This window comes from Canis aureus, chromosome 12 (genome assembly GCF_053574225.1).
Source record: "Canis aureus isolate CA01 chromosome 12, VMU_Caureus_v.1.0, whole genome shotgun sequence".
Lineage (NCBI taxonomy): Eukaryota > Metazoa > Chordata > Mammalia > Carnivora > Canidae > Canis > Canis aureus.
Genome location: NC_135622.1, coordinates 10840903 through 10897563, shown reverse-complemented (window position 1 = coordinate 10897563; position 56661 = coordinate 10840903). Strand labels below are relative to the sequence as shown.

Genomic DNA, 56661 nt, shown 5'->3' with positions numbered 1-56661 from the left:
GAAGTAGGAAGATGGCTCCCATTTTGCAATTTTGAGCCAGGCTCCCTCAGACATTAACTGAATGGCTTTGTGAGAAGGAAGTCCCTGAGCCTCCAGTTTCCAACTCTGTAAAGTATACCTAGAACCTTTTACCCTCCAGACGTGTGACAGTCCAATGGGCTGTGATATGGAAAGGTGCTTTGTGAAGGCAAGGCAAGGCAACCTACAGATTTTAGTTAACATTTCTTATATTTGTATGCCTTTTCCCCTACTCTGGAAGACAGCTAGAACTTTGAGGCCCTCCTGGAGGGATCTTCAGCAATATTCCAGCGGCCAAATAAACAGGTCTAGAGACAAAGAGAAATGCGTTGACCTATTGAGGTTATATTCTTGAATGGGGGAAAAAAAAAGGTAATTTTACTTAGGAAGGGAGAGAAAGGAGATTCACTGGCAAGAAAAATCTACAGTGTTCAGATTTTTCCTTTCTACAATGTGTTATTTTGCTGCACTTTTTCCATTCAGACCAGGGCCTTAGAGATGATTAATCTTAAACAAGTCAAGGGATCTTTAGCAAGCAAAGGCTTTCTAGGGGTTAGCAGTAATGAGGGTGCTATAAGGGATCTTGAGCGAACCACTTTCTAGACCCCTGGAGCAGAGCCCTGATAACACTCTGCAACTGTCTTTGAATTAGCAGCATAGGGAACTCTGATCTGGACTCAAAGGCTCTTTCCCCAGCAGTCATGAACTTGAATCCAGGTTACAATTCCTCTGCTTTTCGTCACCTGGAGTGATGTAACAAAGCCTGAAGATGGCTGGAGGAGGCACTAGCCTCTAACAATGCATTCTGGGGAGAGAGGAAGAGACTCATGTAAGAAACAGTATCTTTTGGGAATAAGAATTACCCGAACGTTTGAACTGATAATAATACACTTGCTATTTCTTTTCTTTTCTTTTTTCTTTTCTTTTCTTTTCTTCTTTCTTTTCTTTTCTTTTTTCTTTCTTCTTTTCTTCTTTCTTTCTTTCTTTCTTTCTTTCTTTCTTTCTTTCTTCTTTCTTTCTTTTTTTCTTTCCTTCCCTCCCTATGTCTTTTAAGCTTTGTATCTTTATTTGTTCATTTTATTTATTTATTTATTTATTTATTTATTTATTTATTTATTTAGTTCATGTTAATACTTGAGAGTTCACAGGGTCGGCTTTAACTTGCTTAGACAATTAATATTTTCCTTGTTTCTTGTAGGAATTCCCAGAGACTCCTAGTGACTTTCTCCTGCGAATCTCGTGCTTTCCCAGAGTATATCTGACTTCCTGAAAGCATTGTTAATAATAATAATACTTTGCTTTCTAAATGCCCTTCAACCACAGCAGCCTCTGCTAAGAAGCTCTAACGGGAGGGAAGACCCACAGCGCAGCCAGGCCGGGGCTCTCTGCGGGCTCCCGGGCTTATCATCACACAGCAGGCCCAGAGTCCCCCAGAGCACCCAAGGCTGCGCTGGCAGGTCAGGTGGGAGGCACCGACAGGCTCCAGACGGGTCCTCGGACATCTCCCCGTCAAGTCAAACCCTTTTGCTAAAGACAGGGTTTTATTCACACAGTAGCGTGAATAAATTCATTGGAAGTCCTGTGAGGGGTCATCAGGGTCACGAAGAGAAGCAGGCGAAGGGCGCCGGGGACCTTCCTCAGGCCGGCTCAGACCCATTCTTCCTGGGGCCCGAGCGGGAAGTGGATCACGCGGATCCAGCCCAGAGGAGGCATCCGGGAGGCGCCGGCGACCGGGGAGCCCATCCGCAGGTGGGCGCCGGGCGGGGACTGCGCAGGGAGGCGGAGCCGTCCGGGGGGCGCGGGCTGCCGCCAGGCCGCACCCCCACCCCCACCCCGGCGCGCCCCTCAGCCCCCGGAGGAGCTCGCGGACACGCTGCCAAGGCCCCTCCGCGCCCGGTTCCCGTCCCCGGGCCGCGGAGATTGGGGAGCCCCGCTCCGAAGCGTCCCCGCACCCACCGCAGCCCCCGCGCGGCCACGGGGCGGGCCGGTCACGCAGGGCGGCGGGAGGAGGGGCGCGGGAGCCGCACGGCCGCGGCCTCCCGGGGCTTGGGCACGCGCGCCCCGGCCGGCGCCCTCCCGCCCCGAGCCGCGACTGGCCGGAGCCGGGGCCGGGGCCGGGGCGGGGGCCGGGGCGGGGGCCGGGGCCGGGGGCGGGGCCGGGCGGGGGCGGAGCCCGGCCCGCGGCCGGTGTCAGGTTGCTCCGGTAACGGTGACGTGCCGCGGCGTGGGCGGGGCGAGCACGCAGGTTGCATATTTTAGGAAGTGAGGAGGAGGCGCGGGCTCGAGCTGCGGCTGGGTCTGGGGCGCGGAGCAGCGGCGGGAGGAGGCGGACACGTGGCAGCAGCAGCAGCGGTAGCAGCCCCAGCCCCGGCCCCGGCCCCGGCCCCGGCCCCGGCCCCAGCCCCAGCCCCAGCCCCAGCCCCAGCGGCGGCGTCGGCCCGGGCCGCCGGCCGCTCGCCCTCCCTCCCGCCCGCCCGCCCGCCCCGCGGCAGCCCCAGCTCCGTGCTCCGCGCTCCCCGGCCGCCCAGCCCGGCCGGGAGCTGCTCCGTCCTTGCCTCCCTGGTCTCCGGCGACGGCACCGGGCGCCGGGCACGGACCTCCGCCACCATGGGGAAAGGGGTGAGTGCGCGGGAGCCCGGGCGCGGGGCGCGGGGCGCGGGGCGCGGGGCGCGGGGCGCGGGGCGGGGAGGAAGTCGGGAGGCGGCGGCGGAGGAAGCGGCTCGGCGCGGGCGGGCAGGGCGGGCGGGCTTCACGGACGACGCACTCTGGAAATGGAGGGAGCGCGGCGGCGGCGGCGGCGGCGGGGGCCGGCGGGGGAGGGGCGCGGACCCCGGGGCGGCCCCGGCGCGCTGCGGGCCGGGGGGCTCCTGGCGGCGGGCTCGGGAGGCGCGGGCCCGGGGCGCCCGGGAAGGAGCTGCCGGCGGCGCCGCATCCCCGGAGCCGGCTCCCCGCCCCCCCCGCGCCCCCTCCGCCCGCCCTCACCTCCCCATCTCTCGCCTTCCCTTTTCCTTCCGCCCTCCGTGCCCGGAGGAAAGGCGTGCTCCTCCCCTTCCCCCGGGGCGCGCCGCCGGGGCCCCTCCCGGGCTGCCTCCCCGCCGCCGCCGGGGTCCGGGCGCCCGCGGGGGATCCGACGCGGGGGGGACCCGGGGGCTGCGGCTCCCGCTCCCGGAGGCGCTGGGGCCGAGCCAGGTCCCCGCAGCGCCCGCCGCCCTCCCCTAAAGGAGGAAAAAAAAAAAAAAGCTGGCTTCCCTTCACTGCGGAGCCGGTCGTGCTGGCTGGTGCCAGAAAGGGTGTGTCTTCGCCGCCCTAAGATGGCCTTTAAGGTATACTTTTGCGAGCTTTCATGGGACGCTTTCCGTGAGCACTGGATGCGCCCTGGGGCGGCTGCAGTGGTCATTTCCCTGCTGGGGAGGGGTGTGTAGAGGGTTTTGGGTTTTTTTGTTTTGTTTTGTTTTGCTTTTTGAGGGATGAGCCTGGAAGGAGGACAGGCTGACCCACCGGGGCCTCAGGGCGCAATAAACCCGAAAGAGGACTGCAGGCGGCGGGCAGTTGGCGGTGGTGGGGAGCGCCGCGCCGCGGGGTCCCCGGGCAGGGGAGGGGCAGGGGAGGGGCAGGCCCCGGCCCCGGGAACGCCGGGGAGCACCGGAGCCGCTGCTCGCCCCTGTGCTTCTGTGACCCGTAGCCGCAGCCCAGGACCGGGTCTCAGACCCTGATGGAGCCCAAGTCAAATTGAGAAAAGTTTATACACGATAAACCGCCCCCCAACCCCCGCACACACACCCCCGTATCAATTCGTGGGAGAAAATGACCAGGCCGGAGGACCCGGGTAGGAGAGAGGCCGCTCCGTTATGTCCAGGGCTTGCACAGTGCGGGCTTCCAGGAGGTCTTTGGAGGTTTTCAGGGCTCCGCAGTGTGGCCTGAGTGGTAGGGGAGGAGGCAGGGTGCATCTCTGGGGATTCTGAATTTTGGGTTTTGAGGGAGGTCATAGGAAAGGCTTGGGCCCGGTAGGGAGAGTGGCGAGAAGTGGAATGCACCCTGGTATCTTTTAAAAAGCCCAGATCGTGGAGGGCTGCTCCGGGTTACAGAGCCGAAGGCGAAGAGCTGAGTGCCAGTGCCAGCCTCTACTCCCGATATAAAAGTGGGTTAGTGGCCTGTGCTTGTACCACACCATCAAACCCGAGGTCATTCCCATAAAGAAGCCCTTTAAGCTCACCCCTTCATCTCCCCTCCCTCAAAAAGGGAAAAAGTTGATAATCCAGAGCTGGACATTCCTGCTTTCGGGGGTGTAGTGATCACAGCTACTTCCCCCGAGGCCTAGGAAGGTGAAGTGACTTGCTCAAGGTCAAATGGTTGGTAAGTGACACACCAGACAGGCTTGACTCCTGAACAGCCTGTGGTCTCCCCGGCCTGAACACTCACTCCCTTAGCATCACCTTATATGTAGAACTCCAGCCTTATTCTTCAGATGAAACTGGGGTATTTGTGATATTGAATTAGTGGAACCGAGAGATGTTTGAGTAAGTTCCTTCCACATGTCTGTATGTGTCTTTCATAACCGAACACACGCGTGAGAGTGGTGAAAGATCTCACACACCTGGGTTGTGGAGGCTCAACCAGCCTGTCCTACGGATCCTTAATAAAACGCCAGTGGCTGGCAAACACAAAATTGAGTTATGGCTGGTTCACAGGAGGATATGCTCTTGTCTGCTGGGTCATAGTTAGTGTTTTGGGGACTCTGATAAATTGAACATTAAGGGGGGAGATAGATGTGTGCGTGGCGATTCTGCTAGGATAAAGTTATATCCCCTTTGTCCCCAGTGACTTACTGTGATGGTCCAAACGTTCAGAAGGAAATTTTATGCTGAAATGTTGGGATTTTTCCACATGGGGATTAAAATGTGGGTGGAGTGGTGACTAAAGCCCTGCTGATAATTGGTTAACCAGGAAGCCTGTGCTGGCAGCTAATTTTTTAAGGTCATTGTTAATTTTTCCCCCCCCTCTTCCCACTGCCTTGGGGGCCTAGGTTTTGATGCTATTTCAGGTGATTTTATTGCTCCCTAAAAAGTCTAGTTCCTAAGCTCTTGCTAAGAAAATGAAAGAACAGCTCCTGCTGAATCATTCCTGGGTGAAATAGGATTTTGTGCCTTTTTTTCACATTGGGTGTTGCTGCCAGTGACTTGGCTTAAATCTGCAACCCGCCTGCCACCCACAACTATTTGGTTCACCAAAGGTACACAAAATTTCTTTTTTCTCAAGTTTACAAAAGCTGGGGGGGGGGGGGGAGGGAGGGAAAGGATATCACCAGGTCGTTCTGTGCGATTCTCCATTGTTTGAATATTAACTTAGTTACCTAGAAAATAAATCCTAGCCTATGGGTGATGATTTCAAGAGGAGCCGAGGGAAGAAGATTGAAGTGAAGGTTACAAGGGATCCGCATGTCAGCAGAAATCCTGTTCCTATGGGAATGTTATCAACTGCCCTATTGGAGTTCAACTTGAAAGTGTGACTAAATCTCCTCTGGCTGCTATAAAGCTCTAGTACTTTAGACTGAAAACACTATAAGGCAGAGTCCTCAAGGGTGGAAAGTTGCCCAGGCCTGGCCAGGAGCAAGTGGAGCACTGACAGGAGGAACTGTAGACCAGCCCTGGGGCCGGACCAGAGGACCCGGATTGCATCACACTCTTCTTGCCTGTGGAAGTGTTCAGTGTGTGAGCGTGACAGTTCCCCGGCCCAGGGTTCTTTCTGTACCCGGTTCTGAGGGTGTATCCTCTTTTGGTAACTTTCTGTTTGTTAATTTGTAGTGTTCCCTGCCAGTAAGTTTGTAACACTCTAGTGACTCACCTTTAGGGTGGGAGGGTAGGAAAGGGGGAGGTGTGTCTCATCCATCTGAGAAGGCTGAGAATAGGCCAACCCCTGCCGCCCTCCCCCTCATCAGGGGAGATGATAACAAATTGGGTAAACATTCATCCAGGTGAGGGCTGAGACTTAAAACCTGCAGACCTCTGGACGTGTCACTGCTAAATTGCCTTAAAAAAAATAAAAAGTGACCTCAAGATTATAAAGCACAATAGACCTGGTACCCAGGCCCACTCCATCCAAGTCTTTGGTTCCTGATTATTTTAGCAACAAATTAGGTTGGGTGACTTCCTGCCCAAATCAGCTGTGTTCTCTCAAATATATCCCAACCTAAGAACGAGAAGAAAGCTTTAACTATTGCAAGGGATTTGTATGCAAAAGTATGTAAAATTAGTTTGTTCGTTTAAGAACAAAAAGGTTTTAAAAAGTTTCTCTTTTTAAGAAGAGAAGATTCTCAGGTTCTCAGCTGCAGGTTCTCACTCAGCTGGCCCTTCGGTAGACTGAGGACCAAGGGAAGTCACCTCTGTTCTGTCCAAAGTGTGTGTGATGCAAGCAAACCTCACAGCTCTGGGCAGGCTTCCCAAGGATTTGGCACTGAGGGAAAATCAGATCTTTAGAACCTGTAGGTTTCCTGTTCATCAGTTAGTCTTCAACACTTGAAAACCGGAGAATTTTTCTTTCACCTGAAAAACCGTTGAGGATTGAAAATAATAGGAAATACTATTAATTACCCTCCAGAGGAAAGCCAAGTGGACGTATCCCTTGACATCACTGACCTCCTAACTTAATTGCATCTTTGAGGTTTCATCTACTTTCACTTTTCATCTTTTATTTTTCTTTAAAGTCTTTGTAAAAGTCTTGCGGGGGGCGGGGGGGAAGGTGCATGGTTAAGTAGGGGGGATGCTTTTCAGCCCTCTGATGGGAGGGAGTGTGAACATTTGTGCTGCGGTGCCTTCTAGCTGCCCAGGGCTCTCTGCCAGCTAGCAGGCCAGAAGAAGAAACATGAGTGTCACATCAGATGGGCTCACAGTAATCAGAGTGGCTGCGTTTGGACAGCACAACACTGGGCAGAACGTTTCCCCATCCCTGCCAGAGCTGTCCAGTTCTGGGTGACTCCGAAAAGACATGGCCAGTAAGTGATAATGTGAAGTAAAGAGAATTTGAAAGTCCACTGGCTTTTTTTTTTTTTTTTTTTTTTTACACTCTTTTCATTTCTATATTTTTGGAAAAGGAGATGTGACCAAGTCAGGTTTGAACTTTCTCACGTTGCTATGAATTGAGTTTATGAGAGGAAGTGTATTCTTTGGCTGGAATCTCAGAGAGACTGTTCTTTGCATATGACTCACCTCATTAGTTGTGCTGAAATCTGTTGTCAGGAATCCACAAGAAGTTCTTCCCGTTTATTTGACTGATGTTTGGGTAGCAAATTCTATCTGTGAGAATAGAGCCCCCATCCACCCACCCACCCACCTGCAGTTTTTCTCCCTGGTTTCATTTGCATCCTGAGCTGTGGGAATTGGGGCCAGTACACCTCATTCCTTGGTTCCTTTGTGACTCTACAATGAATTGTATCTGAACGTTAATTATCTCTGTATTTGATTTTATTCAAACTCTGCTTAGTAACAACTGCTAGGTATTTTCTGTTCATGATCCAAAGAGTCGATTCTTGGTGGCTTGGCACTGTGTCTTTGGGGCTTCTATTGTTTGGGGGCCTGATAGTGAAGAGTGTCAGGTGTGGGGGTAAGTGGGTCTTGGTGTTGGATGTCTCTTTCCAGGCTGTCATCATGGCCAGGGCCCTCATGCACTTCGGGGCCATATCCTTCTGTGTTTTTCTTTTATCTTCCATGTGATGCTTCCACGGGGCCATATCTGTTTTATTGTTTCCATTCAGGGGACCTCTGTGTTGAGGGGCCTTATGCTCTCTTTGTCCCCTTCAGCCTACCAGCTGGTTTACTTTGTACCCTATGCTTCAGGGTACCAACTGAGGAGGGATGAGGGTTGGGAATCGATTCAGTCCCCTTGCAGCGCTGGTGCCAGATAGTAATCCTTCATCTCTCAAACTGACATCTTTTGAGTAGCACTAGACAAAGAGTGGTCTGGCAAAAGGAGAAAAGGGGTGAGGTGGGCAGCAGATGGAGGGAACAGGCAGAAAGTTTTAACTCTAAATAGCCCGGGGGCCCTAATGATAGAGGTAGAATTAACCCCAGTGAAAAAAACAAGCTTGGAGGTTTTCTTTTTTGTTTTTTCAAAAACTGGAAAAACAGCGTATTTTAAAAGATGTAGTGAATCTGAAGTATATCGGTTGTTTAGACATTCTAGAATTGTCTTTGATCATGAGTGTACACCATTGCAGGTAGTGTGGGCTGGCACACTCCTTTAGAATTTACTTCCCAGCAGATTGTGGAGGAAGGTTAAACCTACTTCGGTTTGGGCTAAGGGAACCCTCTGGATAGAGCTGGAACTGTTTGCCCCCCACTGGCTGGATGGGCTACAGCCAAAGTATGGAGGTCTTGAGCTGGCCTCACAAAGGGACCGGTTGCTCTGGCTTTGCCACATGACCTTCTTTCTACAGCCTTGCTGCATGTTCAGGTGAGTGACAAGGAGTACAAAGGCCCGGTGGTCCTGTGGGTCACGTCCTCTGCAGAAGAAAGCTGGTCATTCCTTAACTGCCCTAAATGTTGCTCCAGGCCGCAGAGCAGCTGCAGTATTAAGGCCGCGCGTGTCCTCCCTCAACCTCGGCCGTCTCAGGGCCCTCAGATCCCCTGGCTAGAAAATTCCTTGCACGTAAACTAAACCACTTAGTCATTTAGGTGCAACTGATGATGTATGAACCGGGCTTGATCATTTCTGATATTTTCTTTCAGTTTTCATTGATGAGATGAAATAAAAATACCCCAAATGGGTTGGGGGGTACCTTGATGAAAGGTTGAAAGGGGTTTTCTTAGTAAGTGAGGAATAGCACTAATTTCTATGTTAATTCAAACCCAGGCTTAATAATAACCCTGGTGCAGTGCTGTGCAGAGTACCTTTACATACACGGTTGTTGTGTGACAATAATTTACTAAGACAGGATCCTAGGAAGATGGGAAAAAGCCCATCCTCCCTCCCTCTCCCCCCCCCCCCACTTGAAGGAAGGTGTAGTGCTCCCTCTGGCCCCTCTTGCTAGTCCAAAGCTTTTGTTTGTGTGTGGGTTTTAGGTGTTTTGTTTTCAGACTTGACGGCAGCCCTTGATGAATCAGATGATCAGAATGCCTTCTGGACTCTTCAGTCCTCAGGCCAAGGGTTGACTGCCATCTGAGGGACAGGCAGCTGAGGCTGACTGTGCAGGGTCCCGCAGCCAGCCAGGATGACTGGGGGCTTACTTACCCCCTAGGTTTCTTCAGCCATTGCAAAAGTCTGAAAAAACTCTGAGCTCCCGCTGCTCCCAGGGCCATCTGTTGCTGGGTAGGAACCGACACGATGGCCAGCACGTCCCAAAGTCCCTAATGCACTAATGCCAGGTGGAGCCCTGAAGTATGGAGGCCTCTGTGGCTGCTTCACTGTCCGCAGACTTCAAGTGATCTCACTCTGGGATGGAAGCTTATCTCCCAGATGCCATGGCAGCTTTCTGTGTGTGCCTTTGTAAATTTGGGGATTTTTTTTTTTTTAAGATTGTATTTATTTATTTACTCATGAGAGACCGAGAGAGGCAGAGAGACACAGGCAGAGGGAGAAGCAGTCTCCCTGTGGGGAGCCCAGTGCCAGACCTGATCCCAGGACCCCAGCATCACGACCTGAGCCAAAGGCAGAGAGGCTCAACCTCTGAGCCACCTGGGTGCCCCAGGAATAATTTTACCTGCCCGCTGTGTCCCCCACTGCACCCCCTTGACCTGGTTAACTACTGATGGAGAGGGAGGAGCACGTCTGGGGAGCAGTCCATGTTTTAAGATGAGTGAACCTTGTTACTTGTGTTAACCTTGGTTTCTTCTGTCAAGAGTTTTCTCTTCCCATTTCCAGGGCACCTTTTCCCTCTGCCCAGATCCAACAGTAGCAAGATTCCCAGGGCATCTTCAAGAGGATGGAATCCCTGGGAAGCACAGGATGAAGTAATGACCCATTTTCAGCTGTGTCACATTGGGCAAGCCCCTGCCCTCATTGTGACCTCCCACTTCCTAAATTAGAATGGGGAAAAAAAAAAGACAACGTACAAATCAGAACTGAACTTACTTCATCGTTTTCACCAGTGGCCCATTTGTGAAGGGCCTTGAGCTTTCATTGTAGCTTCCCTCAGAGACCTCAGGGGGTGCGTGAGGGGTGCCATCATGGATCATGGGAAACATGGTGGGTGTGGGAGAAGTGATCAGAGTAGCAGTGTGTGCCCAGTGCCCGGAGGAGCAGGAAGGTTCCTGTAGGTGACTGGAGAAACCATGTTTCTCTCTTGCCATCACCTTTGTTTCTCCCTGTGTTTAGATTGTTCCCCGATCCCACCCTGCACTCTTTCCACCCCAAACACACACACACACACACACACATACACACACACACTTTCTGCTTTGAATCTGTGATAGTCAAGACCTATAGGGACTTAGGGAATATTTAGTTCCTGTCACAATAAGCAAATATTAAATCATTGTTTTACTTATAGGGAAGAACTGAATTGTAAAAGCCATCTGGTCTTCTGGACAAACATTGCCTGTTGAAAAAATTAAAATCTTGAAGGAGAAGAAATTCCACATGTTAATCCTTCCCATGTCTCTTTCACAAATGTCCTCACTTAAAACTACGCTTTATGTAGCATGAATTGAGGAAAGGGCGCAGGCTATTAGGAGATCAAACTCCCAGCCAGCTTAACCATTGATAACTGTGAGGCTGGAGGCAACATACTTCTCTGTAAAAGGGGCTACAATTTGGAACCTGTCCAGGGCCTAGCTCAGCTCTCTTATCATTCTCCCTCTTTTTTGGAGTGGAAAATACTGACAGTCTGAGGATAAAGCATATAGCTGGTGAGGCAGAGAGATTTTTTTAAATCTGATTTTCATATATGTATATTTTTCCTTTAAAGGTTTTACTTATTTGAGAGGGAGGGTGAGAGAGAGCGGGAGAGTGCAAAGGCAGGGGAAAGGAGAAGCAGACACCCCCTGAGCACATGCACCCCCCTCCCCCATCATGACCTGAGCCAAAGACAGATACACTCAATCCACTGAGCCACCCAGTCGCCCCTGATTTTCATGCATTTAAATTAAACTTATTTTAATGATATTTTTGCTTAAAGTGAAATTGTGGACTGTATTTTAAAAATCAATACAAACCAACCACATAGTCTTTTAGAGATTCCCTAGTCAATACCTTTAAAATGATTTTTGAAGTGACGTGCTTTCCCATTAAGAGAAATTCCACTTTAGACTGTGGTTCTTGTTGAAGCCCTGTCCTTTCTTTTTGTTTTGTGTGTTTGCTTTCGTGTGTGATTATTTTCCATTTTAACTCTGGCACCAAGGGGCTCTACGCAAAGAGGCACTTATAAATGTGGTTGCTCCACAGTGGAGAGAATTTCAAGAATGTCGACTATCTTTAGACCTGCTTCATTCTTAACAGATAAGATAGAAACAAAAGAACTCCACTCTGTTGGGAGAAGTTAATCAAGGAACACTGCAGAAGTAACCACCAGGAGTTGAACAACATGAATAATATAAATGTCTCTGCCTGTGGGCAACACCAGTTCCTTTGGGGCAGGATTTCTCTTTAGAGTCTTAAGAGACAGTGTTTTAAATTTCAGTGAATATTATCTTTATTTGCAACTATCTTAGCAATGACTGAAATCCACCTATCTCCTTTGATTTTATTTTATTTTTTAATTTGATTTTTAGCCTAGTAAAATTTTGTTCTGGACACAGGTTCTCACTTAACTGCTTTAACGGCTGGCAGTGTGCTTCTGAAAGTTAGAAGTGAGTAAAGAAGAGCGACAAAATAATATAGTAATAGCACTATATATCCATTTTGAAGAAAAATGCTACCGTCTGTCTCCTTCCCCTGCCCTTCTCAGGGAGAGGGTGGTTGCGGAGGCAGTTTGAGGGCTGGCGGTGTCTGGAGTGAAGGCCTCCTCTCCGCCAGACCAAGGTCTGGAGCACCAAGTTCAGGCTGTGTGTAGATAAGCTGAAGCATTTTAAACGGAGCAGGGGGAGGGGTATCCAGAGCAATCTAAATTTAAACTATAGAATCAACATTTTCTCCAAAAATTGTTCCAGTTTTCAAGAGGCGTAGGTGGATCCTGTGAATTGTGTGCTAATGCACATGCTTTTCCTACACTCTGCTTATGTCAAAACATTTCCAGTGACTTTGATTCAGGAGTTTATTTTCAGGCTATAGACTGGAGAGAGGACTTTTGTGGGGGCGGGGGGAGGTCTTTTAAATGATTTTAAGGATTCTTAGGCTGATTTTTTTTTATTTTTAAATAAAAGATGAACAGGTCACTGTTCTTATGTAAGCCTTAAAAATACTTAACCTTGATCCCCAATTGGCTTCTTTGCAAAGCTAAGAATTTAAACATAATAATAAAAGTAACTTGGCATTTTACGTGTCTTGTTTAATTTAGCATTTGGTTCTCCCAGAAAATACTACCTAGAAGTAGGCACAATTATTCTCTCTGTGCTGGGGCAGAAAAAAAAAGAAAGCTTAATACTTAGTGACTTACCCAAGGATACATAGCTGATAAGTGGTAGAGTGCAGGAGTCTAACTCAGACTTGTCTGGTTCAGAGTACAAAGGACTGAGCACTATATTCTCAGTTAATAATGTAAAGATGATTTCATTCTCTCAGTGGAGAAGATGGAAGGTTGTGATATAGAGATTTGACAGCACAGCCCCCTCCCTGTTCACCCCAAATGGAAGTGACTGGCAGGACCATTCTGTGGTTGCCATGAGTTCTCTACGGGTCTTATTGCCCTCGGGTGCAGGTGGCATGTCTTGAGCTTCTGATAGTTGGGATAGTAGGGTCACTTTCATTTAGCTTCTGGTGTATGCATGTTTATTTCTGCGATTATTGTCCCATTGAATATTCAAAATGTTGGATGTGCTAAAAACTGCTAAAATCCCCTGCTCCAAAATCTTCTGTTTGTTCATAATATACAACCTCACCTCTCCCACGTTTTCCTTTAGGTCGGACGTGATAAATATGAACCTGCGGCCGTTTCAGAGCATGGCGACAAAAAAAAGGCCAAGAAAGAAAGGGATATGGATGAACTGAAGAAAGAAGTTTCTATGGTAAGTATTAGGAGGCAGGTTGCTTTTTGTTCTCCTTATAAATTAATTCTATCCTATCTGTTGGCTGTTTAATTTCCCCCCACCCTCTAATCCTTCAGTCAGAGACTTAATTTATTTTAAAAGTAAAAGCAGTTATTGTGGTTATCATCTAGATCTTACTGAATGGTAGAAGAAAAAAAATTTCACTTTCCAGGCTGTTAGAGCATTGGGAAAGTTATTCGCACTGCCCTCCCTCCCCATCCCCAATCCCTGGCATAACCAAAGGTCCACAGAAGCAACTGTGGTTGATATTAGAGCCTTTGCTTTTCTGTTTCTGGATTCTACCAAACATAGGGAGAACCCTGAGCCTCTCCAGCTGTGGAGGCTTCCACAGACAGGGCTTGTCTAGAACCTGCCTGGTCATCAGAGAAGGCAGATAAGGTTCTACTCCACCTCCGAGACTGCTGGGCTTTTTTGAAGTCATGAGGCAGGCAGCAAGGGGCTTCATCCCACAGCTTTCACTGTCCTCCAGGAACGGGCTCTCAGCACCAGGCTGTGTGGTTGCTGAGCCATTAGGCAACTGGGAGGAAGAAGTCTACCACCTTCCGCACTGAAGGAAAGCCCGTTTTCTGAGCCTTGGTAGTACTAGTGATGAGTGACATCAGTGCTTTCTCCTAATCTTTTTTCATGGTCCTGTGTTCAATTCTTATTTCTCTCTCCCCTTAGGATGACCATAAACTGAGCCTTGATGAACTTCATCGCAAATATGGAACAGACCTGAGTCGAGTATGTTGTCATTTCACACTTGTACAGAGTCCTGTTTCCCGTAGGCATCTCCCTGTGTCACAGGCCTAGCCCTGGAGCCCCTGGGAGGAGAATGATGACAGGCACCATCTGAGTAACTAATGTGTGCCACATGGAGAGCTTGGGCTTTTGTGTGCTGCTTTAGTACATTGTTTGCCCCTGAAACTTCGACAGTAGACGGTATTTTCCCCATTTTAGAATAGGTGAGATCCAATAAGGGGAAGCACCAGGATTTGAAATTGAATGGTTCCATAGCCATGCTCCTTCCCTGACTTTTGATTACACATCTTTGTCTTTATTCCTCTATGTTCATAAAATTGAGTTGAATATTTCAATGAGCTGAATCTTCAGCACATCAGCTTTTGCACTTTGACCTGCCAGCTCCTTTGCAGTATCTCAGAGCCTTGATTATTCTAGTAGCATTTATTTGAAACTTGTTTTTTTACATAACTGAAATCTCTCAATCAAGTATGTGTTCTATATCCTTGTAATCTGGGGGGAGTTGGGTATAAATTGGCCACACAATATAAAAGGAAATGGGGGAGGGCACAGTTGGTTATTTCTGTGCATAAAGTAAAAAGTCTGGGGAAAAACTTGAGTGGTAGCCAATGAGTGTATAGCCATTATTTCAGTAAATGATCAAGACATTGTAAGTAAGAAGCGTGCTGGCATGGGTGCCCTGGGCTCCAAGGGGAGGCATGAGTCCCACATTGAGCTGACCATCACCGTTGCCTGAGCACAGCATCCTCTCATTTTTAGTAATACCTTAAAGGGGTTGTCGTGAGAATGAAGGTAACTCGTGGGAAGCACTGGACTCAGTGCCTAGCAGGTAGAGCGCACTCAGATGTTGGGTGTCAGTTCTACTTTAGGGGAGGGTTACATAAGGGGCTTGAGGAGGGGCCTGAGTCCTCATTTCTCCCTTAACTGCCTGGTTTTCTTCTCACTATTCCCCATAGTCCCTGTGTAATTCAGATATTTAAAATAACATGAATACAAACTACATATTAATGGTTACTTTGGACAAAAATTAGTTTTGTCGTTGTTTTTTCTACTCTGACTTGAGTATTTTGATAATATGAAAGTAATTACATTTTCCCCCTTGTAGTGGGAGCCTTGTATCTACTATGTACTGTCCATGTATCTTGGTCTTAAGGCCCATTTAGAGAAGTGCAAGGCGTTGGTACTGTGGAGTTTTTCAGTGAATATTTTTAAGTTGGCAGGTTCCTGTGGTGAGCTGGAATATGCACCTGTGTGAACCCTCCCAGCCACATAGTCCTTTCACTTACCACCCATAGGATAGAGTTCTATACTGAAAACTTGGCTCTTAAACCATTCACAGGTTTGATTCCTACAGGGATTTTTTTTTTCCTTTTTTGACGTATAGAGAGGGTTTCTTCCCCTCCCTGACAGATCCAATATACAAAAAAAAACCTCAAAGCTCTTAATTTGCAAAGCTGACTCGATGAGTTAACATTGCTGAGTTCTGGCAAAAATGCAGTTTGGCATGAGTCCCTTACCTCAGCTTAGATCAGACTGGTTTCTGATCTGTCCATTGGTCCATTTAATATATATTTCAGTCTGGATGTTGTGGGCTCCTTGGGAAGTTTGGGCAGCTGTGTGCCTGGACCAGGAAGGGGGCTTCTTCATCAGAACTTGCCAGGTTTCATAGGCTGTCTAGCATGGGGAATTTTTTTTCCTCCTGAACCCATTACTGTGGCCCTCCAGCTATCAAGGTGTATTTGCTTGTGTGTTCTGGGGCAATGTGTCTTACTTATATTCCTCTGCTTTTCAGGGCCTAACAACCGCTCGAGCTGCTGAGATCCTGGCTCGAGATGGTCCCAATGCCCTCACCCCACCTCCCACCACTCCCGAATGGGTCAAGTTCTGTCGGCAGCTGTTTGGAGGTTTCTCGATGTTACTGTGGATTGGAGCGATTCTTTGTTTCTTAGCTTATGGCATCCAAGCTGCCACGGAAGAGGAACCTCAAAATGATAATGTGAGTTCTGTAGTTGCTAACTTAGATTACCAAGTATGTGTAAGGTGTCCTCCTGGTCTTTGCTACCCACTTATTTGCCACTAGTTACCACTGGTTAGCTGATGGTTTTAAACAATAGGGAAAGGGATGTGTGGGTGGCTCAGTTGGTTGAGCATCCCAACTCCTGATTTCGGCTCAGGTTACCATCTCAGGGTCATAAGTTCGAGCCCCCTGTTGGGCTCCGTGCTCAATGAATTTTGCTGCTTTCTCTCAAAAAATCTTTAAAGGTAAACAAACACAAGGGGAAGGAAGGCACTGTCAGTAACCATTGCCTTCAAGGCCCATCCATTCTTCCTTCTTCGTTTCCAGTTTCTCTCTCCATCTCCCACTTTCTAGATGCTCTTCCATGCCGGATGTCCAGCCTTTCTGTCCCTGCTGTGAATGGGCAGCTCCACTCAGGTCCTGGCCCAGGGCCAGCCACCACCCAGATGGCAGAGCACAGCTTTTAATGTTGGCCCCTAATGTACAGCCAGAAATGTAGCCATTCTTCAGAAGTCACAAATTGTTTTGAAAATGTCTTTGTTTTAATAAAGTGGGATTCATCTAGAACATTTCCAAAAGTCCATCAAAGTGTTATGACCAAGGGTCTCTGTGACCTCATCCCTGACCCTCCTATACACAGTCTCTAGAAAGATACATTCAAAGACATGAGTCCTATATTTATTTTTGAAGCCTTGACCTGTCAAAAATTAACTGAATGTTTTCAACTCCTTACTGAGAGCCCGTGGCTCTAACCTGTTTGTTGTCTTCCAGCTATATCTTGGTGTGGTACTATCAGCTGTTGTCATCATTACTGGCTGTTTCTCCTACTATCAAGAAGCTAAAAGTTCAAAGATCATGGAATCCTTCAAAAACATGGTTCCTCAGGTACCTTTCGCTTTGCCCTTCTCCATTGACAGCCCCAAATGAGAGTGTGAAGCTGAGGTTTCCGAGTCAATGGGAACAAGAGGGCCACCTCTAACATAACTCCCAACAAGCTTTTGTAACTTGTATAAATAGAATAATCCTCCTGGTCGTGCTCTCAGATAATTCACATTAGAGATCCTTTTATAATTTGGTTTTCTTGTTTGAATACTACCCGATCCTTGTCTGTAACCACTTTTCTCTAATTGAATGATGTAAACTGTTTTCTGCTTCCAAAGCAAGCACTTGTGATTCGAAATGGTGAAAAAATGAGCATCAACGCAGAGGAGGTTGTAGTCGGGGACTTGGTGGAAGTGAAAGGAGGAGACCGAATCCCTGCTGATCTCAGAATCATATCTGCCAACGGCTGCAAGGTGGGTTCAGCGGGGATGCCCCCTGTGGCTCAGGCACAGTGCGCAGAGCAGCCCGGTGTCCACATACACGCGGCTCAGGCACAGTGCGCAGAGCAGCCCGGTGTCCACATACACAGCCCTCTTTCTTGTCTCGTGGACAGGTGGATAACTCCTCGCTCACCGGTGAATCAGAGCCCCAGACTAGATCTCCAGACTTCACAAATGAAAACCCTCTGGAAACAAGGAATATTGCCTTCTTCTCAACGAACTGCGTGGAAGGTAGACCATTTAACGGCACTACTCATATAGCATGCTGTTTATCTTGGGCATTAGCAACAATGATGAAAACCGTAGACCTAATTTCTGTTCTCGTTTTATTGGCTCCTTGTCTGACAACTGTGGTCAAGCACGGCAGATGCGGTCAACTCCCTGGCAGGAAGGCTCAGAAAGCCTGTGGGTTCTCAGTCTGCTTCCCCCCACCCCCACCTCCGACATGCCTCTTCTGTTGGCTTTGCTGACCTGCCAGTGGCATTTGGAGCTGCTGTCCTCCTGGATAGAAAGCCCTTCACCAGTCTCTCTGGTTTAAAACAGCATATACCCCACAAAAGCGCTGACCCCTAAAAACATGCCGTTTGTCTCTTTTTTAACCATGCCAGGCAACTGCAAGTTCTGTGACTTCTCTGATAAAACGAGGTACAATTTCCTCTCCTTCCCTTTCTTAAGGCACTGCGCGCGGCATTGTTGTATACACTGGGGATCGCACTGTCATGGGAAGAATTGCCACACTTGCTTCTGGGCTGGAAGGAGGCCAGACTCCCATCGCTGCAGAAATTGAACATTTTATCCATATCATCACGGGTGTGGCTGTGTTTCTGGGCGTGTCCTTCTTTATCCTTTCTTTGATCCTTGAGTATACCTGGCTTGAGGCCGTCATCTTTCTCATCGGAATCATCGTAGCCAATGTGCCGGAAGGTCTGCTGGCCACTGTCACGGTAAGCAGCTTGGCGACATCAGTGTTCGCTCTTAGTAAATCAGCCTGCACGTGGGACTCCACCACTGTGCTCTCCAGAGCGGCTGCCAGCTCAGGTGTGATCGCCCTCGCTTGCATGGGGTTAGATAGCGAGGAGGCTGAGCATGTCTTTTACATGGAAGATGGTCATCCCAAAGCCCGAATAAGCCTAGATTTTGATCTTATTGCATGATCCACAACAGTGTGACCAAGGGGGAGAATTTGGGGGTGAGCCGGGGAAACACAATGTGGTAAATCCTGGCTATTTTCAATTTTTCTTTATCTCTTACTTTATGGGAGGAGGGAAGGCCCTCTATCCACATTCTGGTCATGATTCAGACTTTGGAGGATGATTGGACAGGTTTAATTTTAGACCAGCTTCTTCCATGTTTAGGAGGTAGCCAGAGTCTGTATACAATGCTGAGATTGAGGTAATCTGGTCCCTAATGGTTTTTAGGTATGTCTGACCCTCACTGCCAAACGCATGGCAAGGAAAAACTGCTTAGTGAAGAACTTAGAAGCTGTGGAGACCTTGGGATCCACGTCCACCATCTGCTCAGATAAAACTGGAACTCTGACTCAGAACCGGATGACCGTTGCCCACATGTGGTTCGACAATCAAATCCACGAAGCCGACACGACAGAGAATCAGAGTGGTGAGGCCAGGTCCCACCCCATACCTCAACCTCACCTGCTCACATTGCTTCCTGTTTTTTTTTTTTTTTTCTTTTAAGTTGTTTTTTGTGTTTGTCTTTATCATTTGGTAAAAGAGTTAAGGGTATGGGGTTTTAGATTTCTCTTGACTTTGCCCTGAAACCTGATTCGTTTCATTAGCTGGGAAATGAGATGTATCCTTTCACTTTGGATGGGACCTTAATACCAAGTTCAATGCATTATTTTCCTATCTTTTTTTTTTTCTTTTCTTCTGCTTCCATCAGGTGTCTCGTTCGATAAGAGTTCAGCCACCTGGCTCGCTCTGTCCAGAATTGCGGGTCTTTGTAACAGGGCGGTGTTTCAGGCTAACCAGGAAAACCTGCCTATCCTTAAGGTATGCCTAGGAATTCCTGTTAGCCATTAGGCCACCTTCGGGGGTGTAGGTACACACAAGAACCACCACCTGAGTGTTCTCCCTAGAGAGCATGTGCTCTCTGCGTTCGGATCCAGTCCTCGTAGCACACCCTTCATGTGATGCTCTGTGTATGTAGCTTGTGTTGCCCAGGGATCCCAGAGCACTTAAGATTACCTTGTGGTCCATATAGGTCAGAAAAAAGGGCTTATACAGTAAAAACTGACCAGAGGTGGGAGGCAGTCTTCACCGTGAGAAACCTAATGAATAAAACCCGGTTTTGCCACTCTGAGTGTATGATACTCCTCTAACCCAGCAGACGGTGAGGGCTGCTTTTGTGACTCGATAATCGTATTTGCATATTAGGATACAGTAGATTCCAGTAAATCCCTTAAGCCATTTATTTTCTTAAAATAGCTCAGCTATTTCTCTTATCTTATTTGTTCTCTACTTGCTTACTAATGATGCAAAAATAAGCTCAGCCTCATGGAATTCATGTGAACTGACTGAGGTTTCACTGTGCTGTCCGGTGGAGACAGTCTCAGAAAGGTCATAGCTACCCAGGGTTGTTTAGGATGAGGAAGATGTGTGTGAGGCCCTCTGGGCTCGCTTGTTCTCGGTGAGGCTGCTGGGGGTGGTTCTGGGTAGAAACCGAGCTGTCAGAGCAAGAAGGCTCCTATAGAGGGAACTGCGGTGGCTTCTCCTGTGAAGATGGGACCCTTGTATCCTTTAAAGGAAGAGTTCTTGGCATCGAATTGGTGTTCATTTGAGGAGGATGTTATGTATCCTGGGATAAAACTTGAGATGCCTATTTTTATGTATTTCCTTACCTCAAAATGGAAATCTTCTAGGCTTTCAGCATAGGGCTCAACAGGTATCAAATCTTTCCTGATTTAAAAGTGCCAGAAAGGGAGCGTGGGGTGTATTTCTGAGTATTGGGGGGGGGGGGGGCATGTCAGTAGCAACACTACTGTTCCCTTCTCTCAAAAGGCATACAACTATCCTACTTTAATAACCGGGCTTTGTTAAAAATGATTCCACTTATTTCACATTTCTTACCAAACCTGGCCACCTTTCTTATTAAACAGAACTACTTTGTTGGTGAGCATTAATTTTCTCTTCTGCATGTCAGAATTCTAAAAGTGTTTATATAAAAGTTGGCTACAGCTAAAAATGTTCTTAGTATGTCCTACTATATTTCACAAAATAGAAGTATGTGTTACCTCAAGTGTGGGCTGTAACTTAAAATGTTAGCTGATTATATGACTGCTGGAGCTAATAATAGCTTTCAGTTCACACCAATCAGGCCCAGATAATTTTGCACAATTGAATTATGTCTAAAGCCGTCTACTTTGCCCTTGACACAGACAGTTTGCCCCCAGTCCTGGGAACCTAAGGGATTTTCTTTTAAATTGTAGCTGCTGTAAATATTTGGACTCTCACTTGGTATTTTCAGATTCATAATCAGAAATATGTCCTTGGGAATAGTGTTGGCTTTGAGACTTTGCAACAGGGGGGAAGATTAAAAATAAATAGGCTAAAGTAGGTTAGAAGAGTGTGTTGTGCTCTTCCCAAGAGTGAGTGACCCCTTCAGGCACCCTTCTTATTCCAGAAGCTGGATGTGTGGGGTAGAGGAGGAGGAAGAGGCAGAGGGAGGCTTGCTTCCTCTTCACCCACCCTGTCTTCCACTTCTGATGAGACCAGAATATGTCTGGGTGACTTCCCAGTTTTTCGTTGGTGCCTGGGTGAAGCGTTTCAGGCTGATTAACAGATAGATGTCTCTGTTGACAGCGGGCAGTTGCAGGTGACGCCTCAGAGTCCGCACTCTTAAAATGCATCGAGCTGTGCTGTGGTTCTGTGAAGGAGATGAGAGATCGATATGCCAAGATTGTGGAGATCCCCTTCAACTCTACCAACAAGTACCAGGTGGCTTGGCGGTGGCTTGGCGGTGGCAAGGGTGGGCCAGGGGCAGGCGGGGAGGAGTGGAAGCTGGAAGGAGAGCTGTTTTCCTGTTTGAAATATTATAAGCTTAAGTGGGTTTCTTGATAGCATTCAAAGTAATGCTACAAAGTGAGACACCAAAGTTCAGAAATGGGAGACCTTGGTGGTTTTTATGACATGTACTAAGGAGTAAGTGAGCTGAGCTACCCACTCGGATTGCCACGCTCAGCCACTGGCGTTCACACCTCCACATCCTTTACAGCTGTCCATCCACAAGAACCCTAACACGTCTGAACCCCGACACCTGTTGGTGATGAAGGGTGCTCCGGAAAGGATCCTGGACCGCTGCAGCTCCATCCTCCTGCACGGCAAGGAGCAGCCTCTGGATGAGGAGCTGAAGGATGCCTTTCAGAATGCCTACCTGGAGCTGGGCGGCCTCGGAGAGCGAGTGCTGGGTATGTGAACGGCCAGCAGCACGGCCAGCAGTCTGGTACACATCTGCATGGTGTCCTTACCTCTCCTAAACCTTCCGGAAGAATTCTCCTCGATCTGCCCCCTCTCCTGGAAAGAGTAAGGACTGGAGAGGTGTTTGGTGTGTTGGGCCCATGAGCAACAGAATCCTGTTGGTTTGCTTCTGATTCGTACTTAGATCTTTGGTCTCATGCTGGTCAGTTCTGTTTGCCTGGGTGAAAAAAAAAAACCGGGGAGAAGAACTTTATTATCAAACCTTTGTTGCTATGACTATGACCTACAGACTTAATGAAATTAAAATTAATTCCCAGGGCTTCAAGAGTAAAACCATTTCCTGACTGGCACAGAATGGCTGTGAATTCACACCGGAGCTCATGCGTCAGTTCACAAATGACATTAACAGTAAACTTTGCATCTAGGGAGCTGCTTGTCCTTCCCAGTATGTCAGTCCCTGCAGAGGAGAGGTGCATTACACTCACTGTATAATGTAATTGAGAAAGTGGCCTTCGTGATATTTTGCAGGCAGGCAGATAAAAAGACATTATTGATGTAATTCTTCTGTTCCACTTAGCTTACTGACTCAGAACTGATTGCCTGGTTCCATACTTTGGCTCATACCTGCTCCCTCCTCTAATCTGAAGTACTCTGTCCACTGAAAAATCCCTGTCAAGTGTTGCTTCCCCATGTCTACCCGTCCACAATAGGAGCATTCTCTCTTCCTGAATCCATGTACCACCTCCTACCACTTTAAAGAACATCGTAACCTTCCTACAGCATTGCAAGAACATCCTGAATGTCATGATCCTGGTGGTAATGATACTATGTGATAAGCCCCTTGGGCAGAATGTGTCTGCTTTGTATTTATCCTCAGAGTACTTTGCATGATGGGCCTCCCTGCTACCCAGTAATGTATTTTGGGTAAATGAATAGTGAGCAGAGATGATGGGGACTCGGTTTTTCCAAAGAAAGAAGCAGAGATAAATACAGTTCCATGATTTGCCAGTTCTAAGTACCCTAGTAGGCAGGTCTAGAACCCTGAGGTCCTGATGCTCAGAAGCCCTGGCCTTCCTTGGAGGCGTGGTGATGGCTTCTGTCACTAGTGTGGGTTTTCCTGATTCCATAGCATCTATACATGTTAAATAAAGCCTCACTGTTTTAAAACTAGACTTTTAAGAAATACTCCCAAAGTAACCGTGGAGCCCGAGGTAATCGATCCAAAGAACCAGCTACTGTTTCCTGTACCACCTGCATCACCAGGCTCACAGACGCCGTGCCTTCCTTGCAGGTTTCTGCCACCTTTTCCTGCCAGATGAACAGTTTCCTGAAGGGTTCCAGTTTGACACTGATGATGTGAATTTCCCTGTTGAGAACCTCTGCTTTGTTGGGCTCATCTCCATGATTGACCCTCCACGGGCTGCTGTTCCTGACGCTGTGGGCAAATGCCGAAGTGCTGGAATTAAGGTAGTGCCTGGTCCTTGGCATCATCTTAGTGCCTTGGGGTACCCTGCTTAGTCATGTGGCCCCATGGGAGTCCCATAGCCAGCTTATTTACTCACCTGGAGGGTTAGTTTCTTATCACTACAGCTTTGGTTACCACCAGAAAAAGGCCACATGGTACTAAAATGTTGGCATAAGCAGCAGATGAGGGGTTTAAAAGAAAACACATTTTGGGAAAGGAAATGGGAACATAAACAATAACTGAAAAGGGCAAAAAAAGACTTGGCATAAGGTTTTAGATTTGAAATTCTTGCATTCTAAATTGATTCACTTCGTGCAGTGAGTAGCATTCTTCTCCATTTTCACTTAACTGGTTTTTTAATGAATGTTTGGTGTCCTCTGCATCTATCTTTTTAAGTCACGGAACATTGTTCAAATGCACTGATAACGAGGCGGTTGTTTAGCCTCCCTTGGTGCTAGCTGTCTGATTTGTTTCCACTTTCTCATCCTCGTTAGTAACAGTGCCCTGAAGAGCTTTGCAAAAATTATTATTCACTTTGACTCTCTTCTTAAGTGTAGTCTTCTGAATATAATCATTGGCTCAAAAAAGTAGTAACAAGATTTTTAATTCTTTTTACATACTCAGTGCTTTCCCAAATTAGGCCAGTTTGGGAGTGCTGACCAACAATATGTGGCACCTTTGCCCTCTAGTCTGGTCAGCATCACATTTTTACCTTTTCTTTTTGCCAGTTTTGGTAAATTTGAGTTTTCTTCTATGACTGTGTAAAAGGAAAAGTAGGTGCAATGTGTCTTACATGATTGTATACTAAGATAAAATCTGGAGGTTGCTTTCTGTAAACAGGCATTTATGTTTTTAGTTAATGTTTATCAGTTTTTAGGTTTGCATTTCTGTCCTTTGTTATTCCAAGATGAATTATCCTTAATATTTACTCTTGCCTCCTGAGGCAGCTGCATTCACTAAATTGCCCTGTTTTTTATTCCAGGTCATTATGGTCACTGGAGACCATCCGATCACAGCCAAAGCCATTGCCAAAGGTGTAGGCATCATCTCAGAAGGGAATGAGACCGTGGAAGACATTGCTGCCCGTCTCAACATCCCAGTGAGCCAGGTGAACCCCAGGTAAGACAAGGAAGCTCAAAAGCTGGTCTGCCTTGAATGTGCAAATGGTGGTAGTTGAGAGTCATCAGCTTGGCTCTCTGATGGTTTGCTTCTAGGCTTGCTCTGAATGGGGAATGCTCCTACAGTTCCAGAAGGCAACCTTGTCCTTCCAGGGGACAGGTTCAATGAGAGCAAGTCATCATTGCCAACACTTAGATGTGCTCACATAGTCTAAGCACTTGATGCGCTAACCTGCTAAGGGAGGTGGTGGTCCCACTTTGCAGAGCTGAGAAGCTGAGCCTTTGTCATACGCTCTGCAGTCGAGCGTCCAATTTCATGCTGTCAGCCACAAAGAATACAACCTAACACCTAGCACCGAGTCCATTTCCAGGGCTTGTCCAGGTAGTGCAGACCAAAAATGAATTTTGGCAGTAAAGTAAAATAGGTAACAAAAACCAAGAAGTACTGTTTTTTGCTAAAGTTGGGGGCGGCTCACCCACTTTGGGGCTATCAGAGGGTTGGGTCTATTCTTTGAAACTTGGTCATGTTATTTCAGTGTTTTCTCTAAAGATCGAGAAAGATGACAGGTACGCTGCCTGCAGGTGGTTGTGAGTCTTTGGATGAGACCTATGAACGTGCTTTGTAACCTGTAGGATACTGCGGAGATGATAGCGATAGCTCTTACATGAGAGGAAAAACTTCCTCTGGCTTTGTGTTGTTTACAAAGTGTTCTGTGTAAAACAGCCCCTCTTGGAGATAAGCATCATGCTGGTGAAGCCATGGGTGACCTTTTTCCCATCCTGATCCTAGAGACGCCAAGGCCTGTGTGGTACATGGAAGCGACCTGAAAGACATGACCTCCGAGCAGCTGGATGACATTCTGAAGTACCACACGGAGATCGTGTTTGCCAGGACCTCTCCTCAGCAGAAGCTTATCATTGTGGAAGGCTGCCAGAGACAGGTTAGCGGGCGACCAGGGCCAGGCTCTTTCAGGCACTGGTGACCTCTGTGATCACAGTGCCAGTGAAAACACAGCGCCGGTGTTAGACACGTGGCCCAGCTTTTCTGAGACTCACTGCATATGTGCCAGTAAGAAGCTCCAGAGGGAGGAGGAACTTGATAATGGCTTAGCAGAGCCACACACTTGACAACACACGTCTTCACCATCTCCCAGAGTCTGAGGCTCCATGCTTGCCTGGAATAGCAGTGCAGGCTCCAAATGTCTACACTGGGGATGTGAATAGCTGGGAGACTGTCATCCCATCCCTTGAAAAGACCTTACAGGAATGGGGCTGTACAGAGGTCCACTCACCAAAGTCATGGCTTTGAGGAGCCCTTGTTTGTAACGGGAGGGGATATGTTTATCATCAGTCCTTAATTCTGTGGTCAGATAGTACCTGGGTGGCTTCTTAGCTGAGTCGGTTCTGAGCCTGCGGAGAATCTCCTAGGAAAGGGGCGGGGTCTGTAGTGAGGAGAGGCAAGTTGAGGCCTGTGTCTCCACCCCTGGACGGAGTGGCTCTTACAGACCCATCCCCCTTCTTCTGGCAGGGGGCTATTGTGGCTGTAACTGGTGATGGCGTGAATGACTCTCCAGCCTTGAAGAAGGCAGACATTGGGGTTGCCATGGGGATTGCTGGCTCCGACGTGTCTAAGCAAGCTGCCGACATGATTCTTCTAGATGACAACTTTGCGTCAATTGTGACTGGAGTAGAAGAAGGTGAGAGAGCACTGTGTTCAAAGCGTTCGCTAAAAACTCATCCCAATACTTCCCATCTGTATCTACTTCTTAGCCTGCCCATCCCCTTTAGCTCTGTAGTAAAAAAAAAAACAAAACCAAAATCTTGCTTTCCCAGGTCGTCTGATCTTTGATAACTTGAAGAAATCCATTGCCTACACCCTGACCAGTAACATTCCAGAGATCACCCCCTTCCTGATATTTATTATTGCAAACATTCCACTACCACTGGGGACTGTCACCATCCTCTGCATTGACTTGGGCACAGACATGGTAAGTGACTGGCAGGGCTTCAGGCCCTCACTCACCCGCCGCTGCGACACCTGGTCACACCGGGTTTAGTGGCACCCGGTGTGCGTCACAGCTTCAGCCCCCAGGAAGCAGCATTCTTAGTCTTTAGGGCAACTGTCAATACTTGTCAGATAGCAGCATATGAAAGGGAAGATTTTTTTTTTTTTCCTTTTTAATAGGACTGGTAATAGCATCTCATGGTATGAAAAACAGTTTTAAAAGGGAAAGGGCGGGACGCCTGGGTGGCTGAGCGGTTAAGCATCTGCCTTGGGCTCAAGGCATGATCCTGGAGTCCCAGGATCGAGTCCCACATCCGCTCCCTGCATGGAGCCTGCTTCTCCCTCTGCCTGTGTCCCTGCTACTCCCTCTGCCTGTGTCTCTGCCTCTCTCTAGTATCTCTCATGAATAAATAACATCTTTAAAAAGTAAGAAAATAAAGGGGGAAAGGGCAAGGACTTTATAACGGAAGGTTCACAGTGTCAGCTTCCTGGTATCTGACAACTTTTATACTCCTGCCTCTCGTCCCCAGGTTCCTGCTATCTCCCTGGCTTATGAGCAAGCTGAGAGCGACATCATGAAGAGACAGCCCAGAAACCCCAAAACGGACAAGCTTGTGAATGAGCGGCTGATCAGCATGGCCTATGGACAGATCGGTAAGCTGCTGCTGGTGACCTTGCACCCCAACTCTCTCCACCCCCAGGGCTTGGTTCCTGCTCTATCAGCAGTGGAACATGACCTCTAACAGGTGGGCAGTGAAAATGCCCTTTGATCCTAAATGCTCTGCCTACTGGCCTTCAGGAGAAGCCGGCAAGGCCACTGTGAGCAGCCCAGGCCTTTGGATTAATAGGTTGTAGCACTGTGAACACTTGGGTAAAATGGAACAGATAAGTACGTTGTAGAAATAGGACAGAGACTTGTCGACAGTTGCTGAGAAGAGGTTGGCTACTGGCCAGGAAGACCTAAGTTTAACAAGGAAGACTAGGTCCAGAGCATAGGACGAAATCTTGCCCTGAGGAATTCAGGATAGTGTGGTGTGGGATCAGAGGCCAGAGGAGAAGCGTCCTGAAAGTGGTAGGAGGAGGAGGGGGGTTGGGTCAGAAAATTCACTTATTTTGAATGTGTGAAAACTGAGATGGGAAAATAGTCATGTTGTATCAGAGATTAAAAAATAGGGATGCGTTTTTCCCCCCTAAAAAGGCTCTGCCCCCATAGAGATACATGACCATGTAATAGCAGTGGGTGTTTCGGGGGTTTCAGAGTAAGGCCTGTGTTTCTTCCCCTTTTAAAGCTCTAAAAAGTGATTCAAAAAGAGAAGAGGGCACCGAGTGAGGGCTATGCCCCTGGGATCCTCCATCCTTCTAGTCCTCTCTCAACCAGTGACAGCCGCCCCTAAGTCCCCTCCCAGGCTTCCTGCAGCACTCAGATGAAGTATGTGCAGATGCCCTGGAATCAGGTTAGAATTGTTTTTCCACCCCTCCAGGTATGATCCAGGCCTTGGGGGGCTTCTTCACTTACTTTGTGATTCTGGCTGAGAACGGCTTCCTCCCGACCCACCTGCTGGGCCTCCGAGTGGACTGGGATGACCGCTGGATCAACGACGTGGAGGACAGCTATGGGCAGCAGTGGGTGAGTGAGGGCCCAAACAGTGGGAGCTCCTTAGGCCCCCCGAGGACAGTGGCCACTCAGCCTCTGGCCATGCAGGCCAAGAGCCGGCTCACCTGTCTGCCTTCTGTGTTTCAGACCTACGAACAGAGGAAAATCGTGGAGTTCACTTGCCACACGGCCTTCTTCGTCAGTATCGTGGTGGTGCAGTGGGCTGACTTGGTCATCTGTAAGACCAGGAGGAACTCAGTCTTCCAGCAGGGGATGAAGTGAGTAGAGGACACTCAGGGCCCTCACGTGAGGCATCTTGGTGATCTCTAAACTCCCCGAACCCAATACATGGCAGTTTCTGGAAAATCCCCTCTTTTGGAACAGATTTAGGAAGCAAGATGTGATTCTCCGGGTTTTTTTTTTCATCTGCCCGCAAGTTCCTAAGTACAACTGACACATAAAGACCTTGATCTGTCTTTTAACACATAGCATTAGAAGAGAAACATCTGATTGCATTCTTAAGCTTTTTCTTCCCTTGATTTTAGGAACAAGATCCTAATATTTGGCCTCTTTGAAGAGACGGCCCTTGCTGCTTTCCTGTCCTACTGCCCTGGAATGGGTGTTGCCCTGAGGATGTACCCCCTCAAGTAAGTTGCTCCTCTTCCAGCTCCGCAAAGTGTGAGAGAAAAGTGGAACTTCTCTCATGATGTGCACTAGTAACTATTACTGTTAGGAATTTGGGGTGGCACATCCAAGAATTTCTCTGGCTGGAAATTAGGAAGGATTGACCAGGGTCCTTAGGCTTTACCTGGGATCAGGCCAGACAGGCTCTGGTACCTTGGGATTGCTCACCAGCTAACTGCATCAGTGCTCGGGCCACCTTCAGCAACTGTCTAGTTGTCATTAGAGGCAGACCAGAGAGGCCTAGGGCTTGGAATGGGTTCAAATCTTGATTTACCTGCCTAGTTCCTGTGTGTCCTATCACAGGCCCCCGCCTTTGGGCCTCGGAATCCTCTGTTTTCAAAGGAAGAAGGTGGGAGAAGCAGGCTTGAAGTAGATCACAGTAGAGTAGACCAAAGGAAGCTGACCACTAAGTCTTTGCTCAGGATCAGACTAGCCTTTTTTTAAACACAGTGAAGGACTCTGTGGTAGACCCTGTATGTGAAAAATTCAGGTTTATCACAAGTGCAAATTCCAGTAGTTTTTTTTTTTTTTTTTTAAGATTTTATTTATTTATTCATGAGAGACACAGAAAGAGAGGCAGAGACACAGGCAGAGGGAGAAGCAGGCTCCATGCAGGGAGCCTAATGTGGGACTCAATCCCAGGACCCCAGGGTCATGCCCTGAGCTGAAGGCAGATGCTCAACCACTGAGCCACCCAGGCGTCCCTCCAGTAGCTTTTTGAAACAAAAGAGTGTGGTGGTATCTGCTAGCTGGTTGAGGTTAAACAGTTGTAACTTGATTAAAAGATGCTAAAGTACAAAATATGGCACCCCTGTAACATGACCTTTTGATTCAAAAGTCTCAAAAAAAAAAAAAAAAAGAAAAGAAAAAAAGTCTCCCCACCCTTGGGGCGCCTAGGTGGCTTAGTTGGTTAGTTGTCTGACTCTTGATTTCAGGTCATGGTCTCAGGGTCATGGGATCAAGCCCCACATAGGGCTCTGTGCTCAGCAAGGAGTCTGCTTGAGATTCTCCCTCTCTCACTGTGCCCACACCCCCCATCCCCCAACCCACACATACACCCCAAAACTCTTAAAAAAAAATTCTCCCCAGCCTTGCTCTCAGATCCATCCTACCTGGCTGGTAGCCATCACCTCCTTCCACTGACCCCATCCCTGAAGTAGCCAAGCCCCATGAGCCTCCCTGGCATCTTGTTGGGTCTGTACAGATATCCCCTGTGTGCAAGGGTAGCCTGGCATCTAGGGTCTCTCACTATTGTCCAAATGGTCTTTCTAGCCTTCTCTTGTAGCCATCCAAGCTTCTGTTGGGTGAATTCAGTATTCTTTCCCCGCATACATATTTTGGTAAGGATGCTTCCTCCCACCCCACTAGTTTGGATAATCCTTCAGGACTGGTTTCCCGGGAGCTTGTCCCATGTGGTCTCACCCTCCTGGATTGGTGTACTTGCACCCCTTCTTTGGTATTACTTGTCATTTCTGTTCCCCACTAGCTTATAATCTTTAAGGCATGGGCTATGGGAATTTTTTTTTTTTTCTTACTGTGTAGCCCAGGCCCCTTACACAGAGCTGGTATACAATAAGGGGCAAAGCCTTGTCCAAGTTGGATTCTATCAGGTTGAGCCACTGTTTGTCAAGAGGAGGGTAGGAGAACCACCTAGCTGTCTAAAAGGCTGAGATGGAGCATGACCCTGAAATGGAATAGTGCCTCAGGACATGTTTTGCTAGGACCAGATCACTTGTTCCCAACGGGTTCTACCCAATTTGGAAGGTGGGTTAGTTACTTCGGGTGGCTGAGTCAGATGAGGTCGTATCTTAGCTGCGGAGGAGATCGCCTAGCGCCAGGAAGAGGAGGAGAGGGCCAGGCTTCTGCCCTGGGACAGCCGCCCTCATGTGTTGACTGCAGACGTTGGTAGTCAGGGAAGCAGAGCCCTCCACCAAGGCTGCCTGGGGCACCTGTCTCCAGGCTGGGGGCTGACGCGGCAGCTCGCTACATTCCCAAAGGCCTCCACTCTCTGTTAGGTCCCGGCGTTATTCATTCCCTGGCGCTGGGATTCAGTACACAGGTGACTGAATTCAAGGGGTGGATAAACCTGGTAGTTCTTGACCTTCAAGTGCCAGGACATAGATACATTGCACACTCAAGCTTCTTAAACTTTAGAAAGGGAGGAAAGGAAATGTCCGTTTGCTGTCGGATGGTCAACAAAAAAATCTCAACTCACACTACAGATTATAAAAAGCAAACTGAAGGTGGGAAGGGGCTTCCTTCATGAAGTCCCTCTAGGCCCTGAGCACAGGGAGCCACATTCTGTTCTTAAGACCATTCTGTGTGTTCCATGCTAACGGCTCAGTAGTTAGCGGTGACTATGTGGCTCCTCCTCCCAGGCTTAGTTCATCATCTCTTTCCTTCGAATTGTGTTCATAAGTAAATTGCTACCTGCTTCTGTTTCCAGACCTACCTGGTGGTTCTGTGCCTTTCCCTACTCTCTTCTCATCTTCGTGTACGACGAAGTCCGAAAACTCATCATCAGGCGACGCCCTGGCGGTAATTACAGACCTTTTTAGCTTTAGCAGGGGTGTGGGAGAGGCCGTAGTTCTGTGGCTTCTATTTCCTCTGACGTGTCTGGGCTCCCTCTGTGATCAGTCTGGTTGGCTAAGGCCACTGGCCTGGCCAGCTGGAAACTGGGTCCAGCCAGTCTCATCCCCAGAGTAAAGATCTCAATTAAGGTTTCAGAACCAATCATATTTTAGGCTAAACTACAAATCCAATAGGATACGGTGGAAAGTTGGTCAGAAACCTCAACCATCTTCCCAACTAATACATTCTTTCTAAAAACATTTAAATAACAGTTGAGGTCCAGTATTGAATTTGGGTGAACCATCCCCCTTTCCTGGACTTTGTCACCCCCAAGTCGTTCCTTGTCACTATCATTCCCACTGTGCACTAGAGCCAGGAGGACTCACTGCACTGTGTCTTGTCTCTCTCTGCTGCATACAGGCTGGGTAGAGAAAGAAACCTACTACTAGACCCCCGTGTCCTGCACGTCGTGGAGCATCATGCCACACACTTTGCACCCACCACCCACCCCCTCTTTGTGTACTTCAGTCTTGGAATTCGGAACTCTACCCTGGTAGGAAAGCACCGAAGCATGTGGGGGAAGCAAGACGTCCTGGAATGAAGCATGTAGCTATATGGGGGGGAGGGGGGAGGGCTGCCTGAAAAACATCGTCTATGGGAATGACAGTGGGGATGGTTTTTATGTGCCTTTTTGTTTTTGTAAAAAGGAAAACTTGGAAAGACTGAAAGAATACATTTTATATCTGGATTTTTACAAATAAAGATGGCTATTATAATGGAATCTGTCTCATGGCCTCATCACTTCTGTTGCCCAGATGTTTGTTCTGAGTGCGCATCCCGGTGCTGGCAGCTTCCTCAGCACCAACCAGGAACTTCTGAGCCTGGCAAACTCAGACCTGCTGAACCAAAGCTAACCAACCGGCCATCTGGTTTAATCAGCTCTCTAGGCTATTTGGAGACACATTCATGTCTGTGAACCAGTGTTCAGAGGAAACTGCCCAGACCCTCTTTTTCTAGTAGAGGAACTTACCTGACCCATTCTCCTGTGGGCCACCTCTGGGTGAGTGGTCTACCTGCTGCCTAGCATCTACTTTTAAAAACATTTTATTTATGAAGTATATTTTTACTATATTTAAACTCAATTTGCCAACATATCTAGCACCTGTTTCTTGATGGCAAAACACGTGCTGTGAAAGATTCAGTTGCTTGGTTGAGATAAAACTCTGACCAGTCTGGTCCCAGCCTGCAGGCCACTCGCCATTTCTCAGGTCCCCACGACAACAGCCTCAAGCTTCCCTAGACTTAGGTTTGTCTGAGCAGCAGAACCTACATCTGTAGTCTCATGGCATGTGTATCATAGAGTGCTTCCCTTTCACATAGCTTGTTCCTAATGTAGCATCAAATAGCTCCATTTCAGAAAGTGGTTATGTGCCAGAGGCACTTAAAAAAAAGGTAAGAGATCTGTTTACTTCGGGGGCAAGTCTGAGAATGCCTGCTTTCAATGAGTGAGTGTAAAATGCCCACCCCACACCCCCTCGGTCTCCTGGTTCAGTAATCCAGCCTGAGTGCTGTTAACTAGCCATGCTCCAAGGCTGTCCTTGCTTCAAGCAGGCAACAATCCAGAGTCCTTACTGCTAGCACCAGAGTGATTGTGGTTTGCAGGTGATCATAGAATGAGTATTTTTTTCCTCTGAAAGTTTAATTCATTGCCTGTGCCTCTTGCCTGCCACTCCCTTCTTTTTATTATTATTTTTATTTATTTTTACAGTTTTTTCATTTAAATTCAATTTGCCTGACAAATTGAATTCACTTCTAAGCTACACAGGTGGGAGGGGAAGGGAGATGGCATTCCCACATATGGGCTGTCACTGTAATACCCCCTCCAGCTGGAGGAACTGGGAGAGCTGGGTGGTCTGCCCTTAGTCTAACCTACCAGTTCTTTCTTCCTCAGGGCACTTTCCCCTGGGGTGATCTCTGCACTGGTACACAAGTCATCTTTAAAGAGAGCCATCTGCTCAGCCCGACAGAAGGGAACTAGGATGAAAATGAAGAGAAAGTTGTCAGGATTATTGGACCATGAGACAGGTGGTAACTGGCTGCTTGAGGACATGTTGCACGTCACTGCTGTGATGGCAGTAACAGGGTCCTTGCCATGTGCTTAAACTGACACAGCACTGTCAAGATTGGCTGCCCCCATCCATATTCCCTGTGTGTCTGCTTTCTGGGACCCCCGGAGAATTGACCGCTGAGCACACACTACTATGATGAAGGTCAGCAGCCTGACACAGTAGATGGGGCTGACCCCAGCTGGCTGCCAGACCAGGGCTTTTCACAGCTCTTAGCAGCCCCAGACTTCAAAACACACAGAGTAGGGTAGAGCAGGACCAGGGGAGGATTGAACCTTCTATCCCCTTCCCACCAAAAGAGTTCTACCTCCTGACAATTCTCTAAATAAAAAGTTTTAGGGCCAAAACTTCCTGCTCTACAGGAAGCAGCTAAGTGATGCATCCAACTGGTACCAAAACCAGACCTAATGGGCTAGATCTTTCTGAGCTTTCTAAAAGCAAGACTGAATGCCTGGGCTCAGTTCTACTTCACATGCAGATTCTCCTGTTAGCTCTTTCTGTGGAGCTAAGTATGGCTCCAGAAAAATGATAGAAACAGCTCCTGAATACTGACCCCTCCACCACCTCTTGTTCCTTTAACACCCATCCTCTAAAGTCCTGTTTGAGATCGCCACTGACCTGATTATGAAGTCTGGCAGCACATCCCAGCCCTTACTTGGCCTCTGCAGCATCTATGCCTCCATCACACGCTTCCTGAAATCAGACCTCTTATCTTTCCACGATCATCGCTGCCTACTCCTTAGCTTTCAGCTTCCTCTTCACATGCTCCCTGACTGTTCATTTCCTCAGCAAGTTCCCCGTACCCTTCCCTCTGCCTGCTTCATATTCCTGGGGTTTTATAACGTCACCCACATGATGCTTTCAGGCTGGTCCTCTCTCCTGGGCCCCCAGTTATCTATCGGATATCTATATTTGTTCAGAAAGCCTAACACACTACTCTAAACTCCAAAGACAAACCCAAGTTTGAGGTCTCAAAATGAACATGTTCTAGGCAATGACCTCCACCACCCTGTTGCCTAAGTCAGAAAGCTGGAAGTCACAGGAAGTTTTGGTCTCCCTTACTTGCCGCGGCCCCACCAGCACGCAGCCAATCACCAAGTACTGTCAATTCCAGTGTGGCTGAAAACAGGCTTTGTCTCCGCCTAGATATGGTCACTTACTGGCCATAGGCACAGAATTTTGCCTCTCTGCACTTCCTTTACTCTAGAATAAGGGTGACATTTGGGAATTGTTGAAAGGACTGCGATTATATGTGGAGACCAGAGCAGTGGCTGGTGCTCGCTCAATAATAAATCCCTTTCTCTCCTGGCACTGCCCTTCTACCCCTTCACAGAATTCACAATGCTGTTATTCAGTTATGTAATTATTAATTTAATACCCATTTCCCCCTGCTAACCTGTAAGTTCTGTGTGGTCCAGGAGCCTGTCTTTTCCGTTTTATCCCTCATGCTCAACTCAGTGCCTTAAAAAGAGAAGTTGGCATTCAGCAGTTAGCCAGTACTCCCTATGTTAAGGAGAAAGGCATGTTCCAGTTCAAGATGGCATCCTAGGAAGATCCTGAACTTACCTCTTTCCACAGACATGTGAAATCTACAGCTGTATATGGAACAACTTCTGGAAGAAAACCCTAGAAACTAGAGTGATGCCTGCACATCAGGCAAATAAGAAAAACTCCCATTGCAGCAGGTGTGAGAGAATGAAACACCATCTTGCCATTAACCCCGCCTGTGGCACGAGCGCCCACAACTGGAGGGAACTCAAAACCTGGAGCTTTTCTCTGAGAGAAACAAAGGCTTTGTACTCCACACTAGGCACTCCAGCTTTTTTTTTTTTTTTAGATTTCATTTATTTACTCATGAGAGACACACACAGAGAGAGAGAGGCAGAGACACAGGCAGAGGGAGAAGCAGGCTCCATGCAGGGAGCCCGACGTGGGACTCGATCCCAGGTCTCCAGGATCAGGCCTTGGGCTGAAGGCAGCGCTAAACCGCTGAGCCCCCCGGGCTGCCCACACTCCAGCTTTTAAGACCTTCACCTGAGACGCAAGTCCCCAAAACATTTAGCGTTGAGAACCAATGAAGTTTATGCTATAATAGCAAACTGAAAAACAGCTCTTAAAAAGCCTGTGCACAGACTTACTTGCTCCCAACAACCAGCACAGAAGCAGCCGATTGAGAACCACCCAGACTTTATGTGTAAGAGGCTTATTTACTGATTTTAGAGCATCAGCCTGAGGGACCAGCTTCTAATGAAGCACACAGTCAAAGCCTCACTGTCATCCTTTCCAGAGACCTCAGAAAGTGGGTGCTATCCTCTCGCTTTCCCTCTGCCACACTCCAGAGTGCCAGTATCTCCTGGAGAGGAGATTCTACATGTGTCTGATGCCCCAGCTTTTATTGCTGTCACTCAGGGGATTGCCCATAGATCATCTGGCACTTGGTGACCAGCAGCTTTGTGTTTATGGATCCCATGGGACTACAATTCAGGGGATGGTTCTTGGCTGGTTGTCACCTCCAGGGCACTACACAGACGACAGACTGAAAGACACACCAAGTTTTTCTGTGACAGGTCTATCTGCTTGTTCAGGAGCTTTAGCCTGAGGGGCAGGCTTCTGGTTTGGTACCTATTAAGATGCACTTTGGGGATGGAGGCCAGTAGACACCATCTTTGCCCTGTCCCTCTGCCTTGCTCCAGATTGCAAGTATCTCCCAGAACGGAACTCATACATTTGTCTGGCACTGTAATTTATGTGACTACTACCCAGAGGCTACCTCAAGATTGCCTGGCTCTGGTGTCCAGTGGGACTTAAGCTTGCAGTCCCACAGTGCTGTATATATTTGCATTCTTTAAAAGTTGCTGCCTAAAGGTCTAGCTTCCAATCAGCCTGAACCTAGGTGCTGACTGAAGTCCCCCTTGGGTCACTGACAGATCTTGGCACACCCTCAATTACTGGAAGCCACCAAAAATAATGCTTGGACAATCACAAAGGTTCAAGATAACCCAAAGCTAGGGCAGGGTTGAACTAAGGTTCATTTCCTTCATAAGGCCACACCTTAAAGATGGGGAGAGGGGTTGTTTTATCTAACGTGTAGAAACCAAGACAAGAAGCCAAGGAAAATGAAGAAAATGAAATATGTTCCAAATGAAAGAACAAGATAAAACCCTGAAAAAGTACTTGATGAAACAGAAATAAATGACTCATTTGATAAAGAGTTCAAAATAATGGTCAAAAAGATGCTCACCAAAATCAAGAAAAGAATGGATGAACACAGTGAAAATTTCACAAAAGAGATAGAAAATAGAAGAAAGTACCAAATATAAAAAATAGAAATCTCACTGGTATATATATAGTACAATTTAGAATAATCTAATATTGTAAAGACAGTGGATCAATCAATTTAAAGCTGGTGTGGAGGTTAAAAGACTATGACAGTTAACAGATGCACAAGATAAATGGATATATAATGTGACATTAAAAACATAAACTGTGGGAGTGGGGAGGGGATAAAAATGTAGAGCCTTAGAATGCATTCAAACTTAAGTTCTTACCAACTTAAATATGCTGTTATATCAGTTACTACGTGTAAGCCTCAAAGCAAAAGCAAAAAGCAAAGCCACAAAGCAAAAACTTATAGAATATACACCAAAGATAGTCTAAGCATACCACTAAAGAGACTCATCAGATCACAAAAGAAAGTCTCAAAAACAAAATAGCCAGAAAACAATTAACAAAATGGTAGTAAGTATATACCTATCAATAATTAGACAGTGGCTGAAACCATTAAAAAAAATAAGGACCCATTTATTGCTGCCTACAAGAGATTCACTTCAAACGTACCGACACACACACAGACTGAAAGTGAAAGAATGGAAAAAGATATTCCATATTCCATGCAAATGGAAACCAAAAGAAAGTTAGTGTAGCTATACTTGTAGGCAACCAATAGACTTTGAAACAATGACTGCAGTAAGAGACAAAGAAGGGCATTATAATAATGCTAAGGGGTCAATCTGACAAGATGATTTAATAGTTGTAAATATTTATACACCCAATGTAGGAGCACCTAAATATATGAAGCAAATATTAGCAGACCTAAAGGGAGACACAGATAGCAATATTGTAACAGTAGGGAAATTCAATACTGCACTTCCATCAATGGATATAGATCATCCAGACAAAATCAATAAGGAAGCATCAGCCTTATATGATACATTACGTATCTGTTAAATTTATCTGATCTATAGAATATACCATCCAAAAGCAACAGAATACATATTCTTTTCAAGTGTACATTGTTGCTATAAACATTGGGGTGCAGATGCGCCTTCAGATGACTACATTTGTATCTTTGAGGTAAATACCTAGTAGCAATTATATGCCAATAAATTTGACAATGTAGAAGAAATGGATAAATTCCTAGAAACAGAACTACCAAGACTGAATCACAAAGAAATAGAAAATCTGAACAGACCAGTTGCTAGTAAGATTGAATCAGTAATTAAAAACCTCCCAAAGAACAAAGTCCAGGACCCAATGGCTTCACTGGTGAATTCTAGCAAACATTTAAAGAAGAATTAATGCTAATTCCTCTGAAACCTTTCCAAAAAATAGAAAGGGAGAGAACGCTTCCAAATGTATTTTATGAATCCAGCAATACCCTGATACCTAAACCAAACAGAGGTGCCACCCGAAAAGAAATTTACAAGTCAATACTCCTAATGAACATAGGTACAAAAATCAACAAAATATTAGCAAACAATAATTAATATACATAACATATGTTAAATAGAATGTATTACATTAAATACATCATACACCATAGTCGAACGGGATTCATTCCAGGGAAGCAAAGATGGTATAAAACCTACAATCAGTCAGCATGATGCACCACATTAACAGATAAAAATCTTATGACCATCTCAATAGACACAGAAAAGCATCTGACAAAATTTAACATCCAGTTATGATTTAAAAAAAAAAACCCTTGACCAAGCGGGTACAGAGAGAATATACCTCAGCACGATAAAGGCCATATATGACAAACACACAGCAAATACCACACTGGGTGAAAAGATGAAAGTTTTTCATCTAAGATCAGCAACAAGACAAGGATTCCCACTCTCATCACTTTTATTCAACATAGTATTTGAAGTCCTGGCCACAGTAATTAAGAAAAAGAAGCAAGATTAATTCCAGTCTAAGATGATGACATAGAAGACCCAGAAGTCACCTCCTCCACAAACACACCAAATCTACACATACTTATAGAGCAATTCCCCTGAAAAAGAACTGAAGGCTGACCAAACAGCTCCTGCACAACTATAGAGAGACCACACAGAGAATGGCAAGAGAGATGGAGACATGGTAACAAAAGGAACTTCCACCCCCAGCACTGTGAATTGTAGTGGTGAGGGATAACACCGAGGGACCATGAGCAGAATTGTCTACTCTGGGGTACAGGAAAAAAAGCCATCGTTTAAAAGTATAATTAGAATATAAAGAAATCAGCCTAGAACCTCAAAAAATGGTAGGGGAGCTCCTGGAACTTCCTGTGGGCCAGAGGGGCTGGCAAACACTATGGGCTATATTCCCCTTCCACCTTGATTACATGGACAGGAGCAGGTTTCAGGCACCTTAGCTGGCCTGCCACTTTAGTGAGCCCCAGTTCCTAGCCCACACAAGCCCCAGGTGTCCCACTTCTAAGATGGTCTCAGTACAGTGCACACCAGGATATCCTTCGTCAGTGCTTACTACAGCTCCAGCTGTCTCATCAAGGTGACACAGACACAAAGCACCCTGGAACATCCAAGGCCTATACCACTTCAACTCCAAATGACTTGTCAGAGCAGCCCCCAGCATAGAGAGCCTCAGGAACCCCTGGCTCACACCTGCCTCAGATCCAACTGCCCCACCAGTGTACCCCTGTGTGGAGAACCCCAGGGCCCCCTGGCTTGCACCCACTGTAGCTTCAGCTATTCTGACAGAGTGTCTCCTACACAGAGCCCTGGAACTTCCCTGGCCCATGCCCACTTCAGCTCCAGCCATCCCATCAGGGCAGCTCCAACACAGTGCTGCAGGACCCTCAGGCCATGCCAGCCACATCTCTAACCATCCACCCAGCCAAAGTCATTGGGCATACACAGTCTATACAGGGGATGACCACAATAGGAGCATTCCGTCAAATTTAGAAGAAGTAGCCGTTCCACCTAACGCATAAAAACAAACCCAGAAAGTCAAGCAAAATTAGGAGACCGGGGGCTATGCTCCAAATGAAAGAACAAGACAAAACCTCAGAAAAAGAACTAAATGAAATGGAGATAACCAATCTATCTAATAGAATTCAAGCAGTTGATGTTCACCAGACTGGAGAGAAGAGTAGATGAACTCAGAACTCACAACTTCAAGAAAGAAATAAGAAATATAAAAAAACAACCAATCGGAGTTGAATAATACAAAAACTGAAATGAAAAATACAACAGAAGGAAGCAACAGTAGATTATAGGATGCAGAAGAATTATTCAATGATCTGGAAAACAAGGGAACAGAGAGCACTCACACTGAACAGCAAAAAGAAAAAAGAGTTTTTAAAAAATGAGGATAAGTTAAGTGATCCCTTGGATAACATCAAGTAAGCAGATATTCACATTATAGGAATCCCAGAAGGAGAAGAGAGAGACAAAGGGACAGAAGACTTATTTGAATAAATAATACCAGAGGGTGGCTCAGCGTTTGCTGGCATGATCCCAGAGTCTGGGGATGGAGTCCCACACACATCGGGTTCCCTGCATGGAGCCTGCTCCTCCTTCTACCTGTGTCTCTTCCTCTCTCTCTCTGTGTGTCTCATGAATAAATAAATAAAAATCTTTAATAATAAAAAAAGAAATAATAGCTGAAAACTTCCCTAACCTGGGGAAGGAAATAGACATCCAGGTCCAGCAAGTACAGAGAGGACCGAGAAAGATGAACTTAAGGAGTTCCGTACCATAACACATACTAAGTCAAATGTCAAGAAATAAAGAGAAATTTTAAAGCAGCAAGATAAAGGTAAGTGGTTACATACAAAGGAAATGCCATAAAGCTTTCAGCTGATTTTCTTTTTAAATCAGAAACTTGGTGAGCAGGACACCTGGGTGGCTCAGCAGTTGAGTGTCTGACTTTGACTCAGGGCATGATCCCAGGGTCCTGGATTGGGCAGGCTCCTGCGGAGAGCCAGCTTCTCCCTCTGCCTATGTCTCAGCCTCTCTCTCTGTCTTTCATGAATAAATAAATAAAATCTTTAAAAAAAGACACTTGGTGAGCCATGATATAGTTGAAATACTGAAAGGGTCAGGAGGGAACCCCACAACCAAAAATACTCTACCTGGGAAAGTTATCATTCAGAATTGAAGGAGAAATCAAGAATTCTTCCAAACAAACATTAAATAAGTACATCACCATTAAAATGGACTTATAAGAAATGTAAAAAGTATTACTTTAAGTAGAAAAGACCATAACTGAAAGTAAATTAGAAAGGAAAAAAGTTCGTGAGTAAAAGCAAACACAGAGTAAAGGTAGCAGAGCAATCATTTATAAGCTAGTAAAAAGATTTTTAAAAAGTAAAAATTATATATAAAAATTTAGCTAAACTCACAAAATAAAAGATGTAAAATATGATAATAAATACATAAAATGTAGAGGGGGCATAAAAATAAAGTTCTTCTAGAATGTGTTCTAACTTCAGTGATAATATGGACTGCTATGTACCTAGGATGTTATGTATGACCCTTAGGGCAATCACAAACCTATAATAGATACACACACAAAAAAAAAGAGAAAGAAAGCCAAGCAAAGCCAAGCATAGCTTCAAAGTCATCATTCAGAAGGAAAGAGAACAAGAAAGGAACAGAGAAGAACTACCAAAACAACCAGAAAACAATTAATAAAATGGCAATAAGTAAATCCTATTAATTACTTTACAAGTAAATAGTCTAAATGCTCCAATAAGAAGACATAAGGTGACTTATCCTCTTCTTGGGATAAAAAAAAACCCAAGAGCTATCTGTACACTGCCATATATACATAATGGTAAAAGGATCAATCCAACATATTGTAAATATGTATGGAACTAACATTGGGGCACTGAAATACATAAAGCAAATATTAACAGACAGAAAGGGAGAAATTGACAGGAGTACAAAAACAGTGACTTTTCTAGCCCACTTACATCAATAGATCAATCATCCAGGTAGAAAATCAATAAGGAAAGTGTCTTTGAATGATACATTAGACCAGGTGGACTTAACAGATACATACAGAATATTCTGTCATTCAAAAACAAGAGAATACATATTCTTTTCAAGTGCACATGGAACATTCATTAGAATAAATCACATGTTAAGCCACAAAACAAGTCTCAATAAATTAAAGAAAATTGGAATCATATCAAGCATCTTTTCTGAACACAACAATATAAAACCAGAAATCAATTACGAGAAGAAAAAACTGGAAAAAACAGAAACACATGGAAGCTAAGCAACATACTAATAAACAACCAATGGGTCAACAATGAAATCAAAGAGTAAATAAAAACATACAAAAGATAAATGAAAATGACAACATAATGGTCCCAATCCGTGGGACACAGCAGAGGCAGTTCTAAGGGCGAAAATTATAGTAATTCAGGTCTGCCTCAAGAACTGAGAAAAATCTCAAATAAACAATCTGACCTCACAAGTAAAGGAATTAGAAAAAGAAGAACAAAGCCCAAAGATAGTAGAAAAAAGGAAATAATAAAGATCAAGGGGGAAATAAATGAAATAGAGACTTAAAAAACAATAGAAGAGATGCATGGACCTAAGAGCTGGTTCTTTGAAAGGATAAACAAAATGGGTAAACCTTTAGCCAGACTCTTCAAGAAAAAAAAAAGAGTATCCAAATAAATAAAATCAGAAATGAAAAAGTAACAATACTACAGAAACACAAAGATTAGAAGAGATTGCTATGAAAGATTATATGCCAACAAATTGGATAACATAGAAGAAATGGATAACTACTAGAAATATATAACCTCCCAAAACTGAATCAGGAAGAAATAGAAAATCTAAATTGACCAATTACCAACAATTAAATTGAATCAGTAATCAAAAGACTCCCAACAAACAGAAGTCCATGATAAAAAGGATTCACAGAAGAATTCTACCAAACATTTAAAGAAGAGTTAATATCTATTCTCTTCAAACTATTCAAAAAAAAAAATAGAACAGGACAGAAAGCTTCCAAATACATTTTATGAGGCCAGCATCACCCTGATACCAAAACCAGACAAAGACACTATAAAGAAATAAATCTACAGATCAAGATTCTTTATGAACATCGTGTCAAAACTGTTCAACATAATATTAGCAAACTGCATTTAACAAAACATTAAAAGGATCCATTCAGCACAATCAAATGGGATTTATTATGGGGATGCAAGGATGGCTCAATATCCACAAATCAATCAATACAATACACCACATAAATAAAATGAAGGATAAAAATAATAGGATCATTTCATTAGATGCAAAAAACAGCATTTGACAAAATTCAACATCTGTTCATGATAAAAACTCTCAATAAAGTGGGTTCAGAAGGAACATACACCAAACATAATAAAGGCCATATTTGACAAACTCACAGCCAATATCATCCTTGATGATAAAATCCTGAAAGCTGTTCCTCTAAGATCAGGAATAAGAATGTCCACTTTTACCCATCATACTGAAAGTGTTGTCCAGAGAGATCACCCAAGGGAAAGGAATGAAAGTCATTCAAACTGGTAAGGAAGAAGGAAAATTGTCACTGTTTGAAAATGACCTAAGACTATACATAGAAAATCCTAAGGGCGGGATCCCTGGGTGGCGCAGCGGTTTGGCGCCTGCCTTTGGCCCAGGGCGCGATCCTGGAGACCTGGGATCGAGTCCCACGTCGGGCTCCCGGTGCATGGAGCCTGCTTCTCCCTCTGGCTGTGTCTCTGCCTCTCTCTCTCTCTCTCTCTCTGTGACTATCATAAATAAATTAAAAAAAAAAGAAAACCCTAAGGGCTCCAGCAATAAACTATTAGGATCAATGAATTCAGTAAAGTTGCAGGATATAAAATTAATATACAGAAATCAGTTGCATTGCTCCTAGATACTAATGATGAAGTAGCAGAAAGAGAAATTAAGAAAACAATTCCATTCACAACTGCACCAAAAAGAATAAAATACCTGGGGATAAGCTTAACCAAGGAGGTAAAAGACCTGTACTCTGAAAACTATAAAACACTGATGAAAGAAATTAAAAATGACACAAACAAATGGAAAGATAGTCTATGCTCATGGGTTGGAAGAATATCATTAAAATGTCCACACTACCCAAAGCAATTTACAGATTCAATACAATCTCTAGCAAAATATCAACAACATTTTTCACAGAATGAGAACAAAATTCCTAAAATTTCTTTGTAACTACAAAAGATCCTAAATAGCCAAATCAATCTTGAGAAATAAGAACAAAGCTGGAGAAAACCAATCCCAGATTTCAAGATATACTACAAAGCTGTAGTAATCAAAATAGTATGGTACTGGCACAAAAATAGACATACAGATCAATGGAACAGGATAGAGAGCCCAGAAATAAACCCATGCAGATATGGTCAATAAATGTATGACAAAGAAAGCAAAAATATACAATGAGGAAAAGACATTCTTTTTAATAAATGGTATTGTGAAAAGTGGATAGCAACATGCAAACAATGAAACTGGACTTTTCTTACACCATACACAAAAGTAAACTCAAAATGGATTAAATATCTAACTGTGAGATGTCCATATTGTTTTCTGCAGTGGCTGCATCAATTTGCATTCCCACCAACATCCTTGCACCACATCCACGGAAACACCTGTTGTTTCTTGTGTTGTTGATTTTAGCTATTCTAACAGGTATGAGGTGATGTCTCATTGCAATTTTGATTTGCATTTCCCTGATGATAAGTGATGTTGGGCATCTTCTTTCATGTGTCTGTTGGCTGTCTGTATGTCTTCTTTGGAAAATGTCTATTCATGTCTTCTGTCCATATTTAATTGAATCATTTATTTTTTGGGTCTTGAGTTTTATAAGTTCTTTATATATTTTGAATACTAACTGTTTATTGGATATTGTCATTTGCAAATATCTTTGCCCATTCCATAAGTTGCCTTTTCTGAATATACAGTTTTCCAAAGACATACAGATGGCCAATAGACACATGAAAAGATGCTCAATCAACATCACTCACCATCTGGGACATGCAAATCAAAATTACAATGAGATGTCACCTCACACTTGTCAGAACAGCTAATATCAAAAAGATAAGAAATAGCAAGTGATGGTGAGGATGTGGAAAAAAAAGAACCCTGTGCACTATTCATGGAAATATAAGTTGGTAAACCTACTGTGCAAAACCTATGGAGGTTCCACAAAAAATTAAAAATATAATTACCATATGATCCAGTAATTCCACTACCGGTTATTTTTAAATGAAAACACTAATTCCAAAAGATATATGCACCCCTATGTTTGTTACAGAATTATTTACAATAGCTAAGATATGGAAGCAACCCAAGTATTCATCAATAGATGAATGGATAAAGAAGATGTAGTGTATATATACAATGGAACATTACTCGGCCATAAAAAAGAGTGAAATCTTGCCATTTGTGACAACACGGGTGGTTCTAGAGGGCATTATGCTAAGTGAAATAAGTCAGAGAGAGAAAGACAAACACCATATGCTTTCACTGATATGAGGAATCTAAAAAGCAAAATTATCAGACTCTTAAATACAGAGAATACACTGGTAGTTGCCAGCAGGAGGTGGGTGATGATGATGAGCAAAATAAAATAAGGGGATTAAGAGGTGCCAGTTTCAGTTATGAAATAACTCTCAGTTATGAAAAGTATGGCACACAGAATATAGGCAAGAATATTGTAAGAGCACTGTACAGTGACAGATGAGGGCTCCACTTTTCCTGGTGAGCACTGACTAATGTATATAATTATCAAATCAGTATGCCATATACCTGAAACTAATATACCATCGTTGTTATACTTCAATTAAAAAAATAAAATAAAACAGACATTGAGATCAATGGAACAGAATAGAGAACCAAGAAATAAATTCATGTATATATGGTCAGTTAGTTTATGACAATGGAGTCAAGAATATACAATAGAGACAGTTTCCTCAATGAATGGTGTTGGGAAAACAGGACAGCGACCTATAAAAGAATGAAACTGAAGTACTATCTTATACTACACACAAAAATGAACTCAAAATAGATTTAAAAAAAACTTGAATGTAAGACCTGAAACCATAAAACTAGAAGAAAACCTAGGCAATAAGCTCCTTGACATCAGTCTTGAAGATGATTCTTTGGATTTGACACCAAAAGCAAAAGAAGCAGAAGCAAAAATGAAGTGGGGCTATATTAAACTCTAAGCTTCTACACAGCAAAGAAAGCCATCAGCAAAATAAAAACGTAACCTACAAAATGGGAAAAAGTATTTTCAAATTACATATCTGATAAGGAGTTAATGTCTAAAATATATAAAGAACTCACATAATTTAATAGTAAAAATAAATAATCCGGTTTAAAAATGAGCAGAAGATCTGAATAGTTTTCCAAAGAATACATACAATGGCCAAAAGGTACATAAAAAAAGATGGTCAACATCACTTATCATCAGAGAAATGCAAATCAAAATCACAATGAGGTATCACCTCATACCTGTTAGAATGCCAATTACCCCAAAGACAAGTGTTGGCTAGGATGTAAAGAAAAGAGAACATGTGTGCTGTTGGTGAGACTATAAATTGATTCAACCACTTTGGAAAAGTTTGGAGGTTCCTTGGAAAGCTAAAGCTAGAACTACCATACAATCCAGCAATTTGAGTTCTGAGTATTTATTTATTTATTTTTATTTTTAAAAATGATTTTATTTATTTATTCATGAGAGATAGAGAGAGAGAGAGAGAGAGAGGCAGAGACATAGGCAGAGGGAGTAGCAGGCTCCATGCAGACAGCCTGATGCAAGACTCGATCCCAGGACTCCGGGATCATGCCCTGAGCCAAAGGCAGACGCTTAACCACTGAGCCATCTAGGCATCCCAGTTCTGAGTATTTATCTAAGCAAAATGAAAACAAGAACTTAAAAAGCTATCTGTGCCCCCATGTCATCGCAGCATTATTTATAAGAGCTAAAATATGGAAATCACCTAAATGTCCATCAAATGATTGAATGAATAAAGATGATGTGGTGTATGATGGAATATTATTTGGCCATAAAGTAATGAGATCTTGCCCCTTGTGACCCCATGAATAGAACTTGAGAGCATTTCTCTAAAACATAAGTCAGAGAAAGACAAATACTGTATGATCTGACATATACAAGGATTCTAAAACAAATAAGCTCATAGATACAGAGAACATATTGGTGGTTGCCCGAGGAAGGGGTTAAGGGGTGGGCAAAATGCGTGAAGGAGTTCAAGAGGTGCAAGCTTCCAGTTATAAAATAAATAAGCCCTGGGGATGTAATGTACAGCATGGTGACGACAATTAATAATACTGCACTGCACATTTGAAAGTGGCTCAGAGAGTAAATCTTAAAAGTCCTCATCAGAAAAATTAACTATGTATGGGGAGAGATATCCACTAGACTTCTGATTATTTTGAAACAAAAATAAATGTTGTACGCCTGAAACTAATATGTAATTCAATTATACCTCAATTTTTAAAAAGTGATGATAAAATCACTTAGTTTTTTTTTAGGGCTTTTGTTTCCTGCCCTCCTGGAGGCAGACCCCTATGTGCAGAGCTTCAGAGGCTTGCAGGGTGGAGGGCCTCCTGGCCAGGCTCAGGCTCGCTGCGGGGCTGCGTGGGCCCACAGGGTTTTCTGCATGGGGTTCCATTTCCACTCCTCAGTCCCCCTCACCTCATGTGCCTGGAGAGCAGCGGTCTCAGCAGTGGTCTGGGAAGGCTGCTTCCTCAGATTAATAGGAAGGCAATCTGGGCAAGGCATTTACATTCTCCAAGCCTGTCTGTCTGCAAAACGGAGGGGATTGCCATACCTCCCTTATGAGGTACTGTGAAGATTAAGTGAAGTCAAACATGGAAAGGGCTTGGCGTTGCGCCTGGCTCTTCCTAAGGGCTCATTAACGGGTGGTCCACTTCTTACACCCGTCTCTACACACATCTCCACCACAGCTGTGCTCCAAGTGTCCCCTGAAGATAAACCTAGGAGAGCGTACACAGTGTTCCCCCATCACAGAAATAGCCATTTGTGCCCGGCAATGTCCTAAACCACAGTCATGTACAAATGAGAAAAGCAAGGCTCAGCCAAGTGAAGTAACTTGCCTGAAGTCACACAGCTAGCAAGTGGCAGAAATGGGGGAGGCTGCCTCAGACCCAGGCAGTTGAGCTTCAAGTCCAGGCTCCTCAAACTTTGTACCTGGTACTTACAAGCAAGTGCCAGGGAAGCATTGGCAACACGGTGGAGGGCGAATGCTGGTGTCAAGAATCAGAGAAAGGCAGTGGTTTTATGAAAAACAACAGGGAAGATTAGAGTATGTTAAAACATACGATCACAGAAATTTTCTTGGAAATTAGGCACCTGCTGTTGAGCAGTTATTCAAATGGATTTGCCCCCAGGAATTGCTGGGTGACCGAGCTGTAGCTTGTGTAACTGGGAAGCGCGAAGGCTGGTGGCTCTAATCCAGGCCAGCTCTGTGGTGGCTTTCCCAGGTCTGCTTCCCAGGCAGTGGCAGGGCTGTGAGCTGGAGGGTAGCAAGTCCCTTACCTCCTGCAGCCTCAGTGTTAATGACTGCTCTTAGTGGCCAGGGATTCTAACGCTGTCCTTCCTGGCACTGCCTTCTATAGGAAGCAAAGATCCCCCCACCTCCTGCAGTCAGGACTGCCTTGGTGTAATTTGTGCATTGGAAAGTGGAATTGTTGAAAGAAGTAGTTTAGTAATGTAAAGGATCTTCTTGTAGTATAAATAATTGCTCCATTTAAAACTAGTTGCAAGGTCTTAAATTTTTCCTAAAATGACAGACATCTGAGGATGTTAATGCCAACTAAATATTGTCCCAGAAACACAGTTTCATCCTCTACTACAGTGAGAATCGGCCAGGTGTGGGTCCCTTCTCTCCCAAAGAACAGACAGCAGAACACTGAAAGCCAGCTAGTCCTTAGCCAGCATACTCGGCTCTTCATGCATGTGCCAAGAGAGAAGCCCAGAGTCTATGTGGGTCATCCGCTCCAGTTCCCTGAGCTCTGGTGCCAACAGGGCAATTTCTTCTGAGGGAAAGGGAACCGACATTGGTGCAACATGTACTGTGTGTGCCTGCCTACAGCACTCTCTTTGCAGCCTCATGCTTATTTCATTTACTCCTATGAAGTAGATAGAAGTAGAAATTAGGGCAGCCTGGGTGGCTCAGCCGTTTAGCGCTGGCTTCAGTCCAGGGCATAATCCTGGAGACCCGGGATCAAGCCCCACATCAGGTTCCCCGCATGAAGCCTGCTTCTCCCTCTGCCTGTGTCTCTGCCTCTCTCTCTCTCTCTCTCTCTCTCTCTCTGTGTCTCTCATGAATAAATACATAAAATATTTTTTTTTAAAAAAAGTAGAAATTATTCCCTCTTTACAGAGGGGAAACTGAGACTTGGAGAGATTAGTAATTTGTAAAAGGTAATGCAGGAAGAGGTTGAGCACAGATCTGCAAGACTTGGTTTTTCCCACCACATCAAGCTGCCTCCCTCTAGGGATTCAAATACACCCTATGTGTTGCCACTGCTAGTTTTTTTTTTTTTTTTTTTTTTTAACTCCACACACTCACCCTAAAGCCAGCAACTCCCACACACTCACATAGACTCATCGACACTCGTGTGACCACACACATGAGCATCCATCTTGGGTACAACTGCTCCAAAGTCATAGTTAGGGATAAGTATAGCAGCAACTCGCTAGTTGTTCAACAAAAACTGTGCCCCCTTTCCACCCAAGTGCCCAGGAACACCATATATCCTGGCCTTCTGCTGTGAGATGCAGCCATGCAACGCGATGGGAGCTGATAAACAGATCGTCTCCAGGCCTGGCCCATAAGCCTTCCCATAAAGTTTGCATTCGCTTTCTACATCCATCTGCTGAATGCAAAAAGGTATAGTGAGGCCCTTAAGGCAGTGGTTCACCGTCTTGGCTGTATATTGAGATCACCCGGGGAAACTTCCTATCTATTTCCACACCTGGGCTGCCTCCTAGACCAATTAGATCAGGATGTCAGAACACGGAACCCGGCCATCAGGAGTTGCTAAAGCTCTCCAGATGATTCCAATGTGGCTCTCAGCAGGTGTGCCCTGTCCACCAGCATCACTTAGGGACTTGTGAGAAAAGGCCCATTGCCAGCCCTCCTCACCACCCCCTCCCAGCTGCTGAATCAGGGCCCTGGGGAATTGAGTGTCCACCCTCTAGCAGATTCTGATGCATGCTGAAGGGTGAGAGCCACTGCTTCCCCAAAGGAAGGTAAGCTACAAGTTAGAAGGAGCGTGGGTCCCGAGCTGCCTGGAGGACGACATAGGAGAGCTGTATCAGAAACACCCATGTTGGATGGGTGAGGAATAAATTGTTAAACATTGTGAAGACAGAATATGGAAGATCAGAAGGTGGGTCTAAGCAGTGGTGTGTGAGAGCCGGCTCCTGCCAGCTCGTCTGATTGTTCAATTTTCAGGTATTTTGCAAGCCAACCGCCCTCCCACAGGTAGCTTGAAATTGGCCAGGGTTGGAGTATTTACAGCATGGAAACGATCAAACACTGAAACTGGGGCTTGTTTTCCCAGAGGTGGTTGTTAAACACTAACCAGGCCCAAGAATCAGAGAGCGGGAAGGCAGCATGGTGCGACAGTCCTGAACTGTAAGGAACCATCAGAGGAGAGGATGCCACCAACACACCAAACTCCCAGGGCCCGGCCAGTGTTCAGGCTTCTTCTGACAACATGAAGTCTTTGCCAAGTCCTTACATTTAGTGCTTCTGGAAGCTGAGACAGGAGGACTAGAGGAAGAGAAGGGGTGAATGGTCAGAAGTATCTTACAGGCTAAGAGCAATTTACAGGTTTAAAGCAGGGTTTCCCGTTCTTGGCACTGTTGACATTTGGGGCTGGATAATTCTTTGTTTTGGGTGGGGCTTTGTTGTCCCGTGTGCATTGTAGCGTGTTTAGCAGCACCCTTGACCTCTACCCACTAGATGCCATTCATCACCCTTCCCTCTCTGGACATTGCCAAATGATCCCCGAGGGCAAAACCACCCCCGGGGGTGAGAACCACAGATTGCAAACTATTAGAAGGGAAGACAGAAACCATCGGGGAGGGCTGGGTCTCAGCCACCAGCTTTAGCCCTGTACAATTTAGGGAAAGTGTTCTTGGATTCCGTCACATGCTGGCCTCCTGTGGCTGTCGGTAGCAAGCTCCTTTCCTTTGTTTCCCATCTCCCTGATCACACCATTTCCTTCTCAACCATGCTCTCAACACCAGAGCCTGTGCCACCCCCTTTGGCTCTGGGTTTGGGAGTACCTGCTGGTGCTCTCAAAATGCTTCAGGTATGTTAGCTTCTCCTCTCGACATTGGGGGCTGCAATCCCTTCCTCAGGACAGTATAGTACAGTGACAGCATTTGGGTTCTCACGGCAGAACGTCTGACTGGATCCTGGCTCTGCCATGCTTTAGCTGTGTGACTTTGAGCAAGTCTCTTAACCTCTCTGAGCCTCCACTGCCTTCCTGATCAAATGGGGAAAGTACTACTTCCCACCTCACAGAGTTGTGGGAATAGAATGAGATAATGCTCAATAAGCCTTGGCTACTGCTTTCCATTAAACAGACTTTATGGAGTGCATCCAATGTGGTGGACACTGTGCCACACCCTGGGCATGTACTGTTGCGCAAAACACAACACACAGTCCCAGGCCCTGTTACTCACATCTGGTGGGGAAGATAGTGTGGTAAGACACTGTGAAGTAAATGCCAGAATCAGAGAGCCCCCAGTGCTGCAGAAACCGACTAGAGGAGCCTAACCACGCCCTGAGGATCAGAAGGAGGCTCCTGGAGGAAATAAAGGTGGGCACTGAGCAGATCTCAATGGCCTACAAATGCTGTGTGCTTCTTCATCCCATGGTCCAAGGGAGGCCAACAGCCATCCTGAGTCTTCTTAGCCTTCCACATGGGACATCAAAGATTTTCTCTTTTTTCCCTTTTAATTGCCATAACCATCTTCCATTGTGTTGTTCTACTTTATGGGTACCACTTTAATGTGCATGTTTTTATTTCAATATATTCTTACAGCACAGGCATTGCCCTCAGAGTGCTGTTTTAAGCTTTTGTCATGAAAAATCTGTAAGGTATGAAAAAGTAGAGACAATATAGCAAAGATCCACATAGCCACCACCAGGCTTGAACAATTACAAACAGTCATCAAATTTGTTTCCTCTAATCTCCCTTCCTCATGCTCACCTACTTCTTTCAGGAATATTTTCGCACAAATTCCAGACATCATGTCATTTCACCCAGAAATGCTACAGTTTGTGTCTACAACAACAAAAAAACAACCTTTAAAAAATTCGTAACTAAGTAGATTCTTTAAAAAAAAAAAAAAAAAAAAAAAACACTTGGTTTTTAAGATCTATCCATGTTGCCATAGGTACTTCTAATAGATCACCCCTAGGTGATGCGTAGTGCTTTGTTGGTGTATCCATCACATCTGACCTTTTCCTTCTCAGTGATGGAGAGCAGAACTGTGGACAACACCTCTCCACCACAGATAAAGCTTCAGGGAACATCGTCACACATGTCCCATGTGGCCTTTGTTAGAGCTTCCCTGGGAGCAGAATCACTGGTCACATAGTATATGCATTTGCATCACTTGACAAGACCAGAATGGCTATACCAATCCACCTTCTCATGAGCAATGTTTGGGTTGCCAACAACTGGAGTTACCCCGTTTTCTAATTGTTAATCTAATGAGTATACAGCCCCATTTAAATCACATTTCTTTGGTGATTAATAATGACTGGGTATCTTGTCGAGTTTGTTAGCTTTTAGGATTAACTCTTCCATAAATATTGCATATCTTTTGCCTATTTTTTCTGTTGGGGTTGCTCTCTTTTTCTTGACTCATAGGAATTTCTTGGGTATTCTAGCCCTCAGTCACTTGTCAGTTTTAGACATTGAAATTATCTTCTCCCATTTAGCCTTCTAGTACATGGCCAGAACCCTATTTCTGATCAAATATGCCTCCTTCCATCCCGGCCCCAGCTCTAGCGGGATATCCTGCTCAGTCTCATCTATTTGTGGGAGTCATACACTCCTTGCCAGTGATGGGTCTGAGACTAGAGTTGTGAATGATTCTCCATTGACAGAGAGAAGGCAGCCGGAGGGCTTACAGGAAGGATTTCCTCACTCTTTAGAGACACAAGACAGCCAGTCTCTCCTCTCTGTCGATGTTCTCTGGATGCGAGGTGGAGCTTCTACAGCCACCTTGCTACCAGCCTGAGGCTAAAACCCATCACAAAGGCCTGGCCTCCTTGGCAGCATGGTGAAGCCTGTATCAATGACCCTGGGGCCTGCTCCATCTCTAAACTTCCTTTTATGTGATAAAATAAATGCCCTTCCTGTCTAAAATAGACTGAGCAAGGGTTTCTGATGCTGTAATAAGAAGAACAGGGACAGAGTTAACTTCTAAACCAGAAGCTTTCCTTTTTTTTTTTTTTTAACCACGATCACCAAGAAGAATTAATCTCATACACATAACTGAAACAACACATACTTTATCATATCTGATATGCTTGAATAAACTACTTTATTCTTCATCTTTTTTTGAAATGCTGGGTGTGAGCCACTACATGGATGACACAAGCTACTAATGGTCATGACCCCCAGTCTGAAAAATTCTGCTCTAGGTCTCAGACCTCCGAATTGAAGTCTGAAAGAAAAATAAGCTTTGGTCAAGCAAGACAGGGGACAGGGAGGGTGGTGAGGAGAATGCTCTAGAAGGCAAGGGGCCAATCAGATACCTCCCTCCCCCAAAGATGACCACAGAGCGAACCTGTGATAAACCCTTGCTGACTGGCTGTCCCCTCCCACAGTTCTCTCCCAACAATGCCTCTCTGGAGCCATATTCTGTGAACAGATGAGGTTAGAGCTCTTATCTCACCTTTGCCTGGCCCTCAAGATGCTTGGGCCCCAAAGCCTGCTAATTAGAGATGGCTGGGAGGATTACCAGGGCCCTGGTCTGGCAGCTGTGCCCAGCTCTAAATTCAATATCCAGTGGCCCACAGGGTAAGGGCTCACCTTGATAAACCCCCAAGACAAAGCGGGGAGACAGACCGGGCTTGTTCTCAACAGAGCACTCTCTCTCTGAATACAGTTTTTGTTTGAGCCCCGAGGCTGGGAACATTCCACAGCCTGGCGAGCTCCCTGTCTTCTCAAGGTCAGACCTTCCTCAGCATTCCTCTTTGGAAACATCTCCCACGGCTGGCCGGGCTCCTGCCCCCTGGCTTTGGGGGCAGTTATGTAACTCTTAGGAAGACCTAGAAATGCCAGCATATGGTGTCCTCAATTCCCGGCATTGACTGGCTGCTTCACATTTTTAGCTGGTGCTGAGAGACTGGCTTCACACACAGGCGAGCACACACGTACACATCCCTGACTCATAACCACATTTCTGCTGCAGAATTTTTGTTAATTAAATCCAACATCTGAAGCCACAGAAAGGTGAAAGCATAGGACGTTCTGTCCCAATAACTTGCAGGGAAGGGGAAGTGCATTCATTAGAACAGGTGGATGGAAAGGTCTCTGAGGCAAGACCCAAGGAGGCCATATCATGAAGCCACTACTACGGCACATCCAAGGTCCTTGCACCCTTGGATTTTGCTCTGAGAGTCTGGCCGGGCAGCAAGTGGCTTTCAGCTGACTTCCCTACGCAAAGTCGGCTAAACCCACTGCTGAGCTTACAAAGTCAGCCCACATTTATGATTTGCTTACAGTGAATAAGAGGTTAGTGAAGGAAGCCTGGTTGAGGGGGAGGGGAGGCGAACCGAAAATGTGCTCTGAGAAATGCTTTATTACAGGCCCTGAAAATTAAGGTCCAGAAAGCATTTTACTTAAAGCAGAAAATATGGGTAAGTATCTAGTGTCATGTAGTCATTATTATTTTTTTTGAAGAGATAAAAGATCTTTATTTTCACCTCCAACGTAGTGTAGTTATTAAGAGCTTACTGTTTGAAGTCAAGATCAACCCAGATTCACAATTCTGGCTCTGCTGCTTTCTCGCCGTGACTTACAACAAGCCTCTCAAACTCTGAGTCCTAGCTTTCCCAAAGGCAAAGTGGACAGAACATCCTGAGGTTGGCTGCCTGGATTAAGTGAGATTACAGAGCACTTAGTACAATGAGTGTAAAGTGAAAGAGCTGCATAAACAGAGCCGGTACGATTCACTTTAAATGCAGGTGAAACCCCTTCATCTGGACAACAGAATGAAGGCATGCCAACCTGCTTTTCTGCAGTACTGTGCAAGGCCTGGTTTACTGAAGACCGGAGGGCGGGAGGGCCTGGGCAGGCCCCTGAATCCGCTCTTTCCCAGAAGCTACCCCGGAGGGCCTCACTGGCCCGGGGACTGCAGGACCTTCCACCTGCTGGCTGCGGGGACACTGCTAGGAGTGTGTGCTGCGCTGCCTTTGCTGTCAGGACAGGCTGGCCTTGCGGGCTGGCCTCAGGGTGCGGGCGCCGCAACTGCGGGAACTGCGGCCCGAAACAGCAGGCGGGCCAGGGTGCAGGGTGCAGACAGGCCGCCCGCGGGCCCGGCGCTGCCTGCCTGGGTGTGCTGGCTCCCTCGGGCTCCCCACCCTGCCCACCAGCACCCCAGGCAGCAGGTGTGTGTGTCCGGAGGTGCAGCTTGTAGATGGATCACCGTAGCGAGGAAGGAACTGCTACCACTTCCCGAGGCCTAATGAAGTGCAGCTAAGAACTCCTCCTTGGGGGGCACTGGGTGGCCCAGGGCTTGATCCCGGGGTTCTGGGATCGAGTCCCACATCGGGCTCCCTACATGGAGCATGCTTCTCCCTCAGCCTGTGTCTCTGCCTCTCTCTCTCTCTCTGTGACTATCATAAAGAAAAAAAAAAAAACAGTGCCTTACGGAAGAAGTATTACAGAGCCATCACATACTTTGAAAATATTATATATTTTATTTATTTTATTTTACCTTATTTTATTTTACTTTATTTTATGTTATTTATTCGTGAGAGACACGGAGACAGAGACAGAGACAGAGGCAGAGGGAGAAGCAGGCTCCCCGAGGAGACCAATGCGGGATTCGATCCAGGGAGTTTTGAAAATCTTGAGGACCATAAAATGACTTTAGGAACTCTAGTTTTACCACCGAGCAAATCACTATTACTATTTGCATATATTGGGTTTCATTCCTTTTGCATGCATAGGGATTTATTTTTACAAAGCTATATGATAAAATGCACATACAAATGTGAATGCAATTGGGTTTTATTTTTTAAAATATTTTTATTTATTTATTCATGAGAGACACACAGAGAGAGGCAGAGACACAGGTAGAGGGAGAAGCAGCTTTTTGCGGGGAGCCGGATGCAGGACTTGATCCCAGGACCCCAGGATCATACCCTGAGCCAAAGGCAGATGCTCAACCGCTGAGCCACCCAGGCGTCCCTCAGTTGAGTTTTATAACACACATGTTTCTGACATACAAACTCCCTACCATTTTTAATGACAGGATATTTTTTTGCACTGTGTAGATACACTAGTATTTACCAGGGCATTTTCAAAAGTTTAGTATTCAAGTGGTTCCTATGAAATATAATTAAAGGCATCTTCATTAAAGGGGAGGGTGAAGCGGAGAAGGCGAGGCTGGAAGGCGGAGTGGGTACCACTCAGGTCAGTTACAGGAAGACTGGTCAATTATAGACTCCCATAGAAGAACTGTCTGCAGGCAAGAGTCATCCATTACAGGTCCCAGCAGGAAGAGGTGTGGGTTGTGTCTCTGCAAGAGCTGAACTGCCCTGAAACTCGGGCAGTGAGAAACTGTCATCACCCTGGACTTGTGCTTTCCTGCAGTGGACTTTTCTTCAGAATAATCCCTCCCAACTTCCTCCTCTTCTCCATAAAACAACTGTTTCTTTCCTTTGTTGGATTTGCCTATCGTTTTATCATAGCTTGCATGTCCTGAATTGCAATGCTCTCTTGATCCTGAATAAGCCCATTTTTGCTGGCGAAATAACTGACTTTTAAGGTTAACATTCCCAAATTTACACCATTATAAATTATTCTGTGACAAACATTCTTGTGTCCAAAGTCCTATTGGTATTTAGACCAATTTCTTTAGGTTATATGCA

At 45.7% G+C, this 56661-nt stretch overlaps 1 protein-coding gene across 2 annotated transcripts; it reads left to right on the top strand.

Moving 5' to 3' along the window:
• Window positions 1-2476: 2476 nt before the first annotated feature.
• ATP1A1 (ATPase Na+/K+ transporting subunit alpha 1) lies at window positions 2477-31882 on the top strand. Of its 2 annotated transcripts, none has more exons than XM_077842717.1 (23): window positions 2477-2637; window positions 13005-13109; window positions 13815-13874; window positions 15685-15888; window positions 16681-16794; window positions 17070-17204; window positions 17345-17462; window positions 17907-18175; window positions 18650-18848; window positions 19131-19240; window positions 21050-21184; window positions 21462-21654; window positions 22956-23131; window positions 24112-24248; window positions 25038-25188; window positions 25776-25944; window positions 26081-26235; window positions 26783-26906; window positions 27734-27879; window positions 27994-28124; window positions 28392-28493; window positions 30977-31068; window positions 31522-31882. In XM_077842717.1, the coding sequence occupies exons 1-23, from the start codon at window positions 2626-2628 to the stop codon at window positions 31548-31550; spliced, it is 3066 nt and encodes a 1021-aa protein (XP_077698843.1). In that variant the 5' UTR covers window positions 2477-2625; the 3' UTR covers window positions 31551-31882. The 2 variants fall into 2 exon arrangements, with proteins under 2 accessions (XP_077698843.1, XP_077698844.1); XM_077842718.1 differs by lacking the exon at window positions 2477-2637 and adding an exon at window positions 3315-3341.
• The last annotated feature ends 24779 nt before the right edge of the window (window positions 31883-56661 follow it).

Coding starts and splice junctions, on each gene's coding strand:
- ATP1A1 (XM_077842717.1), top strand. Junction 21,185..21,461: donor ACTCTACCAACAAGTACCAG/GTGGCTTGGCGG, acceptor CATCCTTTACAG/CTGTCCATCCACAAGAACCC. Junction 31,069..31,521: donor CATCAGGCGACGCCCTGGCG/GTAATTACAGAC, acceptor TGCTGCATACAG/GCTGGGTAGAGAAAGAAACC.